Source organism: Curcuma longa, chromosome 17, assembly GCF_044706935.1.
Source record: "Curcuma longa cultivar G26 ecotype Majalengka, Jawa Barat chromosome 17, ITB_CL_G26_1.1, whole genome shotgun sequence".
In the NCBI taxonomy this organism is placed as follows: Eukaryota; Viridiplantae; Streptophyta; class Magnoliopsida; order Zingiberales; family Zingiberaceae; genus Curcuma; species Curcuma longa.
This window is the reverse complement of record NC_133877.1, coordinates 374907-446409: the sequence shown is the minus strand read 5'-3', so window position 1 is coordinate 446409 and position 71503 is coordinate 374907. Positions and strand designations below refer to the sequence as shown.

General features: G+C 36.1%; 7 protein-coding genes, 1 non-coding gene and 1 pseudogene across 11 annotated transcripts in view; 3 read left to right on the top strand and 6 right to left on the bottom strand.

The window, feature by feature from the left end:
* LOC141811877 (transcription factor MYB3R-1-like) overlaps positions 1 to 9121 on the bottom strand; it is a 19818-nt gene extending 10697 nt beyond the window's left edge. The window contains exons 1-3 of the mRNA XM_074699949.1: positions 9015 to 9121; positions 8735 to 8789; positions 7836 to 7893 (exon numbers count right to left, since the gene is read on the bottom strand). Coding sequence (XP_074556050.1) covers positions 7836 to 7893; positions 8735 to 8789; positions 9015 to 9121 — 220 coding nt within the window. The remainder of the gene's footprint in view (positions 1 to 7835; positions 7894 to 8734; positions 8790 to 9014) is intronic.
* Positions 9122 to 10871: 1750 nt separating this feature from the next.
* Positions 10872 to 20811, bottom strand: LOC141848697 (uncharacterized). Its single transcript, XM_074736742.1, has 7 exons — positions 20605 to 20811; positions 20326 to 20467; positions 19789 to 19916; positions 19495 to 19598; positions 18514 to 18601; positions 12053 to 12114; positions 10872 to 11169 (listed from the first exon to the last, which is right to left on the bottom strand). The coding sequence occupies exons 2-7, from the start codon at positions 20436 to 20438 to the stop codon at positions 11017 to 11019; spliced, it is 648 nt and encodes a 215-aa protein (XP_074592843.1). The 5' UTR covers positions 20439 to 20467; positions 20605 to 20811; the 3' UTR covers positions 10872 to 11016.
* A 7977-nt stretch (positions 20812 to 28788) lies between these two features.
* Positions 28789 to 30288, top strand: LOC141811766 (WRKY transcription factor 22-like). The gene is made up of 3 exons (XM_074699815.1): positions 28789 to 29256; positions 29350 to 29463; positions 29552 to 30288. Exons 1-3 carry the CDS (start codon positions 28904 to 28906, stop codon positions 30099 to 30101), a joined length of 1017 nt encoding a protein of 338 aa, XP_074555916.1. The 5' UTR covers positions 28789 to 28903; the 3' UTR covers positions 30102 to 30288.
* Positions 30289 to 31187: 899 nt separating this feature from the next.
* Positions 31188 to 49575, bottom strand: LOC141848544 (ABC transporter B family member 20-like). Of its 2 annotated transcripts, XM_074736585.1 has the most exons (11): positions 49002 to 49575; positions 46708 to 46762; positions 46452 to 46627; positions 46105 to 46305; positions 41792 to 42051; positions 41396 to 41706; positions 41084 to 41304; positions 40672 to 41012; positions 35621 to 36399; positions 35300 to 35541; positions 31188 to 32801 (listed from the first exon to the last, which is right to left on the bottom strand). In XM_074736585.1, exons 1-11 carry the CDS (start codon positions 49389 to 49391, stop codon positions 31572 to 31574), a joined length of 4206 nt encoding a protein of 1401 aa, XP_074592686.1. In that variant the 5' UTR covers positions 49392 to 49575; the 3' UTR covers positions 31188 to 31571. The 2 variants fall into 2 exon arrangements, with proteins under 2 accessions (XP_074592686.1, XP_074592687.1); XM_074736586.1 differs by lacking the exons at positions 46708 to 46762; positions 49002 to 49575 and having other exon boundaries at positions 46573 to 46622.
* Positions 49576 to 50605: 1030 nt separating this feature from the next.
* Positions 50606 to 56588, bottom strand: LOC141848528 (UDP-glucuronic acid decarboxylase 1-like; annotated as a pseudogene).
* Positions 56589 to 57799: 1211 nt separating this feature from the next.
* On the top strand, positions 57800 to 57873 carry TRNAR-UCG (transfer RNA arginine (anticodon UCG)). The gene has a single exon. It is a non-coding gene; the product is annotated as a tRNA-Arg (tRNA).
* Positions 57874 to 59230: 1357 nt separating this feature from the next.
* LOC141811860 (uncharacterized) lies at positions 59231 to 59890 on the bottom strand. Its single transcript, XM_074699928.1, has one exon. It carries the CDS (start codon positions 59840 to 59842, stop codon positions 59369 to 59371), a length of 474 nt encoding a protein of 157 aa, XP_074556029.1. The 5' UTR covers positions 59843 to 59890; the 3' UTR covers positions 59231 to 59368.
* A 1100-nt stretch (positions 59891 to 60990) lies between these two features.
* Positions 60991 to 63838, bottom strand: LOC141848226 (uncharacterized). 3 transcript variants are annotated; one of them, XM_074736285.1, is made up of 4 exons: positions 63742 to 63838; positions 62412 to 62524; positions 61942 to 62156; positions 60991 to 61485 (listed from the first exon to the last, which is right to left on the bottom strand). In XM_074736285.1, the coding sequence occupies exons 2-4, from the start codon at positions 62502 to 62504 to the stop codon at positions 61194 to 61196; spliced, it is 600 nt and encodes a 199-aa protein (XP_074592386.1). In that variant the 5' UTR covers positions 62505 to 62524; positions 63742 to 63838; the 3' UTR covers positions 60991 to 61193. The 3 variants fall into 3 exon arrangements, with proteins under 3 accessions (XP_074592386.1, XP_074592388.1, XP_074592387.1); XM_074736287.1 differs by having other exon boundaries at positions 63723 to 63743; XM_074736286.1 differs by lacking the exon at positions 63742 to 63838 and adding an exon at positions 63640 to 63659.
* Positions 63839 to 68727: 4889 nt separating this feature from the next.
* LOC141848578 (uncharacterized) overlaps positions 68728 to 71503 on the top strand; it is an 11693-nt gene continuing 8917 nt past the window's right edge. The window contains exons 1-2 of the mRNA XM_074736624.1: positions 68728 to 69042; positions 69966 to 69999. Coding sequence (XP_074592725.1) covers positions 68747 to 69042; positions 69966 to 69999 — 330 coding nt within the window. The 5' untranslated portion in view covers positions 68728 to 68746. The remainder of the gene's footprint in view (positions 69043 to 69965; positions 70000 to 71503) is intronic.

The following is a 71503-nucleotide window of genomic DNA, read 5'->3' as shown; positions in this document are numbered from 1 at the left end:
TCAGAGCGATGGTCCTCTCTATAAACAAACACATGCAATTCTTCTCCTCCGAAGACAACCACGATGTCTATGGATTCTTCCACTCAATCTACAGCTGGAAAACCTTCTGTTGTTGTCTCTTCTTTTTTCGAAAGCAACTTCTCATCCTTGCAACTTACTGCCCATAAGTTAAATGACCATAATTATTTTCAATGGGCTTAGTCAGTAAAGATAGTCATCTGCAACAGAGGGAAGTTGGGTTATCTTATGGGTGACTCCTCTCAGCCCACATCAAGCAATGCATCGTACTAGACATGGTTGGCCGAGAATTCAATTGTGCTTGCCTGGCTAATTAATTCCATGGAACCTAACATTAGTCGTCGTTATCTCTGGTTCAAGATGGCCAAGGAGGTGTGGGACGCAGCTTGAAAGATGTATTCCGATCTAGGCAATACTTCTCAGATCTTTGAGTTACGATCGAAGCTGAAAGAATTAAAACAAGATTCAAATTTTGTAACATAATACTTCTCTAATCTTCAAGATCTTTGGCAGGAATTTAATCTATTTTTTCAAGAAGATTCAATATGCACTGATTGTAATATCAAAATTCGCCACAATATTGAAAAGGAGTGTGTGTTTGATTTTTTGGCTGGTTTTAATCGTAATTTAGATGAGGTACGTGGTTGTATAGTTGCATGTGATCCATTCCCATCCCCTAAAGAGACCTTTGTAGAAGTTCGACGGGAAGAACCCCGTCGTAAGGTTATACTTACTGATGAGGTTATAACACCACAATCCATTACAACAAACGTTTCAGCATTAGTTTCTACAAAAAATTCCATGCCAAATCAACGTAAAAATAAACTTCTTTGGTGTGAACATTGCTAGGTCATACCAAAGATAAATATTGGGAAATATATGAGAAACCAGTAAATTGTCAACCTCAAAAAAGGAATGAAGTTCATGGATTTCATAATCAATTGAGCCAAGAAAAATTTGCTATCTCCGGTGTTCTTGTCCCCTTCACCAAAGAACAGATTGAACAATATTGCAAATTCTTCAACCAAATGGCCCTCAATGCGTCTTTCAACTCTAATGTTGGTTTGTGCTCCATGACTAAATCTGGTAAACTCAATTCTCCTTTTTGTAAGCATTCAACGATCCCTTAGATCATTGATTCTGGGGCCTTTGACCATATGACAAGTGATTCAAGTCTTTTTTCTTTCTATTATCCCTGTTCTCGCCAGATTACTATTAGGATTGTTGATGGATCATTAACTGTAGTTGTTGGTATAAGCGATATTCAATTGTCTCAGCATATTATCTTGAAATCTATTTTTCACAATATACCTGCTCTAAAATGCAATCTAATTTCTGTTAGCAAAGTCACCCTTGATAATCAGTGTTTTGCTAAATTCTTACCCTTCTTGTGTCTTTTTCAGAACCTACTATCAAGGCAGACAATTGACAATGCTAGAATTCACGAATGTCTTTATTATTTCAAGGATAAAAATGATCGGTCTGTGCTGTCTCATGTGGCTTTTTTTTATTCTAGTAATAGGGAAATAATGTCCTCGCACTATCGTCTTGGTCATCCTAGTTTTGATTATAAGCGTCAATTTCCTTCATTGTTTACAAAAAAAGATCATTTGAGTTTCAATTGTGAAGTGTGTCAACTAGCTAAACATACTCGCACCCATTTTTCTCCCAAACGATATAAACCATCTACTCCATTTTCATTAATTCATAGTGATATCTGGGATCCCTCACAAATTCACACTTCTCATAGGAAAAGATGGTTTATCTCATTTTTTGATGATCATACACGAGTTACTTGGGTTTATCTTCTTAAGGACAAGTCTGAAACCAGTAATATCTTTAAAGCCTTCCACAAAATAATTCAAACCCAATTCTAAATAAATATCCAAATTCTTAGAACCGACAATGGCAAATAATATTTCAATGTCATTTTAGGTGACTATTTAGTGGAAAATGAAATTGTTCACTAAAGTTCATATATCAATACTGCACAACAAAATGTAGTTTCTGAGCATAAAAATTGTCATTTGTTAGAGGTTGCTCGTGCCCTTATATTCACCATGCATGTTCCAAAATATTTATGGGGTGATTCAATCCTCACAGCCACATATTTTATCAATCGTCTTCCTAGTCGCTCCATAAACTTTGTCACACCTTTATCTCTTCTCACCCAAACATATCCACAAATTTTCAACTTCAATAATCTACCATTAAAGACATTTGGATGTATGACTTCTATGCATATCCATGCCCATAAGCGCAACAAACTTGACCCTTAAGCCCTTAAAACTATCTTTGTCGAGTATTCTCCTACTCAAAAAGGTTATCGACGTTATTGTTCGCAAACAAATAAAATATATGTTACTTGTGATGTCACCTTTTTTGAAGGTACCTCGTATTTCTCTCACACTTTACCTCAAGAGGGAAAGGATGATGAAGTTTTAAAGTTGATGGAAGAGGAGAACTAGAGTGTGTCGCAGCTTGACCGTGTCACACCACATGACCGTGGTAGTGATGATCACGATCTCTAGGATCCAACACGGCCTGACCGTGTTACATCACACAGTCGTGGTGATGACTGTTGTGACAGTAGAACTCCCTCAAAGGACAATGAAGATACTCTTCTTGTCCTTAGTTTTAAATTGGACACCATACCTCCTTCCATGCCCAATCCTATCCAAGTCAATCCTCAAATTAGTCAAATAGGGGAGTATCGAGTAAAAAATCAAATATCCTAGTTTATTCAAGGAGAAAGACTTCTCAAGCTAATGAAGAAATTGTGAATTCTAGTCACAGCCAAGAAAATGAACCGATGGTAGAATTCTATAACGAGTCAAGTATATTTTTCGATCTTGATATTCCTATTGCAATCAGAAAGGGCGTCTGATCCCATCCTAAATATCTCATCTCAAACTTTATCTCCTATTTTAATCTATCCTCCATATTTCATGCTTTCTCTTCAAAATTATCTAGTGAATTAATTCTCAAATCTATCATGGAGGCACTAACTATTCCTAAATGGAAGACTACTATTCTTAAAGAAATGCATGCTTTCAAATAGAATAATACCTGAGATTTGGTAGAATTACTATAAGGGAAAGTGTTGTTGATTGTAAATGAGTTTTCACGAGATGGTTCAATTGAAAGACACAAGGCTCGTCTGATGGCTAGAGGAACTTATGAAATTGATTATACCGAGACTTTTGTTTCGGTTGCCAAACTTAATACTTTCAAACTTCTTCTATCATTGGCGGCTAATCTAGATTGTTCATTATATCAACTTGATATAAAAAATATCTTTCTCAATGGAGAGCTTAAAGAGGAGGTTTATATGAATCAACCTCCGAGATTCGAAAAAAAATTGGGTGGTAAAAATGTATGCAAGATCAACAAATCTCTTTAGGTTTAAAACAGTCACCTCGTGTCTGGTTCGATCGATTCTCCAAGGTAATCAAGAACTTCGGATATATTCAAGAACAAGCAGATCATACATTATTCGTCATTCTTATAGTGTATGTTGATGATATCATCATCGCTGCGAATGATAATAAAGAATTGGAAAAAATCAAGAAAATGATGGCACGAGAATTTGAAGTCAAAAAATGATCTTGGAACATTGAGATATTTTTTGAGAATGAAGATTGCTCGAAACAAAAAAGGTATTTCAATCTCTTATTTAGATCTGTTAAAAGAAACTGACATGTTGGGATGCAAGCTAAGTAACATGCCAATTGAATTAGGGAATAAGAGAAAAATATTTGAAGGAAACACGGTTGACAAAGATAATTATCAGCGTCTTGTTGGAAAACTCATATATCTCTCACATATACGCCCAAATATTGCCTTTGCAGTTAGTCTAGTAAGTCAATATATGCAGTCACCATGTTAAGGTCATTTAAATGCAGCATACAAAATTTTGAGATATCTGAAATAAATTCCTGGAAAAGATCTGTTCTTTACAAAAACTGAGGATAGAAGAGTGTGTGCATACACTAATGCAGATTGGGCAAGATCAATTGATGATAAGAAGTCAACTTCTGGGTATTGTACGATGGTATGGGGGAATTTAGTGACATGGTGTAGCAAAAAGAGTAATGTTACGCTGCAGGAAACTGCAGCAGGACAGACACATAGGAAGTGGGACCCACCTGCATGCAGGTGGGTCCCACTTCCCTGGCTGTGTCTGTCCTAGTTTCCTACCGCAGTTTCCTGCAGCGTAACATTACTCTAGCAAAAAATAATCTATGGTTGCAAGAAGTAGTGCTGAAGTGGAATACAGAACTATGGTTCATGGAATTTGTGAATCCATTTGGATCAAAAGAGTGATGAAAGATTTGAAAATTCAAATTGAAGATACTAGTATGCTACTTCATTGTGATAATAAATCAGCTATCAGTATAGCTCACAATCCAATTCATCATGATCGAACATAACATGTAGAGGTTGATCGTCACTTCATTAGAGAAAAGGTGGATGAAGACATTATCGGTATTGAGTATATTCCTACATCTCACCAACTAGCCGATCTTCTTACAAAAGGATTATCTGAACAAGCTTATAAATTTCTTGAAGACAAGTTTGGTCTCATCAATATATATAGTCAAGCTTTAGGGGGAGTGCAGAAAATAATCAAATCTTTCCTTATGGAGAGTTAATCAAATCGTGGATGATATAGAAACTAACCAAATCTTTTCTTATGGAGAGTCAATTAAATCATGAGTAAAAAGGGATATAATTAGATTGATTTGGTCGAGAATAATTTATTTTTGATAAAATATTTTTTTATTTTTTTAATTCTTTCCTTATTTAGTAATTCTCATTGTATAAAAGTGTATCCTTGATTCATGAATAAAATTGTTTGAGAATTTTTCAAAATTAGATATTAATTGGATAATAAAATAAAGAAAAGAAACTAAGGCAACAAGAAATTTTAAATATATAAGAAGCATAAAGCAAAGTCTGAAAATTTTGAAACTGAAGCGAATAGATTATGAACATTACAACAATAACATCTTCAAATCTATGTTTTAAGCATTTGAAACACGACAACTATGATTAGTATCATTCAAATAATATGTGAAAATAATATGTAAAAGGTGTGATCTTGAAAATGTATTTAGCAAACATCAACGAAGATAGAATTAATAGAATAAAGAGTGATTGAAATCAAAGAGTTTCTTGGGGCCCCTACAATAATCATACACTTAGTGTAAAAGAAAATTTGTATACAATTGTTGTCACAACTCAATCATATGAGGAAAAAACTAATACATATAAAGACTAGATATCTTGGCTTGGCTTTATTATTCACAAGGAGATATTGATATAGATATTATTAATGACTAAAATGGAAAGGACTATTTAGACTCTTGGGTGATTATCATATGTCCCTAGGCTACAAAGGAGTCATGTACTACCATCATCACAGCCCACACAAGTGAGACATCTCCTTGGGACCAAAAGTCTAACTCTTACCCTAAAATCATTCATAATTAACATGTAATGCCCAAAAATAGCTCTTACATCACACATGAACCCTTTCAAATGCATCACTATGCTTAGGCTTAGAGAAAGGTTTAAAATGTCAATTTGTGTTGAAGTTTTGGTTTATAACCGACACGATACAGTTTTAGTCTTGTATCGTGCCGTGTCAATATGATTTCAGAATTTTTTTAAATAAAAATATATCAATTAAAAATATTTTTATTAATATTTGATTGTTATAGATGCTTACTATTAAGTTATATTTAATATGTTGAATATTGAGTTCAAGTTTTGATATTATCTCATGAAACGTTTGATGCTTATTGATCAAAAGTCAACTTAGGGTTAGATGAAGTCCACCAAGTAGACATGGGAGGATTAAGTAGGTTTAAAATGGATTTAATTTGGATTTATTTTGATCAGTTTAAAATCAAACCAAATTTATATATATTGAATAATTTAATTCATAGTAGTATATTTTAGATGATTCGAAGTATATTTATTTAATTTTTTATTTTTCCTAACAATTTGTTTCCTCCATCTTAAAGAGTTTGTTTTTCTTTGTTTACCTTGTCGACAGATAGAGGGAAAAAATTAACAATCCTTTAAGAGATTTTTTCTCTATTTATCTTGTGCACGAATAAAGGAGGGAAAATTTAACTATCCAAAGAGGTTAAGAAGTATTTTTCTCTCTATTTACCTCGTGGACGAATGAAGGAGGGGAAAAAATAATGATGGAGGGAACAAAATTTAACAAATAGAGGAGAAAAAAATAAGAGAGGAGAAGAAATAGGGAAAGGAATTGAAATTAATTGCCTAAAATAAATAACGAAAATGGGGGAAAAACACAACCTCATAGAGGCCATTGTGAGGCCGTAGCAGCCTCATGGCTCTAAACTATGTCACTGCCATCGTCGGTCAGTGAGCAAAACGGTAAATTCCGCCTGTGCCGACCAACACGGCTTGACATTTTATACCATGCTTAGAAGTTTGGTCCACTTTAATACCAATTATAATGACATACTATTCCATTAACTTTGTAGGTTCACAAAGAGGCACAAAATACTAAGCTAAGTTAATAGAAGTTCACTCAACCTATAAAATTGTCTCGTTAGCCCATGACTCACTAAATTGGTGTGTCAAAATGCCCATCAATTGAGTCTTTAGTTCCTCGTCAATCACCAAGTCCAAAGCATTGTCCAAAAATCACCTCTAGTTGGTTGCATGTGTTACCCAATGACTGCTCTGCCAACACCCAAGCAACCCAATGTTCTTTAATATATAATAATATTAGTTCACTAATATATGCTAATAAACCAACTTAATTAATCAATAGCTCCCCTAAACTAGGGTGTTATAGTATTCACTATTTAGGATAACTTCCTCGCCAAGATCCAAACTCCAAATCATGGTCTAAATTCATTCCTATGGATGGTGGCCTACTGATAGTTCCATCATCATACATACATTCTCTCCAAGCACCTCATTATGTCTAAAATTAGATATGTTTTTATGTAAAAAGGTCACAACCTTTATATGGGAACTAACTCATTAGCTTTGTTAGGTTTAGCCACAAGCCTAAGCAAGCTAAAGCCTAATTTAATAAAAGCTCTTTTAAGTATGTAAATCCCTTTTTAAAAGTCCACAACTATCCATGTGGAATTAGCGAAATTGTCACAAATCACAATCGTATTACAATGAATCATACTTCATAAGTCAAAGTATTAGCCAATTATAATTAATGCATTCAAAGACTAGTGTAGCATAAATGAAAGGGCTAAGATGAATGTGTTTAATTACTAAAATGACTAAATAATAAATGCTATAAATTGGGAGAAATTATATGTATCTAATAGACAATAGAGTATAAAACATGGAAAAAATTAATATGGTATAGAGATGTTCTAAACATAACCAATAAATTATATAGTGAGATCAAGTTGAGGGAATTAGAGTTGAAGATGTCAGAAACAGAAAGAAACTAAACAAAACTCTATTAGATGTAAATAAACATGATTTAAATGATTAGATTAATAGTATGAATATAGCCCTAAATACTTAAATAGAATAGTGGAATAGGACCAATGTAACTTATCCTACAAAGTCAAGCCACATAACTTGTTGAAATCTTCTTGAAAATATATTTGCATTGGGTACTTGAATTTCTTTTTTATCGGTTAACAATTTCTCTAGAGTCTTGAAAATGATCGAGACACAAGCATAGAATGTGGTACATAATATGAGATGTTGACAATACTCCACTAAGTTTATATGAGAATGAAAAACATAATTTATTCTAACACCAACCATTGTCTATTATAGTAATAGCATACCTATCTTTTTCCAATTTTTGCCATTAAAATTCTCAACTGCTTTACTCAATATATTGTCCTGCATGCAAAAGAAATATTCAGAAAAAAGAACAAGCAAGCAGACATTACATACATCACTAAGATGCCAAAGGACAAGAGAAAACCCTTTTTATCACAAGGAAAATAAACCACAAGAATTTTTGTCACTATTAAACAAGTGACATGCAATCATAACATCAGCAATTCAGATTGCTGATGTGTTTAATCATCATCACTAGTCAATATGGTATAGAAAATAAAAGAAAGATTAAACTAATGAATAAGCATATCATTTCTCAAATGTTAGCAGTTCCTAAACATCTAAGAGGTTGCAAGGCCAAAGAATAAGTATGGACATTGAATTTTTAGAAATCATCCAGAAAGCAAAGATGAAGAGTATGACAACAAAGTCAAATAAGCACTATTACAAGTCATTGAAATTTGGAGGCTCTCGCAATCACTTATAAGTTGTAATCTTCAGAATCAGACTAGCAACAATCAGAAAATGCATTTAAGATGATTTATAATAATATGGGTAGGATATTGAATGATGGTTGAATGTATCATTAGAGATAAGGACCCAATAAAAACACTCTCTTAACAGAAGAGATAATGATGCTAGACAATAGACATGCTGACATGAAATCTACGAAGGATGGTAAATCAAAAAAATCCATTATAACATATAGTTCAAAAACACAAATAAGTTGACAACCTAGCTGAAAGTTTCAAGGAAAGTACCACATATATGCAAATTGCAGGCAAATGTGCAAGATTTCAGATAAAAAATCATTAAGTACAATATTTGTAAGACAAATAAACAATAATATTTAAAAATGTAGCAAATAATCAATTGTGCTATTTTACCATCAGAATCTTACCTCCTCAGGTGTCCACTGCCCTTTGGTTGATCGACGTGCTGGACCAGTAGTCCTCCTAAAATAATTTTGTAAAAAGATAATCAGGTATTTTCCATTTTGTAATTCAAAAGGAGGCTTTTCAACATTGATAGAATCGGGACTTGGCAATTCAAAAGGAAGCATTTCAACAATGATAGAATCAGAAATTATGTAAAAAGGAACTTCAAATGAAAAGGAGGTTCTTGCAAATGCAATGAGGACAAAGAAATATGCAAAAGCAAGACAGGCAGTGAATATATACCCATTCAAGGATCTTTGCTTCTGAATTTCATAGCCATTCACATCATGAACAGCGCTGGATGAAGATACTTCACCAGTCTGGACTCTTTTTCCTTTATCACTCACCATTCTTACTTACTAAAGCCTCAACACTGGTTGTCCAATCCAAATTTGGTAGCTCTGATGATGGATTAACTTCCAAATCATCGGAAAGAGATTCCCCAAGCACGGGAAAAATCATAGGTAGTAGAATCAAGGCAAGAAAAACATCAACACGCCGCAGAAACCAACGATTCTGCAGGGAAATTGAGAATGTGAATTAGTATCCAAGTGCAAAACATAACATTCAAAGGAAAACTCCAAGAAATTCAAGAATGGAGAAAGAAAAGATTTTACCAATTTAATCAGAAAATTAAAAACAAAGAAAAGCCTAAATTAGAGACATGACTACATAAATCGCAAGTTGATAAGTTGAGCTAACAAAATCATATTAAAAATCACGACATGGCAAACATATTCCAATTCATCCCAACATAATCCGAGTCAACGCATCCTTCCAAAACCCAGAAAATAGACCCGCAAGAACCGATCGGTTAAAATCACTCAGAAAAAAAAACATCGAAACGTAAATTGCGTCAACTCCACCAAGAACTCCCGTTCCAGACCCTCATCCGCCTAAAGCACGAACAGAAACCCTAATCGCGAACGCGTGGAAACCATCCAAACGCGACGAAAAGTAAGACGATAAGTGACACCTTGCAGACGGAACAGAAGAACAATGAAGCCGATCAATTTGCTTCAGAATCTTCAGATCTGCGCCAGCCTCCTCGTCTTCTCATCGCCAAAGCGAATGAGGCTGAGGGATTCGCTTTTAATTGTAGACTTCGGATCACCTTTTTCACTCTCACCAGTTCATGCCATCTGATCGATTTCGAACCCTACATTTGTACTTTTTCATGGTCAAGATCCTTCATCCACAATTCAAGATGGCATCTCCGCTGTCCGATTTAAAGGCCCACGCGGCCCGCTTGGCAAATTTGAATCCCAACGGTTGCCCACCGGCATAGTCGGTCAATCGGTGGAGAACAAACGACTAGCCTTTGAAGTAAAACAAGTCAAAATATCATCTTTTACCTAGAACGAAGGTTTTAAGTCGAATTTTCTAATTATTTAAAGGGAAAAATGATCCAAGACTCAACTTCAAAATTTGAACCGCGTATTACACAAAATTGAAACTGTATTAATTCACAAGTTCGCAGGAATTTGAACCAAAGACAGGACCATTATAAATTACAAACTATAATAAATATAGATTTTTAAATAAATTTCAATTTAATATATTATGTAATTCTATCCGAACTTTCAAAATTTACAGATCCCCTGCATCAAGTTCCAACAAAAAACATACCACGTGAAGTTAACAATGATATTAAATCTTTATGGATGTGACCAAGTAAATGTTGGAAGCTAGAAGCGAGTACAAATCCTTATGAATGTGACCAAGTGAATGTTGGAAGCTAGAAGCGAGGAGACGACAACAACGGGGGCAATTGAGAGATGAACTTGTTCGAGTAGATGACCACTCTGCCATGGTGAAGGAAAAGAGACACATAAACGGATCGATCGATTTGTTCAAGAAGTTCGACAAGAATCATAGAGCATGTTCACTTCCCACAGCCTGACAAAGAACTGGGTAAACTCAGATAATACTGATGTATCAATAGGGATTGCTTTGCAATTGATCAGGCAGAATGAAACAACACAGCTCGATTTCGAGTATGAATAGTTTCTCCCGACATAAAAGAGACATACTTTTGCAAACTCTAATGGCAACATGCCACTACCAGGATAAACACTGACCAGAGGATACAGCTAAAGGCTCGATGAATGATCAGCGCGCACATCATTTTACGGGGGAATGAAGGTCTTGGAGTAGACTGGAATCACAAATTTCACCATCGCGATTGAGCGGATCTTTGAAAACTTCAACTTCTCTAGCAACCAAATCACTTGACTCTCAATGCTCACATGAAGTCGTCTTCGAGTTCTTGCAGGGATTTATTAGCAGATGCAATCTGCTTGTTGGATGTCATCTTCTCGGAGACCATCAGACTCTTGTAGCTCCTTACTTCCGCTTGTTTCTCCTTTTCAAGCCTCTCCAATTCTTCCCTCTTCTTCTGCAAGACCATTAAAACGAGGCTTTAAGGAAAAAAAAATTTCCTTGCCAAGGGATTCAAAACACTTCTTAGTAATGCTTATGCAGGATAAAAAAATTTATAACAGGTAAGAAAATTTGCAGCAAAAATTGAGCTGACTATAGAAAGATAGCTAAGACCAATGTTTTGGAAACCAGACAAAAGATCGAACCGACAAAGCTGGCATATCAATGGTTGAACCAGTCGAACCGGTTGAACTCAAAACACTCTTTAGTCATGCTTATGCAGGATAAGAAAATTTGTAGCAATAATTGAGCTGCCTCATGTATATAGAGAAACCAAGCCAAGATCAATGTTTTGGAAACCAGGCGGAGATCAAACCAGCAAAGTTGTTGGGTCGATGGTTCAACTAGCCAAACCAGTTGACCCAAAAATAATATAATAAATTACATTTTTATAATATTAAATATTTAAATTATATTTATGTACAATTATCTTGGAATTGTATAAATTAAACCTAAAATTTATTATTAACAAAGTGAAAAGAAATTGAATACATATACAGTATTTCCAGTAGAAAGTTATATTTTTCAAAAAAATCTTAAATAGTACAATGACATTTATTCAAAACACAACAACCATCGGAGCTAACTACCAATAATATCATAGCAATTTAACTGATTCCAAAATTTATCCTGGGTTTACCTTTTTACCAGTTTCTTAGCCATACAATTTTTATGGTAAACCGGAATAGATGTTCATCCAGTTCAGAGTTAACATATTGAACTGGCTGGTCCATGTTCGGGTTTAAGAACACTGGCCAGGACTTGATAACGATGCCTTCGTCCTTAATTATCAATTTCTGAGAGGACATGTATCATTAAACGTGAAAAAAGGAACTCACTTTGTCCCTCGACTGGGCCTTCCTTTCTGCTCTTTCTGCTGCATTGACAGCTTCTCTCTCAGCTGCAAACATAGAAAGTTAATTTTCATCTTCAACAAAATAGCAGTGAGAAATCCCAAATGGCAAACATAATCACAAAGACAGACAATCATATAACAAGAGAAATTGTAGAAAAATTTAGTCAGTATAAGAGTGAAAGCATCAGACTAGAGACAATACCAAATTATCTTTTCTGTTAAAGATGTCAAAAACTGCATTGCCCTCAACAAACATGTGATATATTTTATTTTACCACAAAGGATTTTCATAGTATTCTCCTGTACAAGCTTTAGGGCACAAGTGGGATGATACAATCTCCATGATCTCCATGCCACATCATCAGCCTATGGTGCCACATAAGAAGGACATCATTTATACATATTCTAGAAGAAACAAGAAAGCAAATGGTTATAACTTCCATTGATAACTACCACCTATTCACAAATAAGGACGATGGTTATACCTTCCATTGATAACTACCACCTATTTACATCTATATATAGAACTTAGGACTAATAAGGAGATGGTCTTTGAAAATTGTTGCTTATTTCAGTATTTGGAGGGTTGTCCACTCCATAAGGACAAATATATTGTAAGAACTCTACATGATATGAGTGAAATACATTCTTGTTTTCCTTAAGATACATTGTCTCTATCATTTTGGTATACAATCAGCCATGGTTACTACCACCTTCCCCACATCCACATACTACCACAATGGTGAATACTCGATCAACTCCGACTCCCACCAAACCTGCACAATCTTCTCCTCCGCCCTTACCGGAAGCCATCATACAACAACTTTTGGCTATCAATTCCAAACATAATAGTATAGATGCCTTAGCCACTGATGTGGTTGTTCTCAAATCCCAATCCCATATTCCTACGGTGGGAGATACGAGTCGCAAGAATGATGAGCAACAACATTCACTCCATGCTGATGAGTTTGACACCGAATTACCTTCATGGGAGTGTAATTTTCCACATCGACATCACACCAAAATGGAATTTCCAAAATTTGAGGGAGGTGATCCTATAGGTTGGATTCTAAAAGCATATTTTTGTTATTACCAAACACCTGAGGAATTGAAAGTAGATGTGGCTGCCATGTATTTAGAGGGTGATGCATTAGATCTATTTGTCTGGATCAATAGTGAACGGGCGTTGGTATATTGGGAAGAATTAGTTAATGCCTTACAAGAGAATTATGGTCCGGCAGAATTTCAGAATCCTGACGAACATATTTGCAGTATTTTGCAAACTCACAGTGTTCAGGAATATCGCTAAGAATTTGTCAAAAGGTTGCTCATGTAAAACAATGGCCAGAACATTGCCTCCTAGGGGTTTTCTTGAATGGATTAAAGGAAGAAATAAAAACTGATGTTCGAATCCACAAACCATGGAGTGTTTATAAAGCCATGAGTCTAGCCTTGGAATATGAAACAAAGTCAAAACTGAATAAAAGTTTCAAGGGTGTTACAATGGTGGTACAGGGTCAAAACAACACCAACTACATTTCTCGCGACAATCGCTAGAATTCCAACTTCAAAGTTAGTCGGCCTTTTCAATCGGCTAATCCTTCCAACACCACTACACTAGCAAAATTCTAGGACATAGAAAAACAACCATGATGAGACAAGGGCCTTTGTTTTCGTTGTAATGAAAAATTCAGTCCGGAACACCGCTACAAACCATCAACATTCTCATTATTAGAAATTGCTAATGCTGAAGATGGAGCTGTCCAGTTAGAGGAAATAGATGAAACAGAAATAAAAAGAAAAGAGGAAGACATGGTAGAAATCTCTTTTCATGCTATTCTCGGGAGTTCATCGGGCACTACAATGAAAGTACAAGGAACTATCCATGGTTGTCAAGTGTTGATCCTCATTGACAACGGTTCCAGGCACAATTTCATATCTGACAAGTTAGTCGACGAACTTCGGTTGTTGGTACAATCAACGTCTACATTTGGTGCGTAGATAGGTAATGGTGAAATCATATGTTGTAGCAAAATTTGTCAAGAAGTTGAAGTGCAGTTACCGGGATTGAGTATTATCCAGGATTATTATCCTTTCTCGGTTGAAGGCGCATATCTCATATTGGAAATAAAATGGTTAGTATCTTTAAATACGGTGCAACCAAATTGGAATGAGATGTTTTTGATTTTCCATGTAAATGGCAAACAATACAAATTTCAAGGGGTATCAGCACCATCTTCTTCAAACGCAACATTCCAATATCTGGCCAAGGCACAACCTGCAGACACACCCGCCAAGCAACTGGTTATAGCATCTTCAGTCGATTACTTATTAGGCCGATTTGAGGCTGTGTTTCATAAACCTAAGGCGTTTCCACCCTTTAGACATCACTCACATTCCATCATGTTAATACCCTTGGCTTCAACACCAAACCTCAGACCATACCACTATCCTCATTCTCAAAAAACAAAAATTGAAACACAAGTGGCTGAATTATTGAAATTAGGATATATACGGTCCAATACTAGTCTGTTTGCAAGTCCCGTCCTTTTAGTGCAGAAGAAAGATCAATCTTGGTGCATGTGTATTGATTATAAGTGTCTCAACCAAATTACTATCCCTGATAAATATCCAATCCCCAACATAGATGAGTTATTGGATGAATTAGATGGTGCCACCGTTTTTTCCAAGATCGACCTGTGCTCCGACTATCATCAAATCCGAATGCACCACATATTCAAAACTGCTTTCCGGACTCATTCTGGACACTAAGAGTTTATTGTCATGCCATTTGGTCTCACGAATGCTCCATCTACATTTCAAGCAGCAATGAATGAGTTATTTCGGCCTTATTTACGTAAGTTTATCCTGATTTTCTTTAACGACATCTTAGTGTATAGTGTTGACATTCAACACCATCAGCAACATCTGTCCATCACTCTCCAGCTCTTGCACGACAATCACTTTTTTGCTAAGAAGTCAAAATGCCTATTTCATCAAGCACAACTATCCTTCTTAGGCCATACTATTTCCTGCAAGGGTGTAGAGATCGATCCAAATAAAATACAGGCTATTAATCATTGGCCTCTCCCAAATTCTGTGAAGGAGCTACACGGTTTTCTTGGGCTCACAGGTTATTACTGGTGATTTATCAAAAACTATAGTCTGATTGCCAAGCCTTTAACTGATCTCACGAAGAAGAAGAATTTCAAATGGCATTTGGCAGCTACCATAGCATTTCAAACGCTGAAACATGCCCTTACCTCCGCACCAATTCTTCATCTACCCGATTTTACGACGGCCTTTACTGTTGAATGTGATGATCATCAGAGGGTATAGGGGTCATTCTTTCCCAACGTGGACATCCTATTTCCTATTTCAACAAAGGTTTATCTTTTTCCAACATACTGAAATCCACTTACGACCGTGAATTATTAGCATTGGTATTGGCCTTACAAAAATGGAAGCATTACCTGTTGGGTTGACATTTCTTTGTCACTTCTGATCATTGTAGCCTCAGGTTCTTGATCGATCAACGTCTTCCAACCAATGAACCACAACGGTTTCTCTTGAAATTGTTGCTGTTTGATTTCTCCATCATTTACAAAAAAGGTGCAAACAATACAGGAGATGATGCCTTATCTTGCAATCCCCAACATGCTGACTTCTTATCAATGGTCATCCCTTTTCCTTTGGATTTCTTGGAGCTACAACATGCATTACAACAAGATCCTTATACACGTACCATAATAATGGATATTTCAACCGATACAAAGGCCCATCCAAAATTTTCTATTGTTGATAACTTGCTCTACTACAAAAACAAGCTCTTCATCCCCAAGCAGTCTTCCTTATGACAAAAATTATTGATTGAATCTCATGACACATCAATTGCCGATCATGGCGGCTATCTCAAGACGCTGCATCGCTTATCTATGAGTTTTTTCTAACCGCGCATGAAGCATGATGTTAAAGCCTACATTCAAAATTGTTTAGTTTGCTAGTGATCTAAATATCAGGCTTTAGCTCCCGTAGGTTTGCTACAACCACTACCCATACTTGACCGAATTTGGGAGAATATTTCCTTAGATTTCATTACTAATCTGCCGAAATCAAGGGGTTGTGATACTATTCTGGTTGTAGTTGATCGACTAAGCAAATATGCCCACTTTATTTCACTATCTTATCCTTTTACTGCCAAATCTGTGGCTTACTTGTTAGGTAAGGAAATTGTTCGCCTCCATGGGATTCCTAAGTCCATTGTATCTAATAGAGATGTGATCTTCCTCGGTGCTTTTTGAAAAGAATTGTTCAAACTCAATCAAACTCAACTCCGCATGAGCTCTGCCTACCATCCACAAACTAACGGGCAAACTAAAGTTGTCAATCGCTGCCTTGAAACTTACCTACAGTGTTTTGCAAGTGAACAACCCCATTCATGGTCAAAGTTTTTATCCTGGGCAGAATATTCATATAATATTGGGTTTCATGATTCAACTGACACTTCTCCTTTCCGCATTGACTATGAAAGAGACCCTCTGCACTTGCAAACTTACATCCCTGGTGAAACCAATATTGTTGATCTTGAAGACCAGTTATTAACACGAGATGTTATGCTGCGCACATTAAAGGAAAATCTTCTCAAGGCTCAGTCTCAAATGCGATCACACGTCAATGCCAAACGACGTGATATCTAATTTTACGTCTCCAACCTTATAAACAATAGTCCTTAGCCAAGTGTCGGTATGAAAAGTTGTCACCATGGTTCTTTAGGCTGTATACTATCACCAAGAAAATTGGACCAGTTGTGTATGAGCTTGCTCTTCCACATTCCTCTAAAGTTCATCCAATTTTCCATGTTTCTCTACTACACCGCACTTATGGCCAACACCAATTTCGCAACCACCATCGCTTCCTATTAATTCCAACCGGGAGTTGTTACTAATGCCTGCCACTGTCCTGAATCATCATTGGATAAATGAAGGTGGGATTCCATCTTTGGAACTCTTAATCCGATGGCAAGATAGACCTCTTGAAGAAGCTAGTTGGGAGAATTATGATTTTTTTGCCTTGAGGACAAGGCTTCTTTTGAAGGAGGGGATATTGATACGATCTCCATGCCACATCATCAACCTATGCCACATCATCAGCCTATGGTGCCACATAAGGACATTATTTATACATATTCTAGAAGAAACAAGAAAGCAGATGGTTATAACTTCCATTGATAACTACCACCTATTCACAAATAAGGAATATGGTTATACCTTCCATTGATAACTACCACCTATTTACATCTATATATAGAACTTAGGACTAATAAGGAGATGGTCATTGAAAATTGTTGCTTATTTCAGTATTTGGAGGGTTGTCCACTCCATAAAGACAAATACATTGTAAGAACTCTACATGATATGAGTGAAATACATTCTTGTTTTCCTTAAGATACATTGTCTCTAGCATAGGAATTTATGGAAAAAAAGTAATAATGACATGAAATTTACCCTGTTCACATACATCTCATCATGGCAATGCAAAAGAGGACATGAAAAAGAGCTCTAACAACACAGGAGAAATAAAGTAAAGGTCTAAGGGCATCTTTTTATGGCATAACATTACCCTAATTATCATGTAATTTATTAACTTTTAAAAGACAACAATTGCTCCAAGTTGGAGCAAAGAAAGGCTCCAGCCAAACATTTTCCACTACACATGACACATCGAGCTTGGAGTTAGTCACTTTTTGGCAAGGATAACCACAACATAAAACAATCAAAACGTACTTTGTCCTTGATTAGAGGCCCACATGATTGCTACAAATAAAAAATATATACTACTTGAAACTTTGATGAAAGCATGTCGTACATTTATTAGAGGTAAGGGAAGGCAAGAGGCCCACCCAAATCTCATTAAAGGAGAATATTTAGAGAATTATATATGTTAGAATTGATTAACTAACCACTTATTCCAAAAGCTCCAGCTTTTAGGAAGGAGACTAATTTATACATTTATATTTTTAATACTCCCTTTTCATGCATTTGATTGGCCAAACCCAACAAATGAATCAATGTAATAATTATTTTAACACGGCCAAGATTCAAACTTTAGACGTCTCTGATACCATGTTAGAGTTGATTGTCTAACCCTTACCCAAATTTTTGAGTTGTTAGGAAAGAGACTAATTTATATATTCTATTTTTTAATAATATACATATATGTATGGCAAAGAAAACTAAAAGCAATGTGCATGTAATGCTCTCTTACTATGAAATTGAAATGAAGTACTGATGTGGAAAAGAGAAAATTCAAATAACAAGGTTTTGCAAATTGCAATCTCTGCAATATAAACTGAGGTGTCTTAGCTAATAACTAGATCATATAAATCACAAATATGCCCATTGCTTTCATATATCCACGAGAATTGAAGAAACTGCAAATTGTTACCTTTCAAATCTGGCATCCTTTCCACCTTGGTCTTGTTCAACCTATTAACAATCTCATTCATGCGTTTTTCTACCTTCACCGTCTTAACCTGCCAGAATAAACATGGTCAAAGAGACTTCAACAGGGTGATTGTGCATGAGAGAGAGAGAGAGAGAGAAGGGGGGTGCAAGTTGAAGCAAATAATTGAAACAAAATCCAAAAAGATAGAGGTGCACCTGAACATCAAGTAACAAAATTAAAAGAATCTAAAAGGATATTGGAAAGTCCAGAATTAAGTTTCAGATACTTATTTCATAAGATCAGTGTTTTAGAGTGCTTGCCACCTTTAACTAGCTCAGGCACTACGCACTGGCCCAAGCAAACTAAGATGCTTAATTCAAGAAATAATTTAAAACATAAATGCACCTCAGCAAACCAGATAAATGAGTAATATTATTACTTATCATAGATTTCCAGAAATTAAAATTCAATACTACAAGCAATCAAATAGATCAACACGGATAAACAAAGCATCATACTTCCTCAAATCTCAAAGCTTGTATGAACTGACTAAAGCTAGAACACCTATATACAAAGTAAGGAAATGATATGTACAAATAATAAATCAACGAAAATATATTTAATCAATGTGAATAGTATTAAAAGATGCCTAGGCAAGCACTACATTAGATCATATCCCGGATCTCTATAACACTGTATAAATACAATAGACTTACATTAAATCTCATTTCATTTCAATTTATAGAAAACTCATTAAGGTTGTATGCTGTGACCACAGCAGAAGATTACATCACAAACTAGTACATCCAAATGTCCATGGAATAAAAGTAAGCAGAATAAGTACCAGATAGGAAAATGTAACTTTTATGCTGATCATTTCAGATGAAACTTTGTAAATGAAGAACACTGAATTTTCAGCACGTCAACATATGTTTATATTGAAAAAGATGCAGTGATCAAGTGACCAATATGTATATTTACCATCTTAGGATTGTGAAAACCAACTTGACCAACATCCATAGAAGGGGTTTTCTTCAAATTATACCATGGAGTATAAACAACATCGACATTATTCATCTTATTGCCTGCAGAAAAATACACAGGATTACATAATAAACTCTACCAGGACTTGCTGCATGTGCAAGATAATAAAGACTGGATAAGGATAAAAAGGGTAGGGAATTAAAATATTGAACAAACACAACATATTTTTATGTAATTGAACATAAAAAGGAAAGCAAATGTTCTCTTTTTTACGTTTATTTTTTCAGTTACCTTGGATTGAATTAGCTTTAACAAGCTGGATACAGTCTTCCAACAAACCTTCACTTATATCATCAATACTTTGGCCCTTGTTCAATCTCAAATAAACATGTGCAGAAGACATTTTGTCCACGTGAAACCTGCACTCATGACAACCCTCATTAAGCATGGCATATTCTTGCAGAAACCTTAATTCCTAAGAAAAACAGTCAAAATGAACAATTCTATCCTAGCACTATAAAAGACAGTACAAGACTACAATGCCTTTGTCATCCTTCAAAGAATCATCTAATTCAATTCTGCATTTTGATAATGCCACAAATTCTCTTAAATTATATCACTGGAAAGAATTGATGCTATAAAAGTTATTTCCTGAAATGAATCACCATGCAGACAAAGGATCAAATGCATAATAGCAAGTTGACAACAAGAGGCTGGACAAAAAAAAATGACCACGCACATGAACTTGCAATTGTCTACGAATCAGCAAAAAAGAATCAAATTTACCCGAGGTAAAGTAACCATCTTTACGGGGAAAAAAGTAATTACCATATATCTTCAGGGAACCCATACTTAATGAGCTCCTCGTTCTCGTGCTTGTCCAATCCCATGAAGATGGTGTAGTCCCCCACATCCGGCCGGGCCTTGAAGTAGAAAACCATCTTTGCCTCTACCTCCCGATCGTCTTTACCTGCCAAAAAGAAAAACAGGCAATCGCGTAACCAAACCAACGCTTCGGGCTGCACCTAAAACAAAAATCAAATCCGAAATTTGAAACACGGTGCGAGGCCTAGGGTTTCCGGGAGTCCAGGGACAGAGATTTATCACCTCCGGGGCCGTGTAGGCGAATCGAATTCGACCAAGGGTAGACCAGGGCGACGCAATCAGTCGGGAATAGGGTTTCGTCGAGTCTTGGGGATGAGGCGGAATTGGCAGGAATTTGTTCTTCCCTATCGACGAGATTCAACACAACACGGCGCGACAACCGAATATAAAATAGGAAAGAATCGAAGACGGAGACGGCGGTGGTGAAGATTGTCCGGCCCAAAACAGGAAGGATGTTTTCTATTAATTTATAAAAAAATTATTTTGGCAGGTGAAGGAAGCTACGACCTACGGTCACGCCATTGGTTGATTGGCGGGTCCCGGTACAGTTGGGAGCATACGTGGATCCAACATCATCAAGCTAATCTCTCTCTCTCTCTCTCTTTTTTTCCCTTTTTTAAATATTTTTTAATGAATAATTCTAACCGCATTATTTTTTAATGAATAATTCTTAAATATGTAAATTTAATATGTATATAAGGCATTTTGGGATATATCCCGAGCATATTCTTCCTATATTTAAGATTAAAATTTTAAATACTTATATTATTTTTAAAAAATTCTCAAAGATTGTCCATTTTATTAATGTATAATAAAAAAATTGAAAGAGGTTCTTGACCAACTCTACCTACTTGGAGATTAAAAAAGATTTAATTAATTAAAAAAGAATGTGAGAAGCAAATAAATATGGATGATTTTTGTAAAAAAATAGAGTGTCAATTTAATATTATATATATATATATATATATATACACGAGTTAATAGAGAAATATATTATTATTTTATAATTAAATTATTTTAAATTAATTTTTAAAATGAATGAAACATTAATATATAAAATTATTTAAGTGATAAATAATTCTCATGAGAATCATTAATTTGGTCTAGTTTTATTGGATATTGTTCATTCCTAACAACTAAGGAGCCAAATAAGTCCTCAACCATGGTGCAAGCTGTAAAGTGTTTTAGTCGTTTATTTAAGTATTTATGATTCTAATTTCAGTTATGACGCATTGTAAAATATTTTTTCTAGTGGGATGGAAAAAAAAAATCTGAGACGTTAGTTATTGGATGCGGAGCGTGTGTGTTTTCGGATTTACTCTGATAGTTAATGAAAAATTTTTGTAGGATCGAATTGATGAACCTACAAAATTAATTAAATATATCTGAATTATTAAAAAATAAAAAGAAGGCAAATGAGAAAAGGTCACATCCCTCGAACTCATGCTCTTTCACCCCTTATTTGTATCTTGTCACTCCTCCGAGGCAACATATCAAACCCCTTCCTTCGCTCTCAACTCACTCAATGTCAAATTGTGATCTCTCCTCTAAGTTCTTATTCCTCCTCTCTAAGAGTTTCCAAGGGTTGAAAGCTTGTCACTTCTCAAATGCTCCTATTTAAAGACGAAGGTCGTTATATCTTGGACGACGATTCTTAATAAACTATAAACCGTATCTTAGAATTTATTTTGCAGATTATGACTAGAGTAAAGAAAAACAATAAGTAGACCTGTATGTATAAAAAAAAACATATTTCACATAATCTAAAACATAACTGTGGTGCAATAATTCCCACATAATATAAAACATCTTATACATAGAATGCATTACAATTCTTATTTGAAGGTCTGTATAATTGTGTGTGTTAATATGGAGTATATAACAATCTTTCCAGTATTCCATGATCCACACTTCTTCCTCAATGAAGTCATCAGGTCGAGCCATACCTGTTCATCCTGTGGTGCATTTTATCTATATACTCCTCGGCTTCCATGTCTTGCTGCAGTGGCGGAGCCACAGGGGGGGCGCGTGGGGGCGGTCGCCCCCCCTGCCCTTTGAAGAAATTTAGTGTTAAATCTGTGTGGGCTGGAAAAATCGAAGTTGTCCTTGTTTCGCTGCTTCCGTTGCCGGACCCGAGCCGCGACGTCGCCGTCTTGGATTTCTTCCTCGTCGGCGGTGAAGCGGAGGCGTCGATCTTTTGGTACCTCCTGCTCCGCCAGTAGAAGTTTATCTCTTTGTAGAAGCGGATCGGCACGATCTCTTGCTCCATGATCGTTCCCCTCTTCGATCTTCTTCTTCCCTCCTCTCCTCTGTTCTTGATCTCTCTGTGGAGTTTTGTGGGCTATTTAAAGGGGTTTTGACTTGCTGACCAACGCTTTGGATGGTTCCATCGTGGTAAACGTGGATCTCTTCTAGAATCGCACAGGGAGGATCCTTTCTCGACATTTAGATTTAGTCCGAATCAAATCAAAATTCAAACAAAATTCTATCGAATTAACACAACTTTATTCAAAGCTGATTTAAAAGTGTGATTTTAATTAATTTTTAATCAAAGATGATTTGTAATTTACTTCCCTAAATCTATATAACAATTAACATCATATTCAAAAAAAATATATAATCCAATAAAAATAGAATAAATATTTATAATTTATGAGAGAAGTCGAGAAAGAGAAAGGAGAAAATATAGATTTTTTTTTTTCACTCTTGGGGTATAATTGAGTTAGTTATCATGAGGTAAATTTGTTGAAGTGGACAAAAGTCAAATTTCGATGAAATTGAGGTAATGCCTTCTCTATAGTGGCTAACTGCAATTTCTTGATTTACCTCTTCACATATGATTGTGAGGTCGACTGTGTGGGGTCACTAGGGTGGCAGATTCCACTTTGTACGAAAGAAAAATATATTGGATATTCAAGTTAGGTATGAATAATTTTATCATACGCGCCTGAATTGAAAAATTCAGATACTCGATTCTCTAATTATTTAATTGGGTCTAAAAAAAATTTATACTCTACTCGGATGCGATATCAAATCTTTCATCGGATTTAGAAAAAATTATCATCCTAATCTTATACTGATTATTTGTTATTTAAAAATGAATTCACCTATTAATTCAAAATATATTTTATTAATGTGACAATGCAATGTTAAAAAATGGCCCCCCCTCAGTAAAAATCCTGGCTCCGCCCCTGTCTTGCTGCCCCATCCCCATCTTGTGATGCACCCTATCAATATAATCTTTGGCCTTCTCATCGACGTTCGATTCACGGAACCAACGAGGAGGATCTACTTTGGCTTGGTCCTTCTCATCTTGGTTCTGCTCCCTGTGGAGGCCGAAGAATGCTAGAACCATGTCTCTCTTCCTCATTGCTCTCGGTCGATTTGCTTCAACTTGGAATGATAATTATAATTCAAGAGTGCTGTTTGGGTTGTAGAGATGATGAATGATGTGAGAATTTATAGGATTGGCATTCTTGCTTTAACAAAATTTGTGTTTATCTAATTGGTCGAGAATACAGAAGGTGTCCAATAATTTGAGCCATGTTAAACTTTATTGACTATGACCAAGATGATGCCTAATTGTAAAGATTCTAAATTTCCTTTTGAAAGTTGAATTTCCAGATTTGTTTTTTTACTTTCAAACTGCATTTGGTTCTTGTTTCCAGGCACACTGAACAACAAGTTCTGCAATGTGTGCATTCTAATATTCCTTCAAAACAATGTGGACATTTACCTAACTTAGAATATTGACTGTTTACTGAAGGAAAACAATTTTGATTTTTTTTCTGTTAGGTATTAGATATAGATGTAAAGGTGGCAAGCTCAACAAGACACGAAACGGTTGCGCTAGCTGGGCCAGCTTCCTTTGGGCTTAGGCTGGGCCAGCAATTTTTGGCGCATGGGTTGTGTTCGGGTCTAAACTATATCCGGCACAACATGTGTGTCAAGGATAGGTGTCCAAGTCCAAAAGTATCTAGCCTTCCCATTTCAATGATTATTTTACACATTTAATTGAGTATTTTAACTAAAATAATCTTGCCCAAACAATTTACAAATCTCATTCTTTCAATCTTAGTTCTCACATTCTCATACCTACTATTCAATTTTGCTAATCTCTCTTATTTGTTTTTAGTTTTATATATTTATTGTTTACTTTATAATCTAATTCTCTAATCTTTATGGGTCACACCATCATTGTAAGTGCACCATCAGGTCCTTCACAATAATAATTCTTTATAAAAATCTTTCTTGTAAATCTTCCAGAGGGATTGGTCATCTCTCTTGCCACATAAACTCAAACGTCGACACTAGAATAACATCGACTTACATAATGCTATTCTTTGCTTGCAGAGAGCTTACAGACTTCATATTTTCACCTCAATATATATTTAATGATGCAAGAGAAAAGTCAATTAATACTTTTGCTAGCATGAGAAATTGCTAGTGTATCAGAATTCTGGAACTGGGTTGTGCAAAATTGCAGAAACTGAAACTGTTTTTCGGAAACTGAAACCCTGAAGGATTGATTCATTATGGAAGCTGAAAAATCCATCTTGATACTTGCTGAAAACTGGGTGGCTTTGCAGAACTGGCACATGCAAAATTGGCACGCTGCTCTGTGCCAACTCCTTGAAGGAACTGTCTTAATGTAGCTTATCTATTTCAGAATTTCTGAAACTGTTTCTACATCTTCAGTTTTCAGACTTCTGAAATGTAACTTGTTCTGCCTAGATGGATTTCAGATGAACCATTAGCTGCTGCATTTGTAAAACTGATACTTTGCTATAACTGAACATGGTGCTGAATTGCTGGAAACTGATTATTATCTGGTGTTGGAAATGTGTTGCTGAGGTGTAACTGCTGAAGGAAACTTAATTCTGATTGTTTCTTGTTATTTTGCTTCCTCATCCTTTCCACTTTCTCTTTTTCTTTGGCCTCTCAGACATCCTCTTAGAAGACTCTGCCATGTCAATTGTTAAACAATGAATCAATAGCAATCTAACTATTAAATTTAAAATTTTTTCAGCAATTAGCCCTTTAAAAATAGTGTCATTAGAAGGTCCAATCTGCCATTTATTGTCTCACCAAAAGTAGAACCAAGTTGTGCATCTTCATATCCGTTCGGTATAGGTGGGACATCGTCCCACTAGGGTTGACAATCGAGATGAGAAGTATACACATTGGCACACTAAACTCTCTTTCCTAGTTGCCACTTTCATTACTTGTAAATCAAAGTAGCACCATGAAGCAATACATGAGGATTTATACCTCACAAGCTCTTGTTTGCTTAGGGCCGTAAAAGGGTAACCTTTGATCTTGATGGAATGATTCAGGGCCTTTTGCAGCAGGAAGGAATATATGGTGATCAAAGCAAGAATATATGAAGATCAAAAGAACGTTTAGGATTCTGATAAACAGTGCAATGAAAGGCCGACATGTGTGATTTCAAAAATGGGAGACAAAGGTGAGTGAGATGCCCACACCCTATCACATATCTATTAGTGGTGCTCAAGATACCCTAGTCCCCTTTTTTTCTAAGTATACTTCTTATTCATGATGAACCAATTAAGTGTCATAATGATTGGTGTTTGATGGAGCAATAAAGCTCCAAAGTGCATAAGGAATCCAAGATGCATATTTCATAAGCAATTTTATCTTTTGGTCTACTTTTTGAAGTATGGCTACATGCAAAGCAACAAAAGATGGAATTTATAAAGCTATTTACAAGTTACAGAATTATTCTTCATTCCACTGAGTGCCCAATTGCCCTTTTCCCAATAATGACATTCAATAATATTAAGAAAATATTTTTTTAATTAGTACCAACTATTCAGCTCTTAAAACCGATTAATCTTGAAGATGACCGACCTGACTTCACAGAAGTTTCCCACGGTAAGAAAACATTACTTGACTATGAAATAGGATGTCCTCCCATATGAGATATTAAAAAATATTTATATATCACGATCAATAATCCTGTAAAAGTTAGGTTTCACTTTCACCTACACATATGATAGATTAACAAATAAAAGATATATAATCATAAAATCTCAGCTCAAATTGGTAGGGTTTTCATCTAGTCATTGGTCCGATAAAACTACTCAATTTTGTTAGTGTAACCGTGTCTTAAATGGTTGCATTTGATCAAAATATTTTGATGTATTTGGCAAAAATGAAGAAATCCCTCTTATCAAAAAGTTTTTTAGCTCCTTCATCAAAAACAGAGAAATCTTGTACAAAGTATATCTTCTCTATAAAATATAAAAATGTAAAGTTAAAGAAAATATTACTAGAGTAGCCTCATAAGCCTTAGAATGAGCGCGTTATCGAATACATATGAATTGTGTATTTGAGGTCCCTTTGACCACTATTTATAATGGTAAGGGTGCATTAAAATAGAAGATAAAACTTCTCATTCGAATAACTTTTGAACGGATTTAGTCGAGTGACTTTAATTTCAAACAACTAAAATCTCAACAAAAAAACTTTGATCGATCAACAACTAATATATAGTAGACTTAGTCTGCATCCAAGAGACTCAAATCTCATTTAGTCGATTCAATTACTTTTAGTCGACTAAATTGGATAAGGTTAGAAGCTTATGTCTATGACTATCGTCTTTAATTGACTTAAATCTTATTTAGCCTACTTATTCCATTTTAATTGATTTAATTGGTTTCTACAATGGGCTTATCCATCTATAGACTTTTGAGCTGACTCAATTGAGATTCTAATTGACTCAATTCAAACAGGGAGTAAGGTTTATCTCGAGCACAAGATTTTAGTCAACTAAGCAGTTGACTCAACATCCCAATGGACTAAAACAAGCTAGCTTCAGTCAACTCGATCTCTAATTTTTCTTGAGCTACACTTTGTAAGCCCTCGCAAAGCTCTGGATCAAGCTCAACCTTAGACTATATGGCTCAAAACCCATGTTCCTTTGGATATTGGGACCTTAAAAGACTAATACGGTTTTGTGGGAAATCGGAATGTCATCAATCGATGAAAGTCAAAATTGATTTCGAAATCGAAATCTATGTTTCACGTAAATAGATTTAGACTATTAATTTGCTCAAAACCGATTAAAAGTGAATGAGAAATTAATTGTTTAAAGTCGATCCAGAATAATATTAATTATTAATTAATGTTATATAAGGAAGTGCATGGGGAATAGTCCCACGTCGGAGAATTTCGATGGGCTTCCCTTCCTTATTAATGTTACTGTGTTAATGAAATTAACACAAAAAGTCCATGTGCTTTTCTTCCTTATTTCGATGCTCGCACCTGTGAGCCCGCGGTCTGCCATGCGCGCAATGGGCGCTTTGTTGGCGCACTTTGCACTTAATCTAAAGCATCATATCAAATGGATCATTGCGCACAATGGGCGCTTTGTTGGCGTACAGCCGGTGACATTGCGCACAAGGGCGATTTGTTGGTCTTTGCACTTAATTTAAAGCTTCATATCAAATGGATCATTGGATCCATAGGATGGTAACAAAAAAAGAGATATGAGGGTCACAACCCTAGCAATCTGAAGGGTTACAACCTTCCAGATCGGATGACCCAGATCGATCTTGTCCAAAGGTCACATCCACTCACCCAAAAAGTATTCAACCTCTTCACTTGGTATAAATATATCCCTCCAAATAGTGTTGAACACCCCGAACACCCCAAGGAGCAGATCAGTAAGAGCTCTGCAAGAGCAATGAGTCTCTCTTCTCTCTCACGAGGACTGCTCTTTTCTTCCTCCTTTCTGTCCCTAGATTAATCTTCTTCCTTCCTTGTTCGTTGGCTTCCATTCCAAGAAGAATCCACTTGTTCCTGCACCTCGAGCCACAGCAGCCGAAAACGACAGAATGCTGGCTGACAAAGTCAACCCTGTGTAACGAGATCGTTCAGTGTTTCCAAAACTGAAGCTGAACTGAAGCTCGAGGGATGAGATGTGTGTCTTCTGATGATAATAAAAATTTTAAAATGATTCTTCTGATGGACTTTAAAAGTGAATAGAGTCCTTTTGATGTCTGCCCTGTTGTTTGTTTTTATGCCTTTTGTTCTTTTTGTGAGCCGACCACTGTGGCAAAGGAAAAGTAGTTGTTTGCTTCCACTTTTAATTAATTACTCAGAGCTGAATCGCCTCTCTGTCTTTCTCGCCCCTTTGACATTGTCACAAGTCAAAGCTGGGGAATCCAATAACTAAACGAGTTTTTCGCTTTCTCATGCCCCAAAGACCTACCCGGTTTTAGTGGATTTGCTTTGACAAATTCAAGGATCCAATCCTCACCGGCCGCCACCGTCGAAATCTTCCCTCTTTTTACCGTGTTGCCACTTGTTTTTTTTTTATAAATGTCAACTCCACTGAAAAAAGTCAGCGCCTCTCCTCGCCTCTTCCTTTTCCGACTTGCTCTTCTGCTCCTCCGACCTCCGATCTTCCTTCTTTGGTCAACGCCGTTGGCCGCACGCGTCGGCGCGGCTATATATCGCTGCGTTCGGGTTGCGGTGGATTATCCTGGTGGCGGAGATGGAGGACGACAACTGGGACCTGAGCGCGGTGGTGCGGAGTTGCCGGTCGTCGGGGGAGGCGGCGCCGTCGAAGAGGGACTCCTTGTGGGTGTTTCCACGGTCGTTGGAGCAGCTTCGGGTGGTGGAGGACCGGAAAGGCGGCGCCTTTATAAGTTTGTCGGAAGTATTCGAACGTGGGAGCGGCGTGTTAGAGATCCCCCAAGTTCAGCCGCCGCCTGGGGAGAAAGGTGGCTCTTTGTCGCCTCTCTCCGCCGCTGTGCTACCGGACGCCGCCGCAGCGAGGTCAAACCAACCCCCGCTCTCCCGGAAAGTGGACCGGCCAGTTTCCCAAGCTCCCCGCTCCAAGCGAAGGTAAGCGTCCCAAAGTTTTGCTGATCCAACTCCGATTGTGTCCAAAAAGTGAAGACTTCAGCATAAAATTTGGATCTTTGATTAATATCTCAGGAAGAACCAGCAGAAGAAGGTGGTACAACACGTCGCCGCCGACGGGCTCTCCTCCGACATGTGGGCATGGCGGAAGTACGGGCAGAAGCCCATCAAAGGCTCCCCTTATCCACGGTAATTAAGCATCTCCTCTGCTTCCCCTGTTCTGATCTCGTGTGGAGATCAAGGATTAGAAGGGGCTAACTTTGATGTGAAAAAACAGAGGATACTACCGCTGTAGCAGCTCCAAAGGCTGCGCCGCCCGGAAGCAGGTGGAGCGGAGCCGGACAGACCCGGCGGTGTTCATCGTCACCTACACCAACGAGCACAACCACCCTATGCCCACCCACCGGAACTCCCTCGCCGGAATCACCCGCCCCAAGCTTCCTACCACTCCCACAGGCAACCAGGAATCGAGTCCTCTGCCCTCCACCGCCGCGCCTGAGCTCCTCCCCACCACGCCTCTCTGCGACTCCGTCCTTCTCCAGCAAAACAAATACTGCGAAGACGGGGCGGGGGAGGGGGTAGAGGTGGAAGACGACGAGGAGGAGGCAGAACTGCTCGTGGACGACATGGAGATGATGGGCGAAGACGACCTGCTATTTATGAGCTCGGAGGAGGGCGCCGGCGGGTCGCCGACAGGGGATATAGGAGCGTTATTCGACGGCGACGATTGCTTCGACGCCCTCCTGTTCCCTCTAGCATCGCTGCCATCGAAGGGCGAGTCCAGCAACGCCACTGCAACTGCTGGTGAAGCTTCCTCCGGTTCATAACAGAGAAAGAAAAGAAAGACAGTAGAGAAGAACACGCTCCCTGTTTGGGAAAATTTAGTAAGAAATCTAGTAAATTACTTAAATATTCGTCGATCTTATCAATGTTAATCATCATTTCGAGTTTATGGAACTCACTGGTCAACAAGATCGATTAAGAAATGTAAAGTTTCTAAGCTTGTGAACAAACTCTCATGTCCTTTGACGGCGATCTCTTCTTGGTCAACGTTATCCTTCTTGATTTTGTTTGCAGAATACGTTATCCTTCTTGACTTTGTTTTCCCTTTGACTTTTGTCTAGGACGTGTTAAAGTTTTGATTAATGAGCAAGGCTATTGACCAAAAAAAAAACTCATTAAGAAAGTCTCATTAAGAAACACTAAATCACACAAGGTTGTAAACGAATCAAGTCAAGCAAACATAAAATGAATTAAGTCATGGAAATGATGGTTCAAATTTGATTTAATTTTTTTTTATGAACTTATAAATTTATTTGTTTATTTTAAAATAATTTTTATTAATTTATTCAACATGTTAATAAAAATTTTATTAATAAATATGATTTAATAATATTATTCATAAATATTATTTTATAAATATTAATGAATTGAACATATATGTTCAAATTTCAATTTAATTTATTTAATTATTTAAAATTATTTATTTAATTAATTTTGTATGTATTGAACGAATATAAATAAAATCTTATCAAATCAAATACCAAACTTGTTAAAAAAATAAAAAAAAATATGAAAAGGAATATAGAGAATAGAGATGGACATAAAAGCTAATTGGGAAAGTGATACTTCTAAAAATATAGTTAAGTGACAAACCTTGTTAAATAGTTTAAATGCCAACGGGAATTGGGTAAATTGATAGGCTTAATTCAAGTTAGATGCATGCCATTGGAGACATTAATAAATCTATCGGAATTGGCTATGTATTAGTAGAATTTCGGTATGGCATATGCATACCATATCATATGATCAATAGAAACTAGAATTGAAGTTTTAACTATATCATTAGAAACTAGCACTGTAAGAGAGAGGGATTTGGGGCGTAAAGAAGTTACCACCATGGCGAAACTAGCTTAAAATTACAACACCCCTTTCATTCTTTGAATTTACAAATCAATACAGTGGGCAGGCAGCATTCCACGGAACAAAGAAAGAGCCTAGCCTCCAAAATAATTAATGCACAACACTCACACATGCTGCCTTCAATTGTCCAGTTGACCTCCAACACAATTGTTGCAAACCTAATGGTACATTTCACAACTCCAGAGATCAATAATGTTACAAGTTGCATTAGTTCTCAATTTCGTCCATTCCGATAGTAGCCGCTGCCCGCACGCATCTACATTTAATGGAGCTGAGATTGTTTCATTTGGGGAGGAAGCTTTTCACAATCAAAGGTCAGGTGAAAGAGAACTAATTGGTCCAGTGTAATTTACAAGTGCCACAAGAAAATTTGCCTAGACGACCCGATGCTGTCGAAGGCCCTTCCCAAAATGTGGCTGCATCAACCTTACGTACAATCCATTCTTCTGCAATAATGACTCGTGGGAGCCCTGCTCAACTATCCTGCCACTATTTAGAACCACAATATTGTCCACATGCCTCATCATTGCTGCCCTATGCGCGATAAGAATTGTTGACTTGTTACCCATGATCAAGGTGTCGAGTGCCTCCTGCACCACTCGACTTGACTCAGATTCTATCGCAGAGCTTGCCTCATCTAACAACAGTATTGGTGCATTCTTTAGTACCACCCTAGCAATGGCAATTCTTTGCTTCTGTCCAGGAGTCAAATCAACCCCTCTCATGCCCACATGAGTGTCGTAACCATGCGGCAAACTGCTGATGAAATGGTGTGCATTTGCGATCCTTGCTGCTTCTTTCATCTCTGCTTCAGTTGCATTATGCCTCGCATAGATTATATTCTCTCTTATGGTTGTTGAAAATATGACTGGTTCCTGTTGAACAAGGCCCATGTGGCTCCGCAACCATCTCAAGTTAAAAAGCTTCAGATCTCGCCCATCCAACAAAATTTGACCAGAAACGGGGTCATAGAATCTCTCAATGAGAGAGATTATCGTGCTCTTTCCTGATCCGGACATCCCCACTACTGCCACTGTTTGTCCTCCACTCACCTTAAGACTGAAGTTACTGAGAATCAGTGCCTCGGGTCGAGCTGGGTAGAAGAAATCTACATTTCTGAATTCAATGCTTCCATATATATTAGGAGGGTTTATACCAGCATTATCATCCGAATCAATCTTTGGTACACGATCAATGATTTCAAACACTGAAGTAAGAGACTTCCGCCGCTTTAGTATGTAAGGTGCAAGACCAAATGGCTCTACCAAAGCAAAGGTTGCAAAAGTAAAGACAATGTACTCTTTAAGTGCTGTGGCTACACTGAGTCGGCCATCGTGTACTGAAATAGCTGTGTACCAAAGAAGAAGAGCATTGCAGGCAAAAAGAAGGAACTGTGAGAAGCCGAAAGCAAAACCAATTGTCATTCCAAGGGCGAAATTCTGTTTCAGTATGGTAGAAAGATGCAATCTGTACAGCTCCATGATCTTGTTACCAGCACAAAAGGCAACAACAGTATAGATATTTCTAACAGCATCCTCAAGGACTAAAGAGGCTTTCCTGTGCATCTCCTGAATTCCCTTTGAAAATCCAGCAAGCCACATTTTCTGCACTAATGGAAACTAAATAATGAGGATAGGAATAGAAGATGCACTCACATCAATCTATAAGGCACATAGCTATTATAACCATGGAAAAAGGAAAATGTTCTGACGGTGAGAAATATGTGCACGTGGCACAATCAAGACTCATCTAAAGCAACAAAAAAAATGACGAAAATAGAGGATTGAAGAAAATCAATCAAAAAATTGTAAGCCACCACAATGCAATTTGCTTGACTTCGAGAATAGCATATATATGTGGCTGGATGCATGAATTAACTAAAAATAATGTACAATGCAATAGAATGATTTACCTTCCAAAACTCAGTCATGAAAGCTATAATGAGAAAACAGCCAAAGTTTATATCCATGCTCAATAAGTTTTTCTTAAATTCACATGTCTTTCCTTGCTGATCAACAGGTAAAGTACTATGTAATTTTATTATCTAAAAAAAAAACAGTGCAATTTGTATTAAATACATAATGCATTTCAGTTAAAGGTCCATCAAAATGATCTGAAAACCCTTGCAACTTGCCCCCGTTATCATTTATGCAATATTCTCATGGCTCTAATCTTGGGAATCATGTGAATAATGGAGAATTTAGTACATAGAACAACAAATACAAACTAGCAGTCATGCTACATAAACATAAAAAAACATACATAAAGAAAAAACAATTACTGGACTCCTGTTAAAGAAGAAATTAGTTATTACTATTCATGAAAAATTCAAAATGTTCAATAAAAATCTAATGTATTGAATGTATTAGATCTGTTGGATCAATTAAATCAGAATTGATTATAAAAAACTAAAAATAATTAAAGATGAAACAAATTTACTATTCCAGAGTAATAAGAATCAAACTAATAACATCGATTCTTAGAAATGTAGTTAATCAGAATCAAGCTAAATAAGCTTATTATAAATGATAATATCAAAATAATAATATGACATATGACTATTATTAAATAATATACAAATGCTAATATATTAATAGTATCAATATTTTATCAAATTTTACCATTAATAATAGTTTCTAGCAATAATATTATTCAAAACAATCAATTTAAAAATTATATCAACAATATTCATAATATATGATACTGATATGGTATTATTATCAGATCCATAACAGGTATTATATTTTTTATTAATAAGACAAATGATAACAATAATAATTGTTAGTAATGGTAATAATGAAAGAATAATAATTGGACAATAAATAATTTAGTTAGTATTACTGATAAACCATATTATTGAAATAAGATAATGATATACAAATATTTTAATAATTATTATATTGAAAGCATGCATCAAATAAATTTATTATATGAAAAAATTAATTGGATTATTACTATTATATAAATATTATTTACAATTAATACGATAATATTAATCAAATTATAATCATCCTATTAGGATAATATTAAATATTATTTATACTATAACTGTATTACTAAACAGTATATTTTATTATAGATATATGATTCTTATCAGTTATTATTTATGTAAATATTCATGTCCAACCCAAGCAAACTCTCCTTTGACACTTCCTTTTCCTCCACTCTAGTTCACACCACACCATCATCACAGAAGTCTTCCTTTCTCCTATCAACCCTGTCTCTCTATGTCCAAAATTTCAAATTAGAACAGTTCAGTTAATGAGATCTCAACTTGTTTCTTCCAAAATTACCTTGATTCTTGTCAAATCCAACTAATTCCTTTGCATTTTCTTCACAGATTTGACATATTTCAGTTTGCTTCTGCTTGTGCCTGATGTCTCAGTTCAAATCAGATTGGCATTTTCAATTTTGATATGCCAACCATGCGAAATATCATGTAACCTTGAGATTTTGCAGATTAATGATCTGCCAAATTAGAACAACAAGATGGAAGTCATCTATTTGTAGCTGGCTATATGGATTTTCTTTCCTTGAGTGAAAATTTTGTCAAAGTTGGATGCAAATCCAGGCTAGATTGAAAAAGTGTAGCACCTTGACAGCTAAATGGATAACTATGTTAAAACCTGTAAATCCATGAAATGAGTGAATGGGTGATATAAGATTAAGAGAAATGGAGGAAGGTAATATCAACAAGTTCCTACCAAGTAGTAAGATACTAAGATACCAGAATCTCTGATAAAATTTCAACTTAGTGCTTCACTTAGCAACCCAATAGCTAAGGAAAAAAAAAACCCTCAGGTGACAAAATCACAGCCCTCTAGTTAAGAGACAACATCATGCAGCATGTAATCACATACAGAGTACACCTAAAAATACAAGCTTACACACAAATAACACCTCCACAGTATCCATGTTGCTCAATTGCAAAGAATGAATACTATGAAGTAAATTGAATTCATTGAGATTATGAACGCACCAGAAGCAAAGCTCCACAGATTATATTCAAAATATAAATTGCATACAAGATGAAAATTATGTCAACTTATAAACATGAAGAAAGCAAATGATCAGATTATCTTTTTGATAGTAAGTTTCATACCTGTGCAACAGCAGAAACAGTTAGAATGGGTAGAGTTGCCAGTGCAACAAGTGCCACACGCCAATCTAACAGCAAACCTATAAGAAATGCAACGGCAACAGCAGCAATGTCTTGCACTAATATAGAGAGGCGGTTACTGAATGCAGCACGAACATAGGTTGCATCATTAGCCAATCGCATTGACAATGTGTCTGCACTATTCTCTTCATCATCGAACCACTCAATTTCATTGTGCAAAATTGCTAGAAAAGCTAAAAGTTAGGTGATAGAATGTGGAGAGATGCAATGATGAAATTTCTTTTAGCAAAAAGAAATAATTACCAGAGAACATCATCCTCCTAATTCGTTCAGTCATTTTCTCTCCCATTATACCGAAGTAGAAGTGTTGCAAAAAGTTCGCAACCACTGTGACAATACCCATGCAGGCAATGAACAAGCACCACCTATTTACTTCATTATGTACATCATGGACACCTATTCTATAATATGCTGCTACTATAAGCGCAATAGTATAAGCAAGGAGAGGATTGAATGATCCAAATATAGCAGCACCAAAACTTCCTAGAAGAGCATAAAGCCATTCAGCAAAACTTAGTTCCACAAGCCGCCAGAATGATGGAGGTTTCTGTTGTTGAAACTCATTCACCTCTTTCCTTTTAACATGAATCATATCAAACGGATTAATTGGACGGCTGAAAGTATTTGAATGAGACCGCTCATTTGTAGGATCAGATGTCAGAAGTGGGGAAATAGGAGATTCTGGGTCTGATGTTTTTGAAGATTGCCTGTTAATGGAATGAACATCTAGTTTGGGAAGCTCAGGCAACCTCATCTCCAAGCTGTCCTGTCTTTTGAAGGATGGAAATTTTTCCAATGCCATCCCATTTTCCACAGTCAGTTCTGGAGGTGGGCTATGACCCTTTGATGACTCATGTGAGTTATAACTGGCATCTTGCTGCTTACTTAAGTGAAGATCTTCTCCTCTCTGAAGAGAAGGTGACTTTGACAAAGTAGGAGATGATGGTTCTTGAAGTCTCTGAGTCCCTGATGCAGCCCTCTCAGTTTGAAGATTTGAATCTTTATAATTCCTGATGGGTGTCCTAGAATATTTCAGAGATAATGATTAGTCCCTTGACAGTATTAGAGTTTGGAAGAAATCATTTGAATGTATAAATCTTGGAATAAATATGCATAAAGTTGAGATGCATACAAGTAAAGGCGAATGCAATATGAACACAAATCATACAACTAAAAAACAAGGAGAATGTCATCATTTTCATACCTACACTTTCCTCAAGAAAATCAGAAAGCATTTCAAATACAAAATAGTTATAGGTTAACAAATTAAGCAATATAGGAACCCCCTTTTTCAACTTTAGGTCTGTGATAACTCAGGATTTATCAAATGAGGAGTGACTGTACTGAATTACTGATCACTCTTAAGATTCAAACTGTTGTATATTTTTTTTGTATTTTTCTAATTTTGAGATATAAAATATTATATTATAGATTTACTCTACACTTTAAATTTTGTAATTAAATTATTGGATTTTCAAAGAATAAAATTTAAAAAAAATGAGACTAGACTCAATCAAATTTGAAAATTTTGGATTTGAGATTTTTTTTGATAAAATCAAATTCTAATTTGAAAATTTTTATACCTTCAAATTGAATAGGATAGATTTTTTTTTTTTAAAATAATATGATTCAATCTGTGACCACCTATTGCAATCATCATGTATCTTCAATAATATTCTAATGAAATGAACTAAAAATAGTGGAAGAAAAGTAAATGAATTATTTTCTTAACTTAATCAAATAAATTTTCATTTAATCAAAACGTCGTAGTTGTTCTTTGACACTCAAACCAAAGTAGAAGAAGACACAAAGGAGGAGGAGAAGCTTAACATTATCTCACCAAACCCTACCCTAATTTTCCTATTGCTTACTCACATAATCTCTCTCTGTCCTCAATGTCAGAAAAAGTTAGAACATGAAAAAAAAATTGATCAATGTTAGGTATAATTTTATTTCTATTTAAAATTTCATATTTTAAATTATTTTTTAAAAAACTTTAGATGACTAATTAAGATAAATCGAACTCATATTTTTAGTTTTGGGGTCGTGTGGAAGTCAGTTTTTGGTTAGGTGGAGTCCATCGAGCATATACATGGTAGCCTAATCAAGTGGGTTGAAACCAAGCTTAATTTAAATTTATTTTGGCTAGCTTAAAGTTGCACCTAGTTTATATATATATCACAAGTTTATATATAAAATAGTCTAATTTAATCATAATTAATTAAGTTAGAAGATTAAAAGTTATTTAATTCTCCTCCTTTCCCTCCATGTATTCCTCTCCCACTCCTTCGATTCCTCTCACCTACCAACTGCTAGCCACCCACCATGAGTCCCTCTCTCTCTCCAAGGTACTTCTCTCTTAGATTTTTTTAGTACTTTCTCTCCATTAGTATCTCTTCTCTCTATTTTCATCATGCACCACTACTCCAGTGCTAAAGTTGTTTTAGCTGCACACAACAACTTCGATGTCAAAGTTGTCTCATGTGCTGATTGGCAGGAGAATCAAAAAATTCCATCAATGCCAATTGGCACGGCTTAACACTTTAATTCTTATATATTCTCCTCTTTGTCTCTTTAAGAATAGATATTTAAACATTAATGACTTTAATTTTTTCCTCTACTTTAAGTTTATTTTCATTTTAATCTCCACAAAATTTGGACCACTTACTTGGAACCCTATATATGTATAGATCCAGGTTTAAAATATCGAGCTGTGCCAAGGTTTCGGTCTCGGACCGGAACGATACAGTTTCGGTACTGTATCATACCGTACCAGTATACTTTCGGTATTTTTAAAATATAAAATATATTAACTAAAAATAAAAAAAATTAATCTAAATAAAAAATAAAAAATAAAATATTTTTTTTTAAAAAGAGGATAATTTTATGAGGCTTTAATTAAGCCTATTTAAATTACCTCAACTATAGCAAGAAGTTGATTATTAAAACCTAAGTTAAAAAAAATAATTCCACATGACTAGGCAGCGCGATCGGGGCACAACCCGCATCACACCTCCGGACAGTATCCCGGCTGAAACGCTGGTGCCGGTGCTGGTCCACTGGCAGAACGAAAATTTTCGTCGGTATCGAGCGAAACGGCTCGAGATTTCAATCCTTAGTATAAATGCAACTCTTCAATTTTCTATCCAATGATATTGCTCCAGTCAACTTCTTCCAAATGTTAGTTTATAACATAGATTAGCATTCTCTTTCAAACTGTTATTAATATTAAATAAAATTAACGTTTATGAATTTTTTATATTGATAATGACAAATAGGAAACAGAATATACTATGAGGTATATCAGATTCTAACTTCTACAAATGGTGAATGTGCAATTTGCCAATGTTGTGCATTAAATTTGTTATTTCAATTATTAAACTAAACTTACATTCACAGTCAGATACTACTGATGCCCAAACATGTTAATGCAGAAATCCCAATAAGTTCACAATAATGTTACTGTGCATACGAAACATTGGAGTGCAAGATTCTCCATAAATATATAGTTATGATCTCTCTGTATGGTTATCTACATCGCGCAATAATGTTACTATGTTGTTTGTCACCCACTCTGAGGTGTCTTCTGCTTCAACAATGTCCCCCACCCACCACTACAGCCTGATTCAACCACTAAGTTTCCTCGATTTTAGCCTTGATCTGAAGGTGGCCAGATCTGCCAAAATCTGATGGGTTTCTAACAAGGAAACCATCCATTTATTTCCTAAAAGAATGGGAATATTTTTTCACATATTTCAAAAGAGAAAGAATTGCAGGAAAGAAAAGAAAGGCAGTATTGGACAGAAAACTGTAAAAAGAGGAGCCTGCTCTAAACAAAAACATTATAGATTCCTAAAAACAGGTGGCAGTAGTTACAATTCAGTATTTTCCTTCACCAACTAAATTATTTTCTTTCTCCTCCATCTCAATTAATTGAAGAGTCTCTAGGTTTCAAAATTTATCGATCATTTTCAACTGTCATTCTTCTTTGGATATTTTGTTTATGATTCAAATGAAATTAGTTAGTGAATGTATCTTCTAAGTTCTATCTTCTCTTCTTGGTGGATGTCAAAATTTGTCTCTATCAACTTCTTCTGACTCTCAGAGTTAAATAATTGGAAACTTAATCTCTTCTTGATAGTAATTGTACTACTTCCAATATACTAAATCTCCTTTTCAACTAGATGTGTCCTTGACATGTGAGGTCATTAATTAGTCTCCTCTCCAACCTCTTCTCCTAGTCTCTCAGGGTAATATCAAGAGATAGTCTTCTTGCTGATATTAACTCCTTGCCATAAAAATAATACTACTAAACTTTATTCTCTTTGCCCTTCACAATTTGGCACTTCATCTTTCAAAAACAAATAACCTACAACATTTTCTAGTTGAGGGGTTAAGGAAGAGTATCTCAACACTTTCAAAACCCAAATCAACTTGTTCATTAAGCATATTTCTCCATTGTTATTAATCTTCTTTAACAAGTTGGACACTGATTTCTATGCTCCAACTTGAGGGAGAGTGTAGAGTTAATAATAACATGAAAGTTTTTGAGTCAATTGAAATCTCACATCGAGCATCAAGTCATTAGGTGCCATATTAGGGTCCTATGTATGTCTATAATAGTTTTCTTTTACTCAATCTGATACAATTTTCCTCTTGCCTCTAAACCGTTACCTGTCAAGACACAAAACAGCTCCTTTTCTTTTTCTCTTGTATCAATTCTCAAGTAAATATTTTTCTTTGTTTAATACCAATTCCAGTTCCAATCCATTTCTACTATTCCATGACATTGTGGAACTTATCTAGCATGCATGCAAGTTAACCCAGGCAAAAGCATCGTATACTAAAAGTAATATATGACTTGCTTTGTCAGATAACCACATCAAAACAATATTTAATTTTCTAAGTTGTCATGAATTCTTGGGTTGGCATTTCCATGAGTCAAATTGGGTCGCCACAACAACCACAAAAATGAACTCAATACTAGCCATATACGATGATAGCACAATCTAGAACAGGGTTGATCACATCACAGACAAACAAAAAGATGTTATCTAATTGGTTTTAAATATACTTAAAGCAAGGCATATTATCCATGCCGGAGCTTAACTATAATCTACAAGGAAAGCAAAACTTCCTGGAAGATGATTAATCTAGTCAACAAACTAAATCAACTTATACTCACAAGAGAAATGGGTGTCTCTTAATATCCAGAAAAGATAGAAAGACTTAGGTATATTTACTTCCACAAAGGAGAAGTCATATGATAGATTATAATTCGGTCTCAATTTTACCTCTTAGGAAGCTTTGCTGCCTCCTCGCATCTCAAGAGTTCAGCATACAGACCGTCAAGATTCAATAGCTCATCATGAGTACCCATTTCCACAAGTTGACCTTCTTCCATTACTGCAATATAGTCAGCATTACGGATAAGACTAAGGCGTCTGGCTATTATTATACTGGACCTTCCCAGCATGAGGATATCCAAAGCCTCCTGAACAGCACTTTCTGCTTCAAAATCAAGTCCACCTGTGACCTCATCTAGTAAAAGTATAGAAGGATTTGAAAGCACAGCACGGGCAATTGAAATCTTTATTTTTTGTTCTTCAGTCAATGTTAAACCTGCTCTGCCAACCTATATATTGCATAAACTACATAAGGCAGAAGATCACATCACAGCTTAAAGTGAAAATATGTGCAAAATACCTGTGTTTCATATCCCATTGCAAGGGAACTAATGAATCCATGTGCATGAGCTGTTTTAGCAGCCTCCTCAATCTGATCAGATGTAGCAGATCTTCCATAAGCAATATTATCCCTGATGCTCAAACTTAACAAAGCAGGCTCCTGGGTAACTAATCCTATTTGGCTTCTCAACCACTCCAGCTTCAAATTTTTTATATTCTCCCCATCCAAAAGGACTTCACCTGCACCAAAGCATCCAAATGTCAATCAACTATGCCATTTAGAAGATCTACCTCTAAAGTGAAAGAGGGAAAAACAGTAAAAACAACCAACCAAGTGTTGGATCATAGAATCGTTCCATAAGAGGAATAATACTGCTTTTTCCAGATCCATTGCGACCAACAAGAGCCACAGCTTTTCGAGCAGGTATGGCCAGGAAGAAACCACTTAATATGGGAATTTCTGGTCGAGAAAGATAACTGAAATACACATTCCTGAACTCAATATTTCCTTGCACTGATGCTAGAATGCTTCCCTCCTGATTAATATCAGAGTTTGAACGGCTAATCATCTCAAAAAGTCTATAAGCAGCAATTCTTCCTTGTTCAAATGAATAAAAGTTTGTAGCCGCTTGATTTAGTCCACTACATGTGGCAAAATGCAAAAAAAAAAAAAAAAAATTACAACAAATGAAAAGAATGAAATATGTATAACATATAGGACACTTACAGTCCACTTAAGATTACAGCAAATAAAGCTGTCACGATCTCTCCACCATTAGCTTTTTCATGTGAAATAAGGAACCTCCCAACCCAAAGTTGTAAAGCACAGGAACATATAGCAAGTCCATATGTAAACCCAAGACCAAGGCCTTGCACGAGACTAATCAATATGCCATATCGAAGTGTTGCCTGAAGTGAGGTTGCATAAGAATACTTTGCAAGGGTTTCATTTGTGAAGGCATATAATGTCCTAATGTATGAGATTGCCTACAGAACAGAAAACAAACATAAGGAATAGCCATGCCGGACTTTAGCTACTGAAGCACAGGGATACAAAATACTGATTCTAATGCATTATCCTTCGGAATATGGGATTGTATTGCTAAAGATAATTATCCACACAAAAAACAAAGAAATTAATATTGTTTTTAATCACTCCAAAGCACAAGAGGCAATCAAAGGATACTCAACATGCACAAAAGAGCATTATTGTTATATAGATCAAATGACAGAAGATGTAAAACCTATTTTCTTAACTGATCTAATTGTAATTTTTGGAAAACTAGAAGGGGTTTTTGTAAAATTTTTAAATAAATCCCTACCCCTTTTCTAGTCCTGTGTCTTACATAGTCTTCTCTTCATGCAATAGGCGTGGATGTCACTGGATCTCCTCGTGAGACTCAGCCAACACTTGATCACATCACCTCTGACTAGATTGGGCATTGTCAACACATTTTTCTAAAGCATTGTCCCCTAGGCGAGATCAGGTAGAAGCTGACAGCCTCATCCACTCAAGGTGCGACAACAGCAGTCTTTGCTGTTCTTCCAAAATGCTCCAGCGACCCTGTCTTTACTAGAAACAACCAGAGCGACCCAATCTCCCTGTTGCATCCCAACAAACCCTATGAGTGGGATCCTCCAGCCTTATTTCTCACTCAAGACACCTCCCAACCACTGCTTCTTTGTGTAGCATCGACTTTCCACCCTCAACCAGTCTTCGAGCACCTTCCCTCTCAACCAGCCTGCACGCACCACCAATTCCTACAACCAACGACCCTAACAGAGCCGCCAGGTCTCAGCTCTAGTCAATCGCCCAGAGAAGGTTGTCAGCCGTCAATTGGCAAGGCAAGCAGTAGTTGATTGCTACCTTCAAGCCCCCGTGAGCAGTGAGCAAGTAGTCCACTGTCCTCTTTGATCTAGTCAAGCATAGACTTGCCATCATTTTCTTGAACAGCAATTTCACTGCGGTAGGCATCATAGATACCAGCTGCAAGTGGAGATTGTGGGTTGTGGTTGTCGATTTTGATTGTGTTTTGGTGCCTATAATCTCCAACTTCGAGATAGGATCCTCTTTTGTTTGAAGAGTGTTTCTGGTGAGTTCTGACCGAAGGCCATGGCTGACATAGAAGATTGACTAAAAGAGTGACTCCCTCATGTTATGTTGTAACCATGTGGCAATGTGTGTTGTGTTAACCTCCAGTTGTTTTGGGAGAATATGTCTTAGAGTTGTTTACGTATGGTGTTATGTTTCTATTTGTGAACCTTGTACTCATTGAGCGACTATAATTTTAATGGAGAGAGTTTTATGTCAAGAACTAAAGAGAGAGGTTTTGGGTGAGTCGTGTCACTTTTTTGGGCACATGGATAGAGCGGGGCCTATTGTCATAGATTAGGACTTATACTGTTATACATGAGTTTATTGTGAAGTGAGTATGCATTGATTTCAATTTTTGTGACAACATTCATGCCCTTGTGATGTTGATGGAGCCTCTACTCCTAGATGTCGGACGAGTGATAGGTGTAGATATGTGAATTGGTGTTGTACACCATTGAGTTGTCTGGAGAACTCGAAACCTAAACATATAATGTAGGTAAGGTGACATATATCTCTATGGCACACATGTTGCCTTTGGGTACATTGTATTCTTAGAGTGGAATCATGTAGTGCATCTTGGAGAGGTAACCACACTTGTTTACTCAATAAGTGGTGTGTGTTGTATTCCTTGTGAAGTTTTAGAAGTTGGAGAGCTGGGACTTATGCTAAGTCTCAAAGCGTGAGTTTGCATACACCTTATGTTTGACTTGCCCTAGGTATAAAGTTAAAGTCCACTATGTGATTGTGACATTGAGACTACCTTTAGTATAACAATAGAGGTCTTGGCTCATGTGGAGCATGAATGGTTGATTGGTGCGACCATAAGGGCATGCTTTTAGATAAAGTTTGTGACATAAGACCTAAATCAACAAAGTAGATGATTTGGTGCCAAGAATTGTTAAATCACGTGTTGGGTTTTGGATTGTGGAGTGTTCAATGGTGATTAGGATTTCCCTAAAGATAACCTAATCAAGAAATGAAGACATGTTGCATATCCTACACATTTTTATTGTTGATATTAATCATGAATTACTAGTTAAACCATGGTTTAAAATTTCGAACCATGCTGAAGTTTCAATCCTGAACCAAAACGATATAGTTTTGGTACCGTATCGTGCTGTGCCGATATAGTTTCGTATTTTTTAAACATAAAATATATTAACTAAAAAAATTAATCTAAATATTTAAAAATAAAAAATAAAAAAATAAATATATATATTAATGGGATAATTTTATTAAATTTTAATTAAGCCTATTTAAATTATCCTAATCATGACTAAGAGTTGATTAAAATTATTATCATAAAATCATTTAATTAAACCTTTGAAACCTAACTTCGGACTACTATTCCACCTGTGAGTCCAACGCATCACGCGGGCCAGGACGGATTGCCCGAGCCCGAGCGACGCGTTTAGGCTCATCGCCGAGCCCGTGTGACAAGTCCAATGCATCACGCGGACCAAGACGTATCACCCGAGCTCGACGACCAGCTCGGACACGTATCGGGACCTCTCGATGCGTTCGGACACATCGTCCGCGACGAGCCCGAACACGTCACCAAGACCGCGAGATGCGTCCGGACACGTCACCAGCGACACGTCCAACGCATTGTGGCGTGCTAGCACGCTTGTGTCGTGTCAATCCGCTTATGTTGGTACCGATCCGCTTGTGCCAATGCTGGTCCACTGTCGAAACGAGAATTTTCACCTGTTTCATCCGAAATGGCTCGAGATTTTAATCCATGAGTTAAACATCTGTAAAGACATGATGAGAAATATGTAGTAAAGAGATAAAATACAAGCTAAGAGCTATGGACATGGATGTGTTCTTGTGATAAATGTAATAATAAAGAATGTTAAGTGAACCACTTGTAAGCCATTGCAACTCTAAGATTGGGTGTGTGACAATTTGATTTGATTAACCTAATTGCGTATCACATGACACCTCTTGATGATTTTAGATTCGCAATAATTGGGTAATGTCAACGAACAACTGCAGGTCAAGCTTCCATAATGTCAACTTTATGTCAAAACAACCCCTTATATTCGAGAGAGTTCAAGGCTTAGCGGCTAACCTGACCATTATGATCGATATACATATTTCAGCCGACACTAAAGAATGATTGTGACTGAGATTCCCTTTATTTTTAATATTAGAGATTGTAACGTATGCATAGTCTTTCCCTTTGCTATTATTATTTTTGAACTCTCGAAGGCTCTTTTACCAATGTTATTTACTGGCAATCTTTATATTGTATCCAATCCCTAGATTAGCGTAAGATGAGTTTTTAAGCATACAATTGCTATCGGTGCTCTTAGACAATCACTATTACTATTAAACTTTTGCACAACAGTTTTGATTTCCTGTGCATTTTACCATCTTGCACTTTAAATTTGTGAGAACTACCTTGGTGTTAACTTTTATTTTGTACTTACATATTCTCATGATTTATATTGCAACATTACATTATGCTTGTGTATTAATCATCTGTCTGTTATTGATGTTTGTGTGAAGACGTGGTTTGAGGCTTTGAGCATTGTCTGATGTCTCTGTAACATGATCCAATAGTCAGCGTGTGGATATAACAATGAAATTGTATCTAGCTGAGAGGAGCACACTCAGAGCATGACAATAGATACTATGCTTTTACAAATACTTGGACCAACTGCTCCAGGATCTTATTTTTAAACGAACCATGGCCACTCTGACCAATCCTAACTAATTTTGATTCTTTACAGTGCAATCCTGTAATGCATTTTTGGATGCACCAAACACAGTCAAATACTATTGGAGATCCTGGAGTCAACCTTAAATCCTAGCAACATGCTTGAGTGATACAAAGGCACTTTAAGTAAGGTTGAACGTAGGAAAATAATGACTACCAAACCAATGTAGCAGGCATCAAAAGCTTAAAGTAAATATGAATTAACTGCACTAAATGAAACCTGTTCTGCTATGCTTGCAGCTTCGGCGTATGCATCTTGAATATTTTCAGCAAGCCTATGAAGAAAAATATTAGATATCCCTCCAGCTGCAACAATAAAAGGACCACTTGCTAGGGTTAGAAGTGCTATCTGCCAACAGTTAACCAAACCAATGATAAGGCCACCAAAGAATGTTGCCATGTTATGAATATAGTTTCCAACCTGTAACAAAATGCAAAATTGCATCGTTATCACAGAATAACCGCATGATGTGAAATCTGTAAACAAAAGATTCAAGGTCTCTATTTTCTTCCTCATAAATCTAACTTTATAAAAGAGAGAAATTGTCTGCCACATTGTGTTACAACCTTCTCACTTAAAGCAGATTGGATGAGCAGGACATCACTCAGTACTTGACTAACTATATCTCCATTGTTCCCATATGTATCAAAAAAACTCATGTCTTGGTTTAGTAAGACCTGAACATACTTTGACCTTATGACTGCAGTCTGCCTCTCTCCAGTTAGAATCCAGCAAGAGACCTCTACAATTAATCCAACCATTATATTGATGAAGAACTGGGAGCTGCTGAGAACTGACAAATTCAGATATATTCGCTCTTACCTATCCAACCAGCAACCAGAACAGAAATAGCAATATAAACGATGTACAGGGCATGCTGCAAATGAGATCCATATATTAGAGCCTCGCATAATAGGTTTACTTTATACAATAATTAAGAGTAAAGCAAAATAGGAACTAAGCAATGCTTAAATCCTTTTCAAATATGCAACTAGAAACTCTCCATCAAGCAATATCCTTTTCTGTTCAAGGGATGAGGATAACTATAAGAAGAAATTTTTCATGGATAAGCAACAGGAGACATGAACAAAGGTCCTTAAGTAGGAGCAACCAAGTTTCACAAAAAAATGCAGGGTTTCCATGAAGAAATTTAAGTATTTTAAACCTCACAAAAAAAAGTCCTAAATGGCAAGGTCTCAAAAACTATAAGCAAAGCAGTATGCAGTCAAGCCACCACATTACAGATTACAGATATGCGGAAGCATATGCAGACCCATATACAGTCCATTTAAAAATAATAATAATAGTAAGAGAAAAAGGGATAGCATTAGTTATAAACTATTTACATTAATGCGCCAAAGTCAGTGTTTAAACGGCTTCAAGTTCCAAATTCTCACACTTATATGACAAAAAACATGCCACATAGAAATTTTACATGTTCACCTAAAGTATACGGATGCTAATTATGTTGGGTCAGTGGTTTACAGGAGGTTAACCACCAGTTATTGCAACATTCTTGGTGGTAACCTCATGACATGAAGGTGCAAGAAACTGGATATGGCAGCGCAGTCTAGTGCAGAGGAAGAATGACGAGCAATGACTCAAAGTGTATGTGAACTAATTTGGTTAAAGATCATCTTTGAAAACTTGAAGATCAAATGAGATCGCCTAATGAGACTCTATTGTGATAATAAGCCTGCAATTTGCATAGCTCGCAATATATGATTGAATGAAGCACATTAAAATTGACAAACACATTATTAAGGATAAGTTAGAGAGCATATTGATTTGTATCCCTTACGTATCTACACATGGGCAACTTGTAAATATACTTTACGGTTAAGTAGCTCAGTGTTTCAAAGTATTGTATCCAAGCTGCAATTGATAACCATCTATTCACCAATTTAAAGGAGAGTATGGGAAAACATAATTTTGTAACCATGTATACCCCTAAAAGTTAGGATCGCTATATTGGATAAGTTTTGAGTTAATACAATTTTCAATTTCCATCAGTTAGCGCTAGTTGAATTATAAAAAGTGAACATAAAGATGGCAGCCTTGCATGGATAATTATTCCATGGAATTAGAATTTTATGTCAATAACTACCAACTATTCAATAATATAATGCGTCAATTACACATTCCATCAAAGGTTACACTATTCATTCTATATTTTATTACATGTTATAATCGACAAATTCAACTGGCATGGCCAAAGAGATAAGATGATAGCACTGGCATTTGCAAGCATATAATATTCCACAAATAAAATTTCCAAACTTGCAATTTCTCTAAAAATTTAATGGAAAATGTGTTTGAGAAGAAGAAGAAGAAAAGCACAGTAGGTACTGCTTTTCAACCTTAGTTAAGACAAAGTGATACACTGCCTATTTCCAAAGTTCAAGGTCATAACCTATGGAGCTACCAAAATCATTAGGTGCTAGCAAATTATTTCAACCCAACCTAAATGAGCACACACAGTCGTTCAATGTTTATATGCAGCAAAATATCTTTTTTTTATCAATCTTATTACATGCAGTTCTATGTTTCAAGAGATGCAATCATAACCTATGCCTCTTTTGAACCCTTTAGTTCTATGATTGTGACCGAAGGTACCAGCAGCTCATAAGCACTAAGAACAGGGTAGAAACTGAAATTAAGAATCAAACATGTAATAAGGAGCAACAAACTCATTTGATGGAAAGAGGTTTCAGACTTCAGAAGCAATTGCCAAATAGAAACAACTAAAGAAAGGAAAGGACAAGTTTAAAGTGAAAGTCGACCAAAGAAAATTCACTATTTGATCATTAACCTAGTTTAAATGCTTAAAAATAAATATAAGTAAAGCCAAGTATAAGAGGAAGCCCTATTCAGAGTGACTGCAGTGCTATAAAGGTGTTTAAGGTAACCTCACTCTGTGCCTTCTAACTAAGATTTGTAGCTTGAATTTTCCTTTAACCAACCCTTAATTTTTCACTCTCCAAGGCTTCAAGCGTTAACTCGTTCAAATAGGTATACGATTCACTAGTTTGATAATCCTACCAAGCTAAATATGCTAAAAAAGAAAAGGGTTCGTGGATAGTAGGCAAAATAAGAGGCACAAAAATCCAACTCACGTCCTCCATTTTCCTCAACAGCATGTCATCGTCGTTGTGTAACCCGGATCCCCTGCTCTCGTAGCGCAACAGATCGATGCCCTGCCCGAAAAGATGCAAGTAGATCACCAGCGCGATCCCGTGCGCGGCAGCCGCAACAGCCCCGACTGCCATCAACACCCAATCGACACGGTCCGCGTAGGCAAAGAGCCTCGAGAAGGGTACGGCGGCCGGAGGCGGCTCGATCTCCTCCATGTCCTCCTCGCCGCCCTCGTCCTCCGGGGCAACTGGGTCCACCCCGCCGTCCGTGTACGGCGAGGGCGACTCAGGCGGCTCCGACACCTCCGAAACCGGCGTCAGGGGCTGGACATGGGGCGGAGACCAGCCGAACAGCCCCCTAGAGCCCATCATCCTCGCCGCGATCTCTTCTTCCTGCTGCTCGTGGTGCTGAAGAAAACCCTAGACCCTAGCGACGCATCGGACCCCCCAGAAGGACGCCGAATTCTAGGGTTTCGCCTCCGCCCTTTCTCTCTGGCTCTGTCTACGTCGGTCCCGTTTGATCGTCTACGGCTGCGGTGGCGGACGAGGTCGTCTTTTCCAATCCCACAAGGAGGAATGCGATAATAATAGTAAACAGCAGTCAAACAACATCAATTATAAAATACTCCTATATTTTATTAATATTAAATATAAAAAAAATACTCTGACTGACATCGTTAACGAGTGTTAAGTAATAATTTCGGGATTAGCGAAAAATAAAAATGTTCAGAAATCTTTAATATTAATAAAACAGAGATAAAGTTATTCAGCCTGAATACTGTTCTAAAAATTCTCATAATTAGTTAATTAATTATTAAAAATTAAGGAAATTCACATAGTCTTAGTTGGAAGATTATGTCCTAAAAGATTCAATTAGAAACGTTTTCAAATATATCTCCAAAATATGTCATAATTTTTTTATAATATCACCATCTCATCTTATGTCATAATTTTTTTTTTTATAATATCACCTCTCTGAGATTATTCAATTATTTGAGCTTGCACTAAGCCAACTAATGTACAATTAGGAGATTTTTTTAGTTCATCAGTTTCTATTATCACGAGAGAAGATAATAGAAATAAGTACTTTGACATATTAACCTAAAAAATGAAGAAAAAATATTTAAATTTTAAATGACTAAATGGATATTGTTTCTTTTTTTTAACAAAGGGTAAAATTTATCATCCCAATAATTTCATATGATTCCACAACCATCTATGAAGAGATAAATTAAAAAACTACAGTTGATCACTGACGAAACAACTGCAGTTATTTACGTGTCCATATATGACCATAAAGTTTGTATCTTGCAATGAATGTCTAAGCAAACTTTATTAAAGCAAAACGAAACATTTGCATCAGCGTTTAAGACATAATGACTTACTATTCATCATGAAACCACTCATCAGCCACCAATTTAGACTTCTGATACCACCTCCTTGTATGCATTTCACAGGTCAATTAATGAAGCATAAACAAATGGAAAAGATAATTTAAGATGAAGACATGTTGCGTTGGAGATTCTGAGGTATTCCATTTGCACACTATAGTGGAAGAGATTCGAAATAAGAAAAATAGAAATAAATGACAAAAAAAGCATTTGCCTTGTGCTGTTATGCACCATGCCAAGTACAAAAAAAATATGATGGCCACGATAAACCCTAGGAAGAATTTTCATTACAATATCCATTGCCAACAAACGGGCAGTATGATATGATGCAAACTAGGTTCTAGACCCCAAGCAGAAAACATTCATTGCTCTGGTACAATCACATGTATCAGGTCACTAATAGCATGACAACATTGCATTTCTAAGAACAGCTTGCCATTCATATTCTTGGCATACGGAATTGTGTAAACTTACCAGCTTCTATTTTCCAATTCAATAATATTATGAGAGGAGGCGCCAAACCATTTGACATGCCTGCAATTGTCTCCAAACCCTATCTCACATGGCATAAACAGCGACTAACTTCAGAATCTATTAGTAGGGAAACTGGCTGCTTTAAGAATTTTAGAAGCTACAGCGATGGTATATCAGTTAACAAAAGAATAGCATGGAATAGGATGTAGACATCATTTTCTTCATCATGGATTAATTCTCAGGGCTGAGAATCCGCTTTTGGAAATCGGCCACCATTAAGGGCAGTCCTTGCCGTAAGGTAATCTTGGGTTCCCAGTTCAGCAGCTCTTTTGCCTTTGATATGTCAGGTTTTCTCATATGAGGATCGTCAGCAGTATTAGGCCGGAATTCTATGGATGCAGAAGAATCAACAACCTCTTTTACAACCTGCATGAGTGTTAGATCTCCATTTAATATAAACATGTTTAGAGTTGAATAGATATCTTAGGTATTCATCAACTGATCATATACCTCAGCTAGCTCTAGCATGGTGAACTCCCCAGGATTACCCAAGTTGAAAGGTCCAATGTGCTCACCTTCCATTAACACTACTAATCCATCAACCTAGCAAAGTTTGCATACAGATCATTAACCATACAAGTCAGATTATCCTACTAGCAAAAGATGACAATATCTAGAAAAACGTTATTCTTATATTTGACAGAAGTATAGGGGCTTGGAGCAATGCGGAAGTGAGCTGGAAAAGGTTTTACTTATGGTACTTGGTTTGTGTAAATACTATTCTCTATGAATTCCTACAGAATAACTATTCCTAAGTGAAAGAAATCTTCTGGATGGATTGAAGGCATTTAGGACTATAGTTCATTTCAATCCTCAAATCAATGTCCTTTTTTTCCTAGGTGAAAGAGGTCTTCTGGATGGACTGAAGGCATTTAGGACTATAGTTCTAACCAGTGAACACAAGTCTGTTGTGCCTGCTGATATCTTGCACAAGACAAGTCAAATTTACTTCTCCAAGTTATAGATGGAAACATGGAAGAATTCTAGATAGCCACAAGATAATGTTCTTCTGTTCCCCTAAGATAGTTAAACTTGCCACCGACTTGTTATCTCTAGACCATCATGTAGACCTTGATTAAAAGAGAGATGAATTCATGACCAATTCCTCTGATTTATCAATCGACGAAGTTATGAAAATAACTGTATTTGTTTTTGAATGGACAATAAAATCCATCAAATTTCTTATGTTACATGTGTCTCAAAACTTCCACTATACCTAAGGATCTAGACAAAGCAATAACCACAATGTCTAATGAAATTTTTGCAATTGCATCCTCATAAAATGACACGAGAATGTTAGGAACACCTTGCTGGTTGGAGGATGTTGAGCCGCGTCTAGTTTATCAAACATATGCATGGAAGGAAATTATGCAAAAACAGCTCCAAATTACATAAGACAAGAGAATACCAAATATATGACCAAAATTTCACTTGATGAGCAGAAAAGACAAAGTAAATTGATGGAGAAAATTCAAATGGAGCAGAGTTATGATGATATAAAGGGCTCATTGAAATATCACTTATTGGATATACTATATATATATTTTTTATCATAGTTTATACTAATACACCATACTAGGCAGGACAATATTTACTGGACAGCAGACACAATCAATCACCCAATGGGCAACCCAACCGTCTGCCAACTAATAACATGCAGGTGTAAGCAATATCAAAGGCTCAAAGAAAAAGGCTATTTACCTAACACACAAAGGGAATTTTGCTGTTGGACTTGTTTGACAAAAATTAACATTCTGACTCACCCAGCTATCAATGTGTTTACATGTAGAAAATTATAATTTTAGATGAAGAGGATGAAAAATGTATGACAGCAGAACTGACATTGTACACCAATCTGTTCTGAGTATTGGATTAATTACAGATTACACAATGGTGCAACCAAGTACTGATTTTTGGTGCCAAAATGAGGTTTTAAATGATGTTTATGATGCATCTTGGTTAAAAAGGATGCATTCACTATAAAATGAGACTATTTTCAAGGCAAAGAAGCTATCAACAGAAATACATCACAAGTGAGTTAATAAACTCAATGAGATGAACTACAATACAATAATTTTTTATATCAACCTGGTATACATGTAAAACACAGGATGAACAAACATGCTCTGGTTCCTTAATGAAAATATCATCTGAAGACGTTATATGCCATCCTAGATTTTTGAGACAGTGTTAACTGCAGTTTCCAGAAACAGAATTTTTGAAAGAAAAAAAAAATGAGGCACATTACTAGAGAAAACTATTTGTTTGATGAACAAAAAGGTTTAGGCTCACAGAAAATAAATCATGTAAAATGAAGTAGATAACTTAGGCAATTGCCCATTAAATGTGAGAGTGATTAATTGAAGTCCATGTCAGATATAAAGGTAGAACATACAAAGGTAGAACATAGCACAATACCAAATCTGAAACAAATTGGAAACTCCGAGTTTGCTTTCCATCACCATAGACAGTCATAGGTTCCTTTCGAAGTGCCTGTAAAATATAAATATTGAATTCACTACACCATGATAATAATTTGTCCACAAAACAACTGATTTTGTCTACTTAACAGCTAAAAACAGAAAGATATACTATATTAAGGTAATTGTGTCAGCATTTTGTTCTCTAAAAGAGAAAGGGAATATAATTGCAGGCAAAGATACCTGAGCAACAAAGTTGCTGACCACCCTGCCATCATCAAGGCACATCCGAGGCCCATACGTATTGAATATACGTGCAATACGAACCTGTACATGAACAATCAGGATTGATTTCTTTTCAAATTCCCCACTTTAAGAAATGGTATAACCATTCTGCTGCAATAAGTGCTAAAAATAATGCAACTGAGAGGTTTGTTTACAAAGGCAAATATAACTTTTTAGGTCACTATTCCACGTATTTTATCCTAAATACAACTATTATATGAATGACAGGATGATAGATCAAACAGAAAGTACAATATTCTTAAGTCATAATTATGACCCTCATAATAGAAAGTTAAGAATAGAATAGATGAATCTACATGTTTGAGAAGGTTAAGACATTGTCATATCTCAAAGGGGCGACATAAAATAACCAAATTTTAGTGAAGTTCACTGCATGGGGCCAATAGCTAAGAGTATAATATATCTGTTGGCTAGAAACTGTCCTGATATGCTAGAAGCAATGTATAAAGACATGAACATATTCATAAAAAAAAAGTTAAGGAAAAACGATGCCAGCAAAGAAAACTTTCAGTTGGATTAAATGCATTACAAAAATGCAAAAGATAAGAGAGACCAACCATTGGAATAAGCAAACCTAAGGTTAAATATTTATGATAAAGAAAACATCCAGAATAGTATATTACCAAGCATTCCAAGTTCATCTCATTATCTGAAATAGATAAAGGAGTAATAAGAAATTTATCCTCCATCAGAAAGATTGACATAAGAAACCAGACATTCAACAGTCAAATTAATTCCATAGAAAGCACAGTGCTTGGGATATGTTTCAGAGATAAGTGGGACAGAGGAGAAAAAAAACGTGTTGATGAGAGATTGAGAATTTCCAATACTATAAGCATAGTAAGAAGTTTGTCTGTATTGGTATATTCACTGAGAAACATATTAAGATCTTTGCAAAGATTGAATATATTCTCGAACAGTATAATGTGCAGTTAGATAAAGATGAATTCTCTAGTAAAGAAATGTTTTTACATAAGGAAATACCTGTATCAGTAGGAAATTTAAATTCAATGAAATTGCTATAACAATTAAAGATTCAAAATGATTACAACAATTTGGATATCTAAGTCTTCAACAGAGACAACATCAATGGCTGATGCAATATTGTTATGTAAAAAGTGAAAACATGACAATCAAAATTGAACTACTATTGAGTATTAATGGTATTTGTTAAAGGATGGCCTGATGTATGAAACTCCCACCAATGCGGGTCCCAGAGAAGGATCGGACTATATTGGATCTATGGTATGCAATTTTACCTTGCATTGCAAGAGCTTATTTCCATGACTCGAACCCGTAACCACAAGATCACACGACAACAACTTCACCGTTGCCTCAAAGCTCCCCTTTAAATTTGTGTAGTAATGTAGTAATATAACCTTAGATAGGCTTAAATGTTGCATCAAATTTGTGTAGCCTACAACCGATCTAAATAGATGGGACTCATGGTTTACTTGTTTTTAGTTGTTGTGAATGTTTTGCAGCTGACATCCATAATTGAAAAAAGAGTGGGGGTTTCAATTTTAGTTGTGTATACCTCAAGTCCAGCACCGCGATGGTAATCCATGGTCAAAGTTTCTGCCGTCCTCTTTCCTTCATCATAACAACTCCTAACACCTAAGGAGCAGCAAAAGTTTATGTTAAATCACTTATGCCAAATACGCATGGGAAAAAAAACTGCCATCCATAACAAATCAGAATGTGTGATAATAAGATATGCAAAAATATAACATAAACAACCTTGAGTAGAAGCTACCCTACCTATGGGATTGACATGGCCCCAGTATGTCTCTTTTTGTGGGTGCTCAAGTGGGTCGCCATATACCTCACTAGTACTTGTCAGCAAGAAACGAGCTCCAATTCTCTTTGCTAAACCCAACATGTTTAATGTCCCCATCACATTTGTCTTGTACTCTACACCGTTAGGGGATTACAACAGTTTTATCTAAAAAAACCATCTTTGCTACTACCATAGAGCATAGGAAAATTTCTCAATTTCTTTGGAGTGAGGAAGAATTATAATTTGAAACCGACATTGTATGTAAGCACTAGTTACCTTATTTCATCAAAATTCAACCTAAATCAATTTGAGGAATGAAGATTTCCCCAGATCCATCAGAGTTCATGCGGATCAATCACCTGGGGGATAAACTTTATGGAATTTGAACAGATCTTGCAAAATGAAATAGCCACAAGTAATCAAGAGGATATGATGGTCTTGATAGGGTTGTATTTGTAGTGCACAGGCGACGCCGGGCATGCGAGATGGTAGATCTCGTCGACCTCCAGCAAGATCGGCTCGACGACGTCATGGCGGATCAGCTCAAACCTCGGATCCCCGAAGTGATGCGCCACGTTTTCCTTCCTCCCGGTGAAGAAATTATCGATCACGATGACGCTATCCCCCCTCGCCAGAAGCTTGTCCACCAGATGGCTTCCGACGAATCCGGCACCTCCAGTGACTACGATCCGCTTCGACGGCTTCTTCAAACCCACCGGCACTCTCCTCCCACCGCCACTGACGGCGACGTCGCCGATGCGGCCACTGTCGTAGGAGGAGGTGTGCTGAAAGTTATCAAGGATGCGATGGTAGAGGCGATCGTCGGGGTGGGAGTGGGAGAGCGAGGAGTTGTAATAGGGGTGGAGGAGGAAAAGGTGGAGGCAATGATAGCGCCGGCGAGGACGAAGAGAAGGCGCTGCTCGCGGAGCAGGTAACCTAAGGCGGCCCGGAGGAAGGAAGGCGAGGACGCGGCGGAGCGTGCCGGCGGCTTGCCGGGCTTGACGGCGTGGGTCGGGATCTGGGCATTCTGGTTGAGGCTGGGTTGTTTGTGAAGCTGCTTCATTGTAGGATCTGACGGCCGGAGACGCACTCCGGGAGAGAATCAACGGCGGAGAATATACCTGCCACGGCGAGGGAAGAGATCCCACGGAAATATGGAAGCCAAGCCGAGTGACGACAGTCAAATAGAAAAGGGCAGGTACCGAACAGCACCTGCTCCTCACGTGAGCAAACAAAGCAAATAAAAAAGTTTGTTCGATCATCAACTTTAACTACTTTTTTTTAATATCTCTACACTTTTATCATAATTATTTTGCGCTCTATATGTAATGCCATTATAACCACCTTATATTAAATTTTTATATTAATTTAGATACCTAATTCTTACGAATCCAATTGATTCAAAAAATAATCGATTCGACTTTATGAAAAAAATTTATTGATCATCAAAATAAATCAAAAAGCACAAATGGATCCTGTCAATTTTTATCGACTTTTTTTTGCCAAATTTTTTTCACATAACAAAAGAAATATACACACCGTGAATTTAACATATAAGTAGTTTGTAATATATTAACATATGTTTACGAAAAAAACACTTATTTATATGAAAAGAAAATTTTCGAAGGCTTTTATTCAAAAAGCACAAATGGATCCTTGTTCATGATGCTGCTAAAATTTATAGCTGCATTGGATGGAGAAGTGGATGTTGAGATGGAGAGCAATCTCCTCTATGTTAAATACAAAAGAGTAAACATCAAAGTGTATTAGAGTTATTTGATAAAAGTCCTGATGCTTAAATCACAATGGTGTTATGAAAGCAAGAGTGATAAAAATGTACGAGAAAGATGGAGAGAGCATGAGTCAGTTAGCCCAAGCCATATCGTTATGTATACAAGTATTTATGGGGAATAGAGCCTAGCTAAACCTTAATCTCTATCGCCTCCCTAGTTGATATAAATCATGAAGGGGTCATTTGTGACCTATTGTCACAAGGGCTATTGTAGATGAACCACTAGTAGAAGAACAAGGAGTTAGAGAAATCAAGCTCATAGAGAGTTTAAGGAACTTAGAGTGCTAAGAGAGAAGAGCTCGAAGGGGAAGCCCAAGAAGCTCGATCAATATCGTCTACTTAGTTCTAAAAAATGTCAACATGGGCAAGGGGGGTCGGCCCTTAAACCCAATTTAGTGGTCTCCACCAACCCTAATTGGTAGGCCGATTACCATTGGAAGCCTAGCCCATTCAGGCTTTAGCCTAGGTTGAAAATAAAGAAAATTTGCCATTTGAAATATTAAAAAATATCCATAAAAGTATAAATAAATATAAAGAGAAAGTCTCATTGACATCGTGACCGCATAGCGCAGTGGATTAGCGCGTCTGACTTCGGATCAGAAGGTCGTGGGTTCGACTCCCACTGTGGTCGGCTTTTTTTTTATCTTTCGTTCTATTAATTCACCATATAGGCAATCGTGGCTAGCCCAATGACCAATAGATGGAAGAGCTAGGCCAGTTAACACAATCACATGGGTCAAGCGACACGTGCTGTCCTAGATTATACCTCAACGTTCAATACAGCCACACAAATACAATCAATAATTGCTAATTAAATCTAAGGTTGAATTTATTCAAGTGGGCCAGCGAAAGTTTCCTCGTTGACTAGGTGATGAATGACATGGACCGCACGATCTGCTCCTGATATGCGACTGTATTGACAAATAGATAGATTCTCTCTTCCATTATCGATACTACCAATTTAAAGCAGTGCCGCGCAGACGCAATCTAGGAAAGCGCACTGACATTAATAGCACGTAATCTAGTGTGTCTTCGCGTCTTAAGCCGCCACCCACCCTTCCCGGAAAGGGCAAAAATTAAAAGAGGGTTGTTTTTTTAATTAAAATAGTCAAAAAAGTATATATTATTTACTTATTTATTATAAAAATAATATTTCCTCTGACATAAGTATATTTTTATTCATGAAAATATTTTTTATTTTAGATGTTATTATAATAAAGATGTGATCTCCAATATAAATACTTACTATAGTAGTATTTTAATTATGATCAATATTAATAATATTATATTATAATAATTATAACAGTTATAATATAAATATTTTATCTCTATTTAATAATTAATATTATCAATATTATATTATATTATTATAATATAATAATTTATTTTTATCAATATTGATTAATATTATATTATGAGAATCATAACGATTACAACTACGTAGTTATAGAAATTATAAAATTTATAAAATCATAATCGATATAATTATATAATTGTAATATATATGAAATATAGTTGTTATAAAGGTAGTGATTATAATTTCTTAAATGTGATAATATTATGGAAAATAAAAATAATTTGAGAGAGGTAAAATATTATTTTAATAATAATAATAATAATAAAACATTGTCCTTTCAGGTTTTAACCCTCCAGTTCCTCGCAGCTCAGAGTTAAGGGAGCGAGCTGTTCATTGAGGGTTGACCACCAATGGCACGCCAGTGTAGAGAAGGCATGGCTAATCAGTGACAGTTACGGCACGCATGCACGCCTTTTGAGCACTGCGCCAAGCCCAATTGAATGCTTATCTCTCATGCTTGCATGGACACCACTAGCAATCGCAAAGCATGCCCACCTTTCCTTTGTTAACCTTTCCTCTGTTCAATTCTCTGTACGCAACCAAGAACCAAACCTGCTTTATTTTAATTACTTTTATGTAAAACAATCTAAGAATTCAGAACTCATCGTCTTGTTCATGACGATGAAGGAGATGAGAACAACGTATTCCTTGATTTATGACTCTTAGTTTTGATCTTTGGTATACAAAGAGTACAACAGGAAATAATGAAACCAAAGCCCTTTCAGTATATATATATTACTTATCTGATACAAGTAATTAATCATATTCATTAATGCCTTCTACGATCGACAACTTCGACGCTGGTGGAGCAGAACAGGAAGCGGTAGAAGATAGAGAAGAGGGAGGAGTAAGGGAAATCCTTGATCATCTTCCTGTCGCTTACAAACCGCAGCTCATTCTTCTTCTTCTTATCCTTCGTTGAGAAAAGTGAGGTCGCTTTTTCCTTGACTTTCTCAAAGCACTGCCTTGTTTTTCCGGCGGCTGCCTTCTCCTCCTTGGAGAAGGGGTAGCTCCTCAGGTACATCTGCCGGCAGGAGAAGCTGTCCACCACCGGAGGACTTGGGCTCCACTTACTGCTGCTTCTTGTCACATGGCTCTGATCGGTTATGGCAGTACTACTCTTGCCTCTTCTTCCTTCTGTCATCGACTTCACGAACTCCGCGTCGGACTCCGGCCACTTGTAGAGGTTGACAAAGGTTGGCCTCGCCGCCGCCGGCATGGAAGACTTGCAACCGGAGCTCATGGCTCCGGCTTAATTTTCTTTGGATGTGTTGAGCTTCAAGAGAATATAAGTGAGCTAGTAAGGAGATGTATATATGTATGTATGTATGCATTATTAGCTTCTACTTTTTCTTTTTCTTTACCTTTTTATTTCTCCTCCACTTGCTATATATCTTTAAGCATGATAATCCGTAATCGTGAACAAATAGTTGTGGATAGTGGCTTGAACAACTGCAGTAATTGGTTTGACATTGGATTTAGCAGAAAGCTTTGGGTTGAAGAAAAGATCGATCACTACTTGAGGCAGCAAGCTTAGTTGGCTGGTTATCATTGCAGTTGGAACGCTAAAGCAATGGCCATAGTAGTCAAGTGCCATCAGATCCAATGGAGTAGTGGGGCTTTATGTAAGTCATAATGTAATAAGTAACAAACATCCAGACTTATGTAAGGGCGGAGCCACGTTATATCCTATCCAGGCTTTGTTAGATATTGAGGCTTTAATGAATTAATACGGTTTTATGAAAAAATCAGAATGTCATCAATTGATGAAAGTCGTAATTGACTTCAAAATCGAAATCTACGTTTTGCGTAAATAGATTTAGACTATTAATTTGTTCAAAACCGATTAAGGGTGAATGAGAAATTAATTGTTTAAAAAAGATCCAAAATAACATTAATTGTTAATTAATATTATATAAGAAAATGCATGGGGAATAGTTCCACATCGAAAATTTTCGATGAGCTTCTTTTCCTTATTAATGATGCTGTATTAATGGAGTTAACACAAAAAACTCATGTGCTCTCTTCTCAAGGGCGATGAATCATTTGATCCAGATCCGACAGCTGATGACCAAAGGAGATATCTGAGGGTCACAACCCAGATCTGATGGATGAGATTAAGTGGGTTATGTGAAGGGTTACAACCCTCCAGATTAGATGATCCAGATCGATCTAACCCAAAGGACACATCCTCTCACCCAAAGGGTATTCAACCTCATTTGGTATAAATGGTAATAATTCATATTCTACTGTCTCATGTGCACACCGTCCTATCATTTACGGAGATAGTGTTAAACACTAGATCCATATCAGCTACCTCCCGGAGCTACCGGAACAGGCTTTAGCCCGGGTGTTAGGAGATTATTAAAACGGCGAATGAAATTTCCAAACTAAAATCCAAGCAAGAGTTCAACTTTAACAGCTTCAAATATTCCATGTTCACATTCGAAGAGTTCATAATACCATTATAGAATAACCATTCATAGCCAGAAAACGTAGCAGGTGCAATACCAAATGAAGTAGTGGACATAAACCCAAACACAAGTGTTTTGACTTCTGAGATAAAGAAGTGCATTTTTGGTTCCCCTTAATCCTTAAGGTGCTGGATGCGCAGCACCACTGGCCTCCATCTCTGTTGCATAAACCTGCCCATATTCTCCCTTGGAGTCATCCTCCAAGTAATCTGCTCTTGCATTTAGTGTCAAGATCTGGCACACAAGCCACATGAGAGAGGCATCGAGGGCAAGGAATGCTGCACCTCCAAATAGACCAGTTTTGGCTGTAGGACATTCTGTATCAAGATTATAGTGGGTGTTGTGTGAATGGTGCAGACCTTCCACAATAGTAGCCCACAACATCATCCCTAGTGCCAATGCTGAGACAGCCCTGAATCAAGAGCACTAGCTATGAGAGAGAGTCATAACAAAGGTGGCACAGTGCAAGAACAATTATAAGTTATAAGTTGCCCAGACCAGTTTTGAGTGCAAAATCACAATTCTGGGAGTTCTCATACCATGAGAATTGTACATCTTTTGAGTTTTCAGTACATAATTTTAGGTCATCAATGTAAGCTATCTTTGACAACAAAGCAATGAGACTAGGAATTTTATGAGAGAAGTTTATCAGGGCAGGTAACCTCATGCTTATGGAGAGAATAATTGAGGAGTTGATCAATGGTAGAAAATCAAAAATAGAGTTTCTAACATTGATTGACAAAGCTCTAACTAAAAGTAACTGCAATAATAGCTCCAAAATGCAAACATACATAGTTCTCATTCTGTTCAACTTTAAAGATTTTGTCATGAGAAAATTCATCTTAAAGAAGTGTTAGAGAGAGCTTACTCTGCGATAAGGTAGAATACAACTAATGAAGCACTTTGAAATAAAGCTTGAACTGGAACTGTCTTTCCTTTGTATGGAAAATAGACAGCAACATGTCCCGCTATAGCAGCTAAAAGGAGAGCCACGACAGATAAACTTCCCAAAGCAATTGTTGGATCACTCGGAAACTTGCAGATGACCACACCCTTTCCTTGAATTGGAGTTCCAGAATCCGGCTATAACAATGCAACTTGAGCCATATGAATAACCATAATGGGCCATGAAAACAAAGTTATGAGCATAACACTAAACTGGGCAATTAGCAGCACCAAAATGATGCAGTTACAGCATATATTTCCATTTAAAAATAAGCATCTCGATGAATAGAAGCAATTCTCTTTCAATAAAAAAAGATGAATCAAAACAAGACCAGAGGATTTTTGAGATGAATAATGTTCATAATCTCAAACATAGTAAAGAGATTAGGAAACCTTTTTATTTTCTGCAATAACACCAAAAAGGAAAGACAATATTCCAAAAAATGCAACAGTCAGAGCAATCTTTGTGGTTTGGCTTGCAGCCATCTCCTTGATACTTCAACTCCCTGCCATTAAATAGCAATGATACGTTGAATAAAGGTATCTACAGAAGATGTATAAAAGAAAAACAGATTAATAAGTACAAGTGGATCAATTTTTTTTAACATTCTTAATGATGAAACAGTCTATGACACCAGTAAAGGAAGATTTCCGCATGACTTCCAACTGACTGAGTACTAAAGTTATCAAGAAAAGAAGGAAATTTCTTAGTAAACAAAAGGATAATTGCAACATTGGAAGAAATGGAGTTTTTCTTACAAATCATGGCTTTCTATTCATATCTATTGGTGATCATCATTACATTTTTGGATGTTCATAGTTGTGCATAGATTACGTTTGTAAACCATAACATCCTACTGTCTATCAAATGGGGTTCAGATTAAGAAACAAAACATCGCTATATTTTTACTTTGTTTCATGATATTCTTTCAACCAATATTTGTCTACAGATTAAGTAATGCTACAAATATCTAGTATTAACAAGGTTATTCAACAATTAGTTCTTAGTCTTTTGTGATATATAGAGGACTGCTCAAATAGCAAAAGAAATTTGACATTTTAAAATCTACCTGTTGTTTCCATACAATTTTTTAAGAGACGAGGAACTGATGCAACAATCTAAGACCCATACAACTTCATTGAACTAATACAATGACTTGTATCTCAAATCAAAAGTTACAAAAATACTAAAAACCAACATCGATATTTTTGGGAGAAAAAACAAGAAAAGCAAATTCACTATGAGGCAAATAAAAACACTATCCTATCGAACTCGGAATTGAAACAAAGCAAACCGAATAGTCAAAGTAAGGAAAAGGGACAAAAGATAGAAATAAAGATTACAAAAACAAAAAATAACAATCTCGGCATCAGAACATCACTGTGTAAAAGCAATCAAGCATGCCGAGCGAAAAGAAGTCCAAATCTAAGCCCCAACATTTTAGAATCACACAATTAACTGTAAAAAGCTACTGATTACAGAAAAGATGAACTAACTGGATACCCAACCCTATCGACTCGTCTTTAACCAAATGGAAAGCTTGAGGAAATCGTTGACCTCGAAAAAATCTAATTTTTCATCAAAGAAAACTCAAAGTAGATCTAGTCGACATCCACCCACCAAAATCAACGCACACAGCTGAGAGGAATCCGAAGATACTAAAAGCTTCGGGTGAAGCAGCAAGGAAGCAAATAAAACAACACCAAGCTGGGAATCTCAAACCTCTCCGATCCTCGAATCCCAGCGGCGAAAACGACGCAGGCAGGAGAGCCTCAACGAAGATAACTATGAGTGCTGATTGGAGAAACGAGAGTATAAATCTGAGAGCGTAAACCAAACAGAACGGTGACAACAACACCAAGAAAAATATTTTTTTTTGATCGAGCAAAATGGCAAAACCACCCTTCAATCTTTATATTTCTCTAGCTGTCTAATTATTGGCATTTTTATTGAGTGAAAAGTACAAAATAAAATTACAAAAAAGGAAAAATTTGTGTATTTCTTTTTGTTCTATAAAAAAATAAAATTTATCATCTCAACAGTCTCATATAGTCAGTCTTATGACCATCTATGAAGAAACTACGAAAGAAGGTATTGTTTGGGTTCATCCAGATTCGAACCTTTATCTTCTTCTGTATATCTATTTCATCGTCATCAACTCAACTAAGTTATAATTCGGGAGTAAAATTTGTGTCGTCTCCGAGATATAACTGAGTTGGTTACGATGTAACAGACTTACAGAAGAGGACAAGGATTCGAATCCTGACGAAGCCAGGCAATATCGTCGTGACAACTGTAGTTTCTCGATTTACCTCCTCATAAATGATCATGGGGCCGATGGGTGGAGCCGCTAAAGGTGACAGATTCCACATTTTTCAGAAGAAAAGGATGTAAAATTTGTGTCTTTCTTTTCTAAAAAAAAAAGCAAAATCGGTGGGCCAAAACCATCAAGTCGATTAATAAATGAAAACGAATTATAAAATATAATTTAAATAAAATATACAGAAGGTTGACTTGGAGATTCATGGCGTGAAGTTTTAGTCAAACTGGTCCATACAGGAAAAGGCAAGTTGGTCCATAAATTTAATCTTAATTTCTTTTGTCCTTGCTTGGGCAAAAGCGTAAAACGTAAACGTTCTCGTTCCTTGTAGGAAAAATGTCCAATGGGACCCTTTCGTTTCCTGCCTACCTATCATTTCATGAAGCTATTTTAATAATATTATACATCGTATGTTATGTGTTAATTTAATGATTTCAAACATAGTTTATTAAAATAAGAAAATTTTATTTGTGTAGTATTAAATTTTATATAAATTATTTGCCATCGACAATTGGGAAACAAAAAGGATTCAAAAATATAATATAATTTCCACTGAATAAAACCTTGTTAAATTTTAATTTTACACAAAATTAAATGACGATTTAAAAACATGTTGTCGATGGTCAATTGAAATTCTTTATTTTTTTCAATCAAATATCCAGATTTATGTCTGACTAATTCTGAGATGGATGATCCAATCTTACAAATTCATCACTTAGTAAATTCGAGTAGTGTCGATGGATCTCCGAGGCATAGGTGAGTTGGTTATGACGCAGCAGACTTGTAGAAGAGGGTAAGGGTTCGAATCCTGGCGAAGCCAGACAATACCCTCCTGCGTCGTAACCAACTGCACTTTCTCGATTTATCTCCTTATAGATGGTCGTGGGGCCGACCGTGTGGAGCCGCTAAGGTGGCGGATCCACCTTTTTGCAAAAGAGTAGTGTCGATGGATCTCGAGGAACAGTCCAGTAGCATAAACAATTGGAACATCACAAACATACAATAGTGCCTCACGTGAGAATTGAATCGCAAGTGTTCTTTTCACCCTTTCGAACTTCATTGAAACTTCAGTTACTATGAATAATAAGATTTCATGTTAACTTACTACGAGATTATTATATCAATATTTACTAATATTACTAATATTAGGCGGTGGAAACATCTCAATAGGTCAACGCTGACAAGATAATTAGGCATTGAAAGTTCAAATGGACCAAATGTTTTATAAGTGATAGTAGTGCAAAGATGGATCAAATATTGGATAAACAAATGAAATCTCTAAGACATGATCTTAAAGCATTAGAAATGCTAGTAAATTAAGATTCACTTATACTATACAAATGAAGAATTCTCAAAGATACGGGTTTTTAGGCACGATGAAATTTAATTTTAAAATAATTATAATCAAGTATCAATTGACTGATAATCAATTGAGTAGCTAATTGTTAAACAACTAGATACTCAATTCTCATTTGTATTTTTCTTTTTTGATGTTTAATAATATGTTTAAGTTAGGCTAACTCATTAGTTTAACATCTTACTTCTCATGCCAAGGCATGAATGTAGATTTTCTAACCCTTCGTATTTTGAGATAGATTCAAATACGACATTCAAGTACCTCCACCTTTTGGAATAAGAAGTGTCGAGTATTAAAAATCAAGAATGAAGAATTTCTTAATGATGGATATAGAGGATTGGTTTGCCTTATAATGGAAGAATTTGAAACTCCAAAACATTGAAAGGGAAAACTTCTCTCTAGAAGAGCAAATGAACTAAGGAGCAAGTTCAAAAATTGAAGGCAAATGAAAAAATAATTAAATTATTAGTAAATATTTTACCTAATGAATTTTATATATGATAGGTGAATATCAAGATGTCAAGGAATTATGGACGAAGCTAATAAACTTCATGAAGATCCAACATCAACACCAAGTGAAGTGAAGACGAATCCAAAGAAAGAGATTCATCGGATTAAGAAAATGAAAATTTGGAGGTTGAGAGATGCTCAACATTTGAGGATGAAATTGAAAAAACATCTACCTCAAGGATTGAGGGAAGTGGCCCTTGACACAAGATCAAGAGGATGCATTGACATCCGAAGTCAATGAGGAAGTTTGTACCACCTCTACTAGCGGAGAAAGCTCAATTCATGCAGGTAAAACAAGTTTAATTTATAAAATTAAAGATTATATCATTTGCTTCGAATGTACAGAAAAAGGGCATTACATGACTAAGTATTCCAAATTGATGAAAAAGAAGGTTCAAGTGGCACCTAAGATAAAGGAGAAGCCAAGAAAAGTTAGCCCTGTGAAATCACAAAAGGGTAACAAACACATAGTGTACTTCTTGTGTAATCAAAACGGACATTATCGAAATCAATATCCAATGAGGAGGAATCCAACTAAGAGCAAAGGAGGGGTTTCGAATCAAGGGAGAACTTTGGATGAATCATTACTTGGGAATCATCGATTACCTAAACCAAACAAGATTTTGGTTGATAACTTTAGATGAATAACCAAGGTAATCATGGATGACCCCCAACCAAATGCACCCTTAAAGGTATTAAAGTAAGGTTATTCTTCATCGGACTAATTCTCGGAAGGAACACAAAGTTAAAAGAAGAAAAAGATATAATTTTAAACTCTTAGATAGTAATAAGCTAAGGGATCATAGACTAATGTCATCAATCAAGTCGAATAGCTAAATTGATTAGTTTCTGTTCGATTTCTAAGTCATCAGACTGATCGAACACATTAATCAACTGATATTGTAGTAAAGCACTATTCATGATTACTATGCATAGTAATGCAATGCAACAACCATATTTTTTGAGGTTTTAGAGTTTTTACGTCCACTAATCGATCGATATACCCTATTAATCAACTAATACTCATGTTTCAATCTTTATCAAAGTTGAATTCTCATTTTGTTTGTATCTAGTTGATCTCAACCTAATATAACTTTTTTTTGTCCAATATCCGATCAACCTTCACCTGTTTAAACTTCCTATTAGCTAACATTTAGTCAATCTTGACATGTTGGGACTTCCTTATTGTCTAATATCCGATCAATCTTGACCTGTTAAGACTTTCTTATTGCTTAACATTCGATCAACCTTGACTTGACGGGATTTCATGCCTCATGTCAACTTCTTATTGCACTTTGACCATTACCACAAAATGTTTAGTTAATTGTGACCTACTTGGACTTTCTTCTTGTGCCAATTTCATGTTGAACTTCTGATTGCCAAGTGTCCGATCACCTATAACCACTTGGACTTCTCACTCACCAACTCCCTGTTGGAATTTTGATCACTAAGTGTCCGATCAACTGTGACTCATTTGAATTTCTTGTCTTGTGCCAATTTCATGTTAGACTTCCGTCCGTCAAGTGTTTGATCAACTATGATCCACTTAGACTTTTCCACCGTCTAGTATCAGATAAATTTTGACTTATTTAATTTTTCCTCAACTAACTAATATATTGATCGACTGATAAATATCCACTTAATCTAACCTATTTGATATTTCACTCAACTAATTAACATATTAATCAAATATCAAAATTCAACTCGAGTCAATTCAAACTTGATCAACTTAATTAATATTAACTAGAGATCGATTGTACCAATAGAAACCACCTAAAAGTGTTTATACTCTATTTACTTTGTCATTTCCTTCGTTCTACTTGTAACTCTATTTTTTTTTGATAATCTCGATATCTAAATTCTTACCGACTCAATTAATCTCGAAGATGGATAACCTTCTAGAATTTTTTATTTTACTAAAAAAATATTAATAATATATCAACTATAAATATTTGATTAATCTACGGGCCACACCGTGCCCTGGGAGGTACTTATAATTCTATTCTTGCGTCAACTGTTCTTCTCATAGATTTTTTTTTTTCAAAAGGTTTCTCTAAATGCGTAATCAGGTTTCTCTATATATGCGTAATCACGTGACTTTTCGTCCCTTGAAATTATTTTATCTAATGTTTTTGTTCACCCCACGCAATTGAACACTCACGTGTCAATGCATTCGTCGTCTTCCATGCATATCAATTCAGAGCTCATCAGAAAAATCACTTTTGTACACTAATTTTTTTATTCATTTAAGAAATTAATTTTTACAGCAATTTAACGCTCATACTTTCCAAATCAACATAGTCCAGCTGTTAAGTCGATGAAAAGGATGACAAGATAGGGAGGAAATAATAATACAAAAAATAGAAAGTTATAACTTTTGATGTATAATTAATTAATTAAAAGTAGAGGAGCAAAATAGTAATTTGGTAGTATGCAGGGGGCGAAATGAAAATTTCTCAAACTTTCATGATTCCGTCGGCTTTAGTCCGCCTTTCTCCTCCTCTACCTTTCGCCTCTCTCTCACTGATCATCAGGCGCTCATGGAGTTCCGCTCGTTGTTCCTGGGGGACGTGGAGGCTGTCCCCGGATATTGGATTCGATGGCAGACGTTCATCTGTGCTCTCGTCATCGTCGTCCCCGCGGTCGCGGCGGCGGTTGTGGCCGCCAGGGCGAGGGCGGAACCGCTCAGGGCGTTCGATCTCTGGGCTCCGTGCTGGGCCGGGATGCACCCAGCCTGGCTTCTGGCCTACCGCGGCCTCGTATCTCTGGGCATGCTGTGGCTGCTCTCGCGAATGGTCCTCGGTCGCGGTCTCGTCGCGTTTTACTTCTATACTCAGCTAGGCTTCTGAAACCCATTCCTTATCTTATCGATGTAGTTTTTATCATTATCCTTTCCTTCTTTTTGTTATTTGGATTGACTTGAACTAGTGGAAATAGGAAGATTATGGTTAGTGGGATTATGGCTTAATTTTGGGAATGGTACATTGTGAGAATCATAGTTCACCTGCTATACCGAAGTTTGCTAGTAAGTGAACTTGCTTCGTGTTCTATATCCTTGCTGCTTTAAACTTTAGCAAAGAATGTCAAAGTTAAATTTTTATCGTCGGTTTTAGCTCCTGCTCACTGATGTAAGATAGAAGCAACATTACGTTTACAAGTTGAATAGATCATAGTTAGCTCCTTCTGATTACACAACACCGCTGCTGACTTCATAGAATAATTTTACTAGATAAGTTTGATACATTCCGCCACTTGAAACCCACATTTAATTGATAAATAAATAGATTATCTATTAGTTTTACTTGTAGCTAGCTTTACAATATGGTTATGATAACAAGGATTGATAACTGAACGTGGAAGTACACAACCTATTGGAGCAGATGTGTGCTTATGATTCAATTTGAATAGTGCAACTCTAATTAGAAGTAGTAGTTTCACAACATTGATATGTTCTATGGGACATTTGAATTGTCTTCTTTTATTACCTTTATACTTATAATATTTAAAATAAAAAAATCACGAATTTGTATTTCAGTTTAGGCATTTCCTTTTAGGAACAGCAATTTGCCAGTCCTTGAGGAATTATTATCATCATTGTTTTTACTTTCTTTGCCTTGCCTTTTCTATGATAATCTTTCAGTGATCAATTTATATCTAAAGGCTAATTGCTCTCCCTAAGGTTGAAGCTAGAGTTAATTGAGTCACTTTGTGATTTCTATTTTCATCCTTGCTACACTTATTAACCAAATATCTCTGCAGATGGACTTTTGCACTGGTCACTGTCTATTTCATGGTATGCTCCTCCACTGATGCTCATTTTATCTAGTCAAATATAAGTACTGTGTTATTTTTTAAACTGTGATCTTTTTGATGGTAGATTGTTTATCCGGCATCTTTCTTTTCCTTCACCCATGAAACACATGGAACATAACCAACTATGAAACTGTAGAAAACCATTGTATTGTACTGTTGGCAATCTTGGCTGATTCCAGTCCTGATCAGCTGAGTGGATAATGCAAGTTATGAATTAATATTTTCAAAAATTTAGACGTTTGAAGTATTTATTTTCGTAAGATCTCCTCTTAGGAGAATAAGATTTTAAGGAGTTGTTTTAAGTTGTAATTTTGCCTAATTTTAGAGAGTCAAATAGTGTTGGTAACTTTAAATTTAGAAGAGAGAGCAGTTTTGGTAGGAGTTTAATTTGGATCAAGTGATTTGCTTGTTTGCAATTTGGTTAATTCCTAGTTTGTGTAGATTGAGGTTTATAAAAGAGGACAAATTCTTCAATATCTATCATATTCAAGTTAATAAAATTGCTCGTATTAATGTCTATGTGACATAGCTATCCCTTGTATCACGTGAATTTTCTCCCAATTCTTTGTGTGAGCTTGAAGTTTGAATTTAGCGTCGCATCAATTTGGTGCAAGAGCATCTTCATGCTACATAACAATGAGACCCGAATTTTTTTAATAAAAAATGATATATTTGATTTAAATATTACTACTGATCTTTCTTGAATAGAGCTCCAGCTCAATGGAGGGATAAGATGCATCTAATATATACCCAATTGAGACAAATATGGCTTGACAACGATGAGTATGTAGTACTTCTTTCTCATGACCTATTATATACTTTATCCATTTTGAACAGTTTAATTTATGAATAAACCATTTCAGACCCTCCAATTAAATCTCATCCACAAATCCATGCACTAAGATTGATTCATGATCAAAAACTAAATTAGACCAATTATTGGTCTGGTTAATTCCTTCTTTGAATCAATCATACACTTAAATTACGAATGGATTCAAATTAAGCTTCTCAATCAGTTAATAATTAAATCACAACATTAGTCATTCTTGTCACCAGACCAAATTCATAAATTTAAATCTCTCCATTAAATTCCTCAACTTAATGAAGAATAAGTTAAAACATAACTCATATAAATAATATTAATTCCTTTAGTTATCCCCAATATAATTAATTCAGCAATATTGTCCAATAATCTCAATTAAATTAACCAAATAATCAACACAGTATATTACATATAATCTTAATAATTAGTCAAATAATTGTTCCTAATATTTAACTCAACCATTCTTAATAAACAACTTCTTAATCTTCTGAAAGAATAACTCAATACTAATTTCTATAATTATTCAGTTAAAAATATAGGGCACAAAGGTTTTGTCTGGATTTAAGCTCAAGCCCATTCAACCCAGTCCACTTGAATATTTTAGATGATTTATACATTCTGAGAGATTCTTGGATAAACTAATCTCTCTTGGTTATTGTGA

Bases quoted from the DNA above. Each gene is read 5' to 3' on its own strand.
- LOC141848697 (XM_074736742.1), bottom strand. From the start codon at position 20,438: ATGGTTTTCTACTTCAAGGCCCGGCCGGATGTGGGGGACTACACCATC. The intron at 19,599-19,788 runs GTAACTGAAAAA...ATTTTTCTGCAG, and splicing joins TAAAGCTAATTCAATCCAAG to GCAATAAGATGAATAATGTC. The intron at 12,115-18,513 runs GTAACAATTTGC...CTATGTTTGCAG, and splicing joins AAGGATGCCAGATTTGAAAG to CTGAGAGAGAAGCTGTCAAT.
- LOC141811766 (XM_074699815.1), top strand. From the start codon at position 28,904: ATGGAGGACGACAACTGGGACCTGAGCGCGGTGGTGCGGAGTTGCCGG. The intron at 29,257-29,349 runs GTAAGCGTCCCA...TTAATATCTCAG, and splicing joins GCTCCCCGCTCCAAGCGAAG to GAAGAACCAGCAGAAGAAGG. The intron at 29,464-29,551 runs GTAATTAAGCAT...GTGAAAAAACAG, and splicing joins AAAGGCTCCCCTTATCCACG to AGGATACTACCGCTGTAGCA.
- LOC141848544 (XM_074736585.1), bottom strand. From the start codon at position 49,391: ATGATGGGCTCTAGGGGGCTGTTCGGCTGGTCTCCGCCCCATGTCCAG. The intron at 46,306-46,451 runs GTTGTAACACAA...ATTTTGTTACAG, and splicing joins AATCTGCTTTAAGTGAGAAG to GTTGGAAACTATATTCATAA. The intron at 35,542-35,620 runs GTAATTATTTCT...TAGCTTTTCTAG, and splicing joins TAGGAGGATGATGTTCTCTG to CAATTTTGCACAATGAAATT.
- LOC141811860 (XM_074699928.1), bottom strand. From the start codon at position 59,842: ATGAGCTCCGGTTGCAAGTCTTCCATGCCGGCGGCGGCGAGGCCAACC.
- LOC141848226 (XM_074736285.1), bottom strand. From the start codon at position 62,504: ATGGCTGCAAGCCAAACCACAAAGATTGCTCTGACTGTTGCATTTTTT. The intron at 62,157-62,411 runs GTTTCCTAATCT...GCATTGTTATAG, and splicing joins TTATTGCAGAAAATAAAAAG to CCGGATTCTGGAACTCCAAT. The intron at 61,486-61,941 runs GTAAGCTCTCTC...CTCTTGATTCAG, and splicing joins GTATTCTACCTTATCGCAGA to GGCTGTCTCAGCATTGGCAC.